The sequence below is a fragment of the Panthera onca genome, chromosome C1 (assembly GCF_046562875.1).
Source record: "Panthera onca isolate mPanOnc1 chromosome C1, mPanOnc1 haplotype 2, whole genome shotgun sequence".
Taxonomy (NCBI): Eukaryota; Metazoa; Chordata; class Mammalia; order Carnivora; family Felidae; genus Panthera; species Panthera onca.
The window spans coordinates 17083306-17155394 of NC_138346.1; the positions used below are offsets into that span (position 1 = coordinate 17083306).

Consider the following 72089-nt stretch of genomic DNA (forward strand, 5'->3'; position numbering starts at 1 on the left):
TATATTTGGCATAAGATAACAACCTGGTCTGTATCCTCCAAAAGGGTATTTGTTGCTATTTGGGCTTATGTGATTTGAAGGGGACTCTTGGGTCACCGTACATTTGCTCATCCTTTATATCCTATAAGACAGAACTGGACTCCTCCGTAGTCTTCCAACTAGTGTGTTGTCAGATTTTGTAATGAGATGCATCATAGATGTGGCCACTAGGAAATCACATACACAGAGGACTCCTCAGATGGGTGGGGCAGATAATTCCACCCAGATCCCCCATAGGGACACATAGAACCAAGTGGCTGTTTGCTTCAACTCCCCCAAGCTTCCCTATCCCATCAGGAAGCCAGAACTGGAGGGGAATCAGCTTCCCCCCAGAGGCTTAACACTCCTCATTTTAAGTTTCCATTCTAGATGCTAATCCAGTGTGAAGAGTATAGGAACGTGATAATGAGCTCAAGCTTGTTGGTTTCATTCCAATATGGACTGACTCACTCCTTCTTGTCCCATGCAAAGCAAAGCTGTCTGCACTGACTAGACTCGATCAACTAACCTCCTTGATGCTTCACTTTATTTAAAAGAGAGCTTTTGGGGTGCTCTGCTTGCCTCCTTTAAGATAGAGTAGATGTAACGTGGAGTAGATTGTATGGTGATGAGTTTAGGTTCGCAAAATGGAATTTACAATATTTCTAAGTTACAGAATTCTATTCAGCTCATGAGATCCCATTTCTGCTATGTCAGATAACATAGTTTTGCCAACTTGAGGTAACTCAATCACTTGTGGTTTAAAAGTCACGCACTTTTGGGTAGCTAATAAGTCAATTCAGTATGTCTTCCCCCAGTCCTTCTGCTTCTGGGATCGGGGCAGGCTTGCATTGGTCCATGTACATCTTCTGACCTCCATCTTTCTGAGGCTGAGAAACAAGTCTTGTGGGTCCAGTCTCAACATCCTTTACTTGTGTTGTTGTCATTGTCCTTCCTGCTGAGCTCATGCGTGTTGGGTTCAAGCACTAGCTTCTTGCCCCATCACCAGCCTCCATTAGTCTCTGGTCTCTTGGACTTATCTGGATCCCTCTTGGTCACATGGAAAACTTTTGTCTCTTTTACCCTACTGCTCTATGGTCGTGGAGAAATGTGAGGCTCCCTCAAGCCCTCCTTCAGTGAGGTGTGCCCAGTCACCTTTTCTCTCTCTTGCAGAAGACCTTGACTTTTCTGAAAATGGCATGACTTTTCCAAGAAAGTTTCTTTTTGCCTAGTTAAATTCTATCCTGCAACCCCCAGATAGATTCTGAGGCTTTGATTCCACAGCCTAGGACCTAGTCTGAAGAGCAGGAATCCCAGAGCACCTGGGTGTCTCAGTCTGTTAAGCATCCAACTCTTGATTTTGGCTCAGGTCACGATCTTGTGATTTGTGAGTGTGAGGCCTGCATTGGGCTCTGGGCTAACAGTGCAGATCCTCTCTCCCTCCCTCTCTGTCCCCCTCAGCCCCTCTCCTACTCTTCTCTCTCGAAAAATAAATAAACTAAAAAAAAAAAAAAAAAAGGCAGGAATCCCACCATAGGCTCTTTTTTCTGTATTCTGTCTCATTCCTTTTCTTCCCAGAGAAGATTCAAGTAAGACAACCATTCCCACACCCTTCTGAGTTCTTCCCCACTTTTAGATTTAAAATCTGAATATGCTCTGAATCTTCCAGTGTTTGCTCTTCATACTCAAATCAAGCTTTTGAAACTGCTTGCCCTTGCATATTTGTGGCGAATACCTTCCTTCTTCCCTGGCCATACATCTCAAAAACCCTACTTCCGCTTAAATGGATGGGGACAAAAGAAAGTAAACACACACATACGCACATGCACACACATATACAAGTTTAGATGGATTTCCCTCCTTCATTTCCTCATATTTTGAATTATGTTTGTTCATATTTGTGAATCAAATGATTGGTATTTCATTTCATTGCCTTTTCTTGATCTTATCTGACTATATGGGTAGAGGACGGCAAAAGCAATTGAAATAGTATGCCACAATTGTATTGGAGTGGAAAATCTGTTAAAGGCGGACATCAGGCTTCGCTTCCGGGGATCCAGCATCTATCACTTCCCTGGCATTTGATCAGGATGTCAACACCCTTTGGGAACAATGGGTCAGGACTAAACGGCATTCCATGTCCAGAGAAATTAGTGGTCAGTGTGGAATCCATGTACAGATTCTTCAACAGCTGCCTCCAAGACACCTAGCGTGGGACAAGAATGCCTCACCTACATTCTCATTCTTTCCCTTCTGTCTTTTCTACATAAAACACTTCTGTCCAGTCTTTACTAGTCATACGTTCTCTAACACACTCAGTGTTGTTTTCCTGTCTTCATTTCTTCTGCCTGGAATACCTTTCATCTGCTAGCTTTTCATAAGGCTGCACAAAACCCACTCTTCTGGGAAACCTTCCCTAAACTCACCCTCTGGACAGTTACGTTCTTACTCTTCTGTATTCCCATAACCCCCAAGTAAACTTTCATTATGGGATTTATTGCATCATTTAATAAGGGTTTGTTTATATCCCAATACCCCTCACCAGATGGTGATCCCTTTGAAGGCAGGAGCTGTGTGCTCGTGATGCAGGACTTCACGATGAATAGCACAGTGTCTGGCACATAGTTCTGCCCACGATTGGAGAAATGAATGACTCACTATCAATGGAAGTGATCCAATGAAAATAAACAAAATAAAACGAAAAAAGGCAAATCTAAAAGACGACTTTGTTCGTATAATGTTTTTCCTACAAATAATGCAGAATTTAATAATCACTGAACCAGAATCTACTGGTGTGAAGGGAATAAATTGTTCACATTGTAGCAGACATATTAATTCTTTGGGGCTATTAAGATCCATTTAGATTTTGATTACACAATTCCAAAATTGCTTGCTAATGTCGTGAGTAAATCAGTTAAAGTTGGTAGAGTAAATCCTCACATTGGAAAGAGTCCAGTTCAAATTACTGAAATGTTAGTTTTTTTATGAAAAAAAAAATGTAGTTCTACAATTTTAAGATCCCTGAACTGTCGGGTATGCTTTAATGAATAAATAATACTCATTTGTAATTATCCAAGGACATTTCTGATAAGTAAATGGACACTCTACTAGTTCAACCAAATCAGGAAAAGAGTTTGTTCTTTATAAACAGTCTCCTGACAATGTCATTTACACAATATTGCCTTGCTTGAAATACTGTTTTATTTTTGCAACAATGCAAAGGTAAATTTTAGTTCAGTGTAGTTTAAATCAGACTAGTTTTCTTGATAGCAGGTTATAAATGAACGAGGTTTTATTCTGTCTGATGAAAGTCAACCTCCTTTACTCTTACATGTTCTCTGCCCCCAAAATGGTTGTGTGAATTTCCCCCTCCCCCCACCCCCCACTATAATCAGCTGTGTCATTTTGGGTTGTCCTCTCTGATCCTTCGATGTAATCTGTCTAAAGTGAAATCTGATAGGCCACATGTGTGCATTGAACTGTTCTGTGGTTCCCCATTGCCCTCAAGAAAAAGTTCAAAATTCGCAGCTTATTCTAATAGCCTTGGTTTCCCCTTCCTGCCTCACCTCTCCCCACTCTTCGGAAGGCCCACTTTACTCCTCGCCCCCCAGGTCTGTGTTAGATGACCCACCGTATTCCCTGATAGAACTTAACCACACTAAACCCAAGGTTCTCTTTTCCCCAGCTGTTTCCGCTACCAGGATTGGAGGTATTTGAAAGCAAGACCTTTGTGGCATTCACCTTTGTATCACGGGTGGCCTGTGACTGTGCCTGATCGTTGTAGGTTTCAAGCGTTTGTTGAATGAATAAATGAATGGATGCCTGCAGGCTTTAAAGAATGAAGGTATCTTTAAGCTTTAGCTCCATGAACTCTGGTGATCTCAGACTCCTCTTCACCTAGCTTTTTAAAAAAAAAAATTTTTTTAATGTTTACTATTTATTTTTGAGAGAGAGAGAGAGACAGAGTGTGAGCAGAGGAGAGGCAGAGAGAGAGAGGGAGACACAGAATCCGAAGCAGCTCCAGGCTCCGAGTTGTCAGCACAGAGCGCGACAAGGGGCTCGAACTCACCAACCCTGAGATCAGGACCCAGGCTGAAGTTGGCAGCTTAACGGACTGAGCCACCCAGGTGCCCCGCATTATTTTTATTTTTACTTTTATTTATACTTTTGAAAGCATCACTTGTAGGCCACAGATTTTCCAAGAAGTTAGTGGTTAGTCTTCTCTCGAATGAGGGCTGGATTGGGGAGTTAAGCTATCCAGTGTTCTTTCTCTTTTCTTTTTTAATGTTTATTTAAACACTGAATGATGGGAGGCTCGATCTCAGGAACCGTGAGGCCATGACCGGAACCAAAATCAAGAGTCGGAGGCTCAACCTACTGAGCCACCCACGTGCCCCTCCAGTGTTCTTTCTGACTGCCACACTGCTTACGGCAGGATGCATTCCTTATCTCACTTCCCGTTTTCCTGGAGGGGAGGAAGGAGCAGGTTTATTACACATTTTGCATTATGGTGATTCCATGCAGTTTTGTCCTGAAATTTTAGAGTCACTTAAGCCAAGCTGATTGGTCTTGCTCCTAATCCTATCATTAACATATAAACCCTTAGGTGGGTATGGAAGGAGGTAGACTGAGCACACAACGGGGTCAGGAGAAATGAGCTCACGCTTAGTAGATAGAAATCTGGGTTTGTGTCTAAAGTGATTCCACCCCTATTGGCTGTTTTGTCCTGACCAGGCCAAGAAACTTCTCCATACTTTAGCATGCTTGCCTGTGAAATGGACATAGCCCCTACCTCAGGCTTCTAATAACGTTCACAGGAGGTGTGAAATTGCATGGTAAGTGACTGTGTTCCCTTACAACCCTGTGTAGACCTTGCTGAAGATAGGTTCACCAGATACAACACTTCCTGACTTAGAATGTAAGCTTTTTCGCAGTTAAGAAGAAAACACAATCTCAAAATTCTTTGAGATGTGAAGGCCATGCACACACGCAGGATAAAGTTCATGGAATGAATGTACACTAATATTAAAACTCAGACTTAGTGTTGGTTATTCTATCCTTACGGCTTCATTTCCTGGGAAACCAAGGCTTATTTATTCTTAGATGCAACGTCCTTGGGGAGAAGGAGGGCGCATTTCATTGTTAGCTAATGTTTACAGGGGATTTATAAACTGTCAGCTGAGCTCTGCTCAAGAGGACAGGAACCCAGGATTTGTGGGATGACCCTGGGATGCCAGGAACGAGCTGGAATTTCTGGTGAGGTAGGAGGGTCCTGGGAGCAGGTAACAGGGTCTGGACTTAGGAGGAATCCCATCCTTTTCACTCACTCTCTTGGCCAATAAAGCGGTTCCACGGCTCTGCTTCTGATTTCCACATCCGATTTTGGATGGGTCTGCACTAGGGTAAGCTGCTTCTTGGGAAGTTCACGAAAGATACTTTCTCTTCAGGAGACGGCTATTGTAAAGAACAAAGAAGGAACCTCATCTTCCCTGGGTGGACTAAATATTCCTTGTGTCTTCCTGAAGGCTGAACGATCCTACTATTTCTCAAGAAACATTCTGAATTAAGTTGACTCTTCGTAGAGAGCAATGAAGAGAAGTCAAAGAGCTTACAACGTTCTTCTATTTGGGGCCCTGAAATTCGTATTGTTTCCAGATCCCTGAAGCCTCACCCAGGCAACTTTTGCAAGAGGAACAGCATCATGCTGGGGGCAGACAGGGCCTGTAGCAGCTGTGGGCTCTCCCATGGCCTCCATCTACCACGTCACGGCTTTATTCAGCAGCAAAATCATCCTGCTTCAGAGTCAGTAGCGACTCTAATGTCGCCCATGTGGGGCTGTGCTAGGCACTCCTCTCTACATTTGCTACTCCATGTAATCTTTGCATCCCCTCTATAAGGTAGTACTCACATTCCAATTTTATGGGTGAGGAAAGCACAGCTCAGAGAGATTTAGAAATGTCCTCAAGGTCAGATGGCTAGTTAGGAGTCAGATTTCAAACCGAGGTTCTCGTGTCCTACAAGTCAGAACGAAAACCCCACCATCATCAAGAAGCAGGGTACCCTGCGCGATTCTGAGCTATTAGGAACTAGTCATGAATGTGTACTTTCCCACTCTGGACGTCTACAATGTGAATAGCAAGCATGATGTGGATAAGCACCTGAAAAACAGACAGACGCCATCCAGACGTAGCATGGTATTACATCGCTGGGCTCCAGTCTTGCGATTCTAGTGAAGGACTTCCTGGGACAAGGTGATCGGTTTTTCCCTCCCAGCAAATAAATAGATAATGAAAATAACGAAGAGCAGAAATGGAAAAACCAACCCTTTTGAATAAAAGTAACACATGCTTATCATTTTGAATATATCAAAAATAAAGAACAGTATAGCAACAACAAAATCACCAGTAATCCCACCAGCAATCAATAATGTGAATTGGTTTTGCATAGCTAATATCATGTTGTACTGACAGTTTTTATTCAGATCTTTTTATGTTGCTATATACTGTAAGCATTCTTCCATTTTCTTAACAGTTTTTGTAAACAATTTTTATGTCTTCATTTTTCATTATGTGGCTGGATCATAGTTTAGTTAACCTTTCTCTTATTTTTAACATGTAGGTTGTTTTCATTTTTTCTCAGTTTTATAAATAACACAGTGAAGAGCATTTCTGTTACTTTTAATTTTGACATAATTTCAAATTTACTGAAAAAGTTGCAAGAATATTACAAAGACCCCCCCATGTGCTTTTACTCAGTTTTATCACTTTCTCTCTGTCTCTGTTTTTCTGTTTCTGTCTCTGTCTCTCACACACATACACACATGTGCACACACTTTTTTTTCTGAACTACTTGAGAGGTAAAAACTATCCTTTTCCCCCTAGAACATCTCAGTGCATATTTCCTAAAAATAAGAACTTTCTCTTGCATAACCACAAAAAAAATTCAAAATTTGAAAAGTTAATATTGATGCAATACAATTATATAATTTACAGTTCATTTGTTCATTTTCAAAATCTTTTTTTTTTTTCAGAGATCGAATTCAGCATGGTGAAGAACACTTTTATACGTGACATTTTATTTGAATTTGTGATGGTCTCCAGGCTAGATTCCTGAATGAGAAAATGAAGATGATTGGGTTATTAAGCATAGACATTTTTATGGCTGTTGATATAAATTGCTGAAGGTGGTGACCATCTGGCCAAAAATCTAGGAAAATACTTACGAGACAATGTAAACTTTAGCTATGATCACTAAAAAACAAACAAACAAACAAACCTTTGCTACTCTCTTAATTTCTCCAATTACCAATGATTAGAAATATTTTTCTTTGTGTTTATTAGCCTAGTATGTTTCTCCTTTTATTAGATATTTGTTGCCTTTTCTGTTTTTCTAATTATGAATTTAAGGATTTTCATATTTATTTTATACACTCTTCATATATTAAAGATACTATTATCTATTAAACATATTTGATAGAAAATCATTTTGTTGAGTCATTTGCCTTTGAATAATTTCCTTTCCAATATCCCATTAGCATGACTACCGGGACTGTAAATATTCACCTAGGGATGAATGTTACTTAGACACAAAGAATAAATGAAAAAAAAAATTTAGAAGCAAGAATTCTAGAAATGAAAAAAAGTTTCCTTAGTCTCAATTGGAAATAATCGAGACTGTGATCACTTAAAGAGGAAAAAAAAAAAAGAAGAAAAAGAAAACACTATAGGAAAAACTCAGGATGTGGGACCCAAGAGGCCTTGAAAAACAGTACACACTGAATCAATGATTACTGTGCTGTGTATTATGGACCTGAGATTCCCTACCTGCAGAATGGAATGGCTTTGCCTACCAAACGGGGTTGATGCCCTCATAGTATAAAGTGATAAAATAATTGTATATGCTAGGGATAAGAAAAATCCTCTGGGCTGTGTTTAAGTGTCACGAGGATAGGTCAAACTCAGGGGAAAGTTCTCTGGGCGGGCAAGAATATAAGTGGGGAATGTATTGAGACTGTCCTAAATCTATATGTGTGAATATTATTGTATAATATCTCCATAAAAGATTGTAACTAAAGACATAAAGGACACTGAGTAGAGAAAAATACTCAGAGCCAGTCGTGGGAATTTGGGAGGGAAAATTTATAAGGGATTTTCAAAGAGTAGCTAAAGGTGTCTTAAGCAAAACCAGGCAAACAAACATACTACTTGAAAATCATTGATTGATTCTTTATCCATCATCTAACAAATACACTATTATGTATTTTATGTATCACACATTCTCTTGGTGTTGTAAAGTCAGTGAAGAATAAGATAAATAAGACCCTTTCTCTCCTGGTGTAACTTACAATCTAACTGGGAAAATGGGAAATGTTCTATTATACATCATTGAATTAGTCGCACTCAAGCTGGGAAGGAAAATACTGGGCACAGTAGGAGCTTATAAGAGGGGACCACTTCTAACATGGGATGGGGTGGAGCGAGTTGGAAGAAGGGGTAGCATCTAAGAGGATTCCACAGAGAAGAAACAGGCAATGCTCTGAAACCATACTTCAGGTTATACCAAGGGTTAAAGAAAGAAATCCAAAATTTGAAAGTACATGAAATACATTTATTCACTTGCTCAGTAAACTTAGGAAGTATCTATCATGTGCCAGTTTCGAGAATATAAAAGACATGGTTCCTAATTCCAATTGCTTCCAGAAAACAAGAACTCCACTCAAGGCTGCACGAGACACTCGTTTCTTTTGGTGGCAAGGAGAGAAGACTTCGGTCTGGTCCGCACGTGGTCTCAGGGAAAAATGCAGGGAAACTGGTGCCAGGAGTGGATACACCAGCAGGCAGCGAAAACACAAGGGAACAGCAGAATATTCCTAGAAGGGAGGGTGTATTTGGACTTGGAAAAAGTATGATCAGCACCAACAAAGCCATATGGAAAACGGTGTGCAGAATCTGGGCAGAATCCTCAGTTCCCACTGTGTCCAATCTGTGGCCCATATACAAACCTGTCATAAACCCAGTCCTACCTATGGCTTGATCCAAATTGCAAGATTTTATTTCTTCTTTCTCAAAACCATGGAGCAGGTCAAGGAAAGGAAAAATGGAGATATGACCTTCCACATTGACACTGTCCTTTCTGGCTATCTGTGCAGCTCACGGAGGTAGGAGCCAGGCTGCAGAGTCTCCCGGAGGCAGCTCTGTCCCTGAGGACATCCACGGGGCAGGCTGAAAGGTGCGTCAGGAGCTTGGAGGTTAGGAGAAGGGGAAATGTGGGGTCTGCAGAGAGCACAGATGTCTTGAGTTTTAGAACCAGAAGCCAAGGAGCCGAAGATGAAATGGTTAAAGAACAGCTCATTTTAAATATAAATAAAATAATATAGAGTCTAAGTATTTTATGAGCAAAAAATGCAGTTGAGAAAAGCAGATTTGGTGCTGCACTAAATGTTTTAATTTTTTTTTTTTTATATGCTCTACATTAGAGCTTGAATTTTCTCATACCTCCAAGGCATAGTCTTTTATGGCTTTGGAGATAAAAGATTTACATTTAAATCATGCTTTTCCCATGCCATGTTGTAACAATAGCATTTTAAGTTCTACTGTTCACTCAAAGGTCAGAACACCTTTTTCTTTTCTTTTCTTTTCTTTTTTTTTGTCTACATACGCTATCACCTTAGCCAAGTGAGCAAATCCTTTTAGCTCTGAATACCTGAATTTTATTTATACTTTATGTAAAATGAAAGCCAGGTGCCAAGAGTTTCACAACAAAATGGAAGCAGGAAAGTCACCCCGAGCTTGTGAAAAGCAGGGATTGTATATGTCTTCTGTTAAAGGCCACACGGACCACCAGGTGACTGTGTTCGGGGCTGGTAGGCTCTCCTGAAAAGTATAAGGTTGACATTCAGACATCAAGACACTTTTGGCTCTCACTATTGCCTTGAAATTGGTTAGCTTTACAGTCCCTGATTTTTCCTTTACTCTCTTTTCCTGCCATAAACAAGACAGAAAAAAGAAGAAAAAAGAACGATTTCCTTACTGCATTGTACCTACAGTCAACAATAATGTATCGTACCCTTAAAAATTTGTCAACAGGTTGGATCTCATATTAAGTATTCTTATGGCAACTAAAAAAAAAAATTATATATTAAGCATTGTTTGGAAATGGGACCATGAGCTGTCTTGTCATTATCATTAACTCACATTCCAAAGTCCATACATGGGTTGCTGCTTAGACTTTCATAGTCATAGGTCCCGGTATTAAGAAATGTGGGAAGCAAATCTCACAGGCAAACAAATGGACTTTTGCCTTTTATTCTGTAATTATAATCTCAGTCTGTGGTTTCAAAATTGCACCTATAAGACAAAGTGGGAAGACAGCTTGCTTCTGATTCTGAATCTGAGGTGAAATGTCTGTGAGGGGCGTATATCCTTGATTTTTAACCACACACAGAGTTGTTCTCTTGATCACCTGCAGGTGGAGAGTAGACCGAAGAATGAGGATATGTTTCCAAAAGTCAAGGAAGAGTGAGTGCCCACCATTTTAATTAAAATAGCAATAGTAAAGAAGCCCCAGAACAAGTCATGTCACATCAAAGGAAAAGAAGGGTCATTTTTCAATTTTATTATTTGTGTTTTATTAGTCTTTGTGCTTATTACTATTTTGTTAACAAATAAGACTTGAGGAGAGATTTTTAAAGTATGTGAAGTTTGCTGCTTCCATTAATGTGAATGTATAAAATTCCTCAAGTTCTAGGGCATTCTATGGATAAAAATCAATGGCAAATTAGACATCATTCATCCCTTTAGCTTCAGTAAAACGTGGTTGCAGAGAGAGATCATTACTACCCGAAGTTAGAATTTGACCCATAATAGTGTACTCCAACCTTTCTTCTAGTCTAGCATCTTCCAGTGACCTGTGTTTTTTGTTTTTTTGGTTTTTTTGTTTTTGTTTTTTGCTTTTTTTTTTTTTTTTTTTTTTTTTGGAAAAAAAAATCTGCTACGCTAGAAAAGGAAACTGCTTTGCCTACTTTGGGCAATTGGTGAGACAGCACTTCATCTCAAAGGAATGCGGAGGGAATATTCAAACTGTAATGTTTTATAGGCAAAGAGCTTCATGAGGACCCAGAAGGTCAAGACTGTATTGATAACCCAGTCTTTTTGGGGTAATACTGTCTAGAAAAGTCCAGTGAAAATATTCTTTAAGAACTGGTTCTGGTCAGACTCACCCCATAGAGTTATCTACGGAAATCATTATCCTTTCAGATTAGAGAAAAATTTTATTTATTCTGAGTTGCAGAGTATTACCTGGGGATAGCCCTAGGCAAACCATGAAGTGACAGAATTTTGCCTTCAGTATTAACTGACCTTCTCTACTCCCCACTGCCCCTCTCCTTTATTCCCCGTTTTCTTACCTGCCCTTCTACCCTTACCAAGTATCTGGGGTTCTTGAGGACTCTCCTTTACTTTTCCCTGCTCCAAACTCATTATCAAAAAGGCACCCAACATGTCATTTGTGCTTGAGTGTAAAATTAAATGAATTCTATTTTCTCCCTTTTGCTTTTTTTTTTTTTTTTGGATTTGTTATGTTTTCCAATTTCTACAGACATTGAAACATGAGTGAATAGTAAAAAGAAATATTTTCACCATTCAAAACAGAAGATTTGATGGCACGTAGAAATCATACTTTCTATAGGTTGCTTACTTATTCTGGCATAAATTCCCCAGAATAACTATTATTTACATTTTGTGGCATCACAGGAGCCTAAGAAGCATCTATGGTATTGATCTAACCCCAAGATTGCTTAAGAAAAGTCACTTATTTAAACGTCAGTGACACACACTTTCCCAGTAACCAAGGACAGAGCCCCCGCATTCTTAGAGGGCATATAAATTGCACAATCTTTACCCGACCTATGAGGATCCCCAGAACAGAGCAGGAGAAGTAGATCTAGGTTTTGTTGTTGTCGTTTACCTACTATCGCACTGGTGTCCAACTGTCTTTCCATTTTGAGTCCATGACTATATGTAGGGGAGAGCATATGACTTGGCAACTCAGATTATTCTGTCTCACTGATACAAACAGATGGGTTTCTGAATGGTCATTTGACCCGAATGAGAGTCATCCTCTAGGATTTGGCTATCCATTCCTAAAGGCACTGTCTTTGGTAGAATAGCTGTGAGGATGATGAGAGCTTAGAGCTATCTGCAATCATTTCATGAGCAACGTGTGCTAAGCATGAAGCCAACACAAAGCAAGGCAGAACTGGGAGATTGGGAGACATCGGTATCCTAGTGTTGTTTCAGCCTTTGGATGTAGTCGAGCTTGAAATCAGCCACAGCTCTGGGCTCCTCAATACATTCTAATCTCAAATGCTTGTGAGTTGGGTTTTTATCATCTGTGACCAAAGAAGTATTGCTTGACTAGGAACATCATCAGCGGACACATCCATGAAGATGCCAAACAACTGATTACACCAGGAGACACAGAACAGACACAATTGCTGAAGCCAAACCCAAGGTGACATTGACGCTACGCTTTGGTGAACGTCTGTCTCATGACAGATGATTGCAATGTTACAGACACATGACCTGTTCCACCCCATCTCCGGCTCTTCACTGATAGGTGATTCCTGATTGACACTAGAAACACATTCCTAGAGTGGACAGCAAAGTCGAATCTGACACCGAGCTATTTTTTTTTCCTCCTCAGTTGTTTAATAGCGCCTGATTGAGCTGGTTCCTCTTTGTCAAGTGTCATTCAAAAATCACCCAATTGTTGGTCCACCCTTGCTTCTTTGTTGATGAGAATGCCATGTGGGCTGGAATCAAAGCCTTGCTGAAATTTGTCTATTTTACATCTGTTCCTGGCTGGGATCGTAATGAGATGTATGGCATAATGAGATGTGTGTCTGTAATGTGTAATGAGATTCTTGATTCAAGTGTCTAATGAAGCCTATAGCCTAATGAAATGTATAGCATAATGAGATGAGTGGCTTGAATGTATAGGATTTGAAAGTCCTTTTAGGAAATATCATTAGGCATGCAGAATTTTTTCCCATCTGCATAAACCCCACCCACATTTCTTTGGGATTTTTTTAGTTTATAGTTTCTCAGGCTGTTGTCATTATCACCATGAGTACTTCCTATGACAAAAGCTAAGAGAACAGAAGCCCTGGCCCTCACCAAACATGATGGGTAGACTGAAAACAGCATAGGCATTTTTACTTGTTGAGAGAAAATGATATCTTTGCTTCTTTCTCTTCACTGCCTTTTTTAAAGGTAACTAATATAAATGAGGTATTGCTTAACAAAAAACTTAAAACTTTGTGACTTAAAACAGTAAGCTTTTATCACTGCCCATAGTCTACAAGTCAACTGGGTGCTTCTGGACTCAGCTAGATATACTCCTATTTTTGCAATCAGCTACAGGTCAGACAGAGCTGGGCTGGGCTTTCCACATCTTTGGAGGTCATCTGCCTACAGGCTTGTCTAGGAAGATGCTGGTTGAGGTTGTTGGAATCTCCTCGATTTGGTCTCTCACCCTCTGGCCAACTGGCCATGACTTAATCTAAAAGCAGGGTCAGGAGATCAAGAAGAAGACAGAAGGCCTCCTGATGCCTAGGCTCCAAACTATCACACCACCCATTTAATCATATTCATTTGAGACAAAGCAAGTAACAGGGCCAGTCCAGAATCAAGAAATAGGGAAATATGGGGCACCTGGGTGGCTTAGTTGGTTGAGCATCCAACTCTTGACTTCGGCTCAGGTCGTGATCCCAGGGACATGGGATCAAGCCCTGTGTCCTACTCCATACTGAGTGTGGAGCCTGCTTGGGATTCTCCCCCCTCTCCCCGCCCCTCTCCCCTGGTCGCTTTCTCTCTTTTTCTCTCTTTCTAAAAAAATAAAATAAAATAAAATAAAATAAATAGCGAAATAAATTCCACTTCTTAATGGGAGGAAGAGCCAAGTCATATGGACACAAACAGCATGAACACAAGAAGAAGGGAAGACTTTTTGCATTTATTCCTCCTACCAACTATAAACTTGGGAACGTATTTGTACACCCCCTTTTGATCTTTCTACACTAACAAAAATTTTTGAAGGGGGCATATTTGTGAAAAATGGCTTTTCCTATAAATGTAAGAAATTGCACAAAGGGCAGTGATATTGATAGTGAATGTCCTAAAATCATTTGGTGCATTACACTGAACCCCCATTACCAATGGGTTGACAACAGATCTTCTCAGCAAATGACATAGGCTAAGTACAATCTTCCTGGAAACAAACAAAAGTGCTAATACAGATTACCCCCAATTTTCCTTTCAACACTTGGGACATATCTCATAGTGGACTGGATTAGGAATCTATCTCATCTCTGAATTAAAATCTACTGGAGATTTTTCCACTTTTTCATGGATTTGCTTTAAACGTATTAAAGATTGCATTGTGCCAAGAACTACTGGTGATTAACCCCAGGCATGAGGTGTATGTTACATGAACTGGTCCTAAAATTTATGAAGAACTACAGAGTTTTAGCAGTGTGTATCTCATTTGCAGTAGCCTCCTGGATGAAACCCAGGACACTCTGATTTGAAAATTTATAGGGACTAGTCTATCCAGGAGTTTAACAGACAGTCTGATTTTTTTTTTTTTTAACATACCCTAGCCAAGGTTTTATCTCCTTTCCAACTCCCAGAGTGAATATCCATTATCTTTCAAGATGCCATTACCCTCAGATGCCTCAGATTTATTTGTCTAGCGATTTTATAGAATAAAGGCCTGATAGGGTCCTCTTTAAATACACATCCTAACCACATTTTAGAAATCATCAGTTGGTCCCATCATTTCCTCAACTTAAGATTATTCTTTTCTATTGCATGGGGATCATAAATTTCACTCCCATATGCATTTTACAATTATGAAAAGGAATGAATCAAACAGAATATTCGAAGATCAGAGCTTTTTTTTTTCCAATTTGTTTTCCAGCTGTGCTTTTCTTCCATGGGATAGTTCTCTTAGGAGCATGCAGGTACACATCCTTGTGCATTTGCTCAATACAAGCATGTGGATGCATTCATGAACTGATTTTGTTGATTATTTCAATGAAAATCTGACATCAATCTGATTAACCTGACCAGGCTCTCTTAACCCTAGCTATTTCTAGATGAGTATTTTTCTTTATGCCTCTTTATGTGCCATGAAATATTTAGGCATGATTGTTTATCCTCAAGTGGATAGAATCTAGATCTTTCTGCATTATCTAAATGATATAACCATCAAGGACTAGCGGCTCCTAATTAAATCCTAGTTGTGCCTTTACATAAAAAGTGACCGTACAAAATGAGAGCAAATTGAGGTAGTTTTATTTTCATAAGGGTCCGTTCCAGTCTAAAAGGTTCTCTGAAACACTTCTCTGAAATGCTCTCTGAAACACTTCCTTAAGTAAGATCTGCCTTACGTAAGTGAACACTAATCCAATTCATCAGATCGCTGCCCGATCTCCATTTCACCGTGCACCGTGATGAGTCACAGGCTTAGTAGTATATATCTCCCAAAGTTCTGCGATCCATTTCACTTATGTGAGTGGCCAAACCCACATATTATTCTTTGTGTAATTTTGTAGCGATTTTCAGGACCAGTCTGTGGGCCGCTTAACAGATGCACACAGAAGTCAAACAGCCAAGCTGCCAAGAGCCTGGGCAGAGAATAAAGACAGGTGGAGAAGGAGGTAAGCCCTGGAAAAATCCACTGGTTCCAGGGAAGCTGGTGGACATTAGCTATGGAAAAGGGAGAACTTACAGTAGGTCAGAAATTTTCTAAACAGATCACCTGCAACAGTTAACCTGGAAAGCTTGATAAAAATACAAACTTTTGGATCCCATCAACTCTATCTCATCAAAATCTCCAGGGAAGATCTTTAGAAATTTATACTTTATCAAATTCTCCAGTGATGCATGTACATGTAAAATTTGAGAGCCAGGGGCACCTGGGTGGCTCAGTTGGTTAAGCATCTGACTTCGGCCCGGGTCATGATTTCCTGGTTCCTAAGTTCGAACCCTGCGCCGGGCTCTGTGTTGACAGTTCAGAGCCTGGAGCCTCCTTCTGATTCTGTGTCTCCTTCTGCCTCTGCCCCTCTCCTGCTTGTGTTCTCTCTCTCTCGCTCAAAAATATATAAATAAACGTTAAAAGAATTTGAGAACCTGTGCTCTAGCCTTGGAACATTTCTAGTACCCAATCTATGTAAAATCATCACTATATTCCTGTGTCTGGCAGCTTGTAGATGATTATTGAATCCATGAAGGAACAATAGAACAAACCAACCGTGTTCATACCAAAATCAGAACCCTACAATCTGTTAGTGATCCAGCTCCAGGTTATAAATGCAGGAAAGCAAGACAACGAGTCGATAAGAGATGCCATCAACGAAAGCAAGTCTGATGCTGAGCCAAATGCTATTAAAGTTGGTGGCTTTCTATGTATTACCTGTTCCTTCCCATGTTCCACCTTTTTTAGAAACCAAACGGCGTTCCGTGGTCTGGCTCCTTCTGTGGTCTAAGTGCGTGGATGCTCTTGAGTCGACACAGGTAAATCTTTTCAATTGCATAGTTCAAGTAAGACGGAAGACAAAGTAGGTATTGTCACGGACTAATACAAAAACACAATAAACACAGCCATCGCTTTGAGGAGCTGAGGTTTGGAAAGGTTAAGGCATTTGCCCCCGTTCACACAGCTAGAAAGTAGAGGCGGCGATGCAGACATCGGGTTCGCGAGACAGGCCAGGAAACCACCTCTCCCGATGCTAGTTACTTCCTCTCACGTTTAGATGGTGTCGAGGGACGTGCGTTAGGTTGGGATGGGTGCCCCCTCGACTCTCTTCTGTTCCACAACCAGGGTTAGCCTTTGCACCCAAAGAGGCGCAGGGAGGCTTTCCCCCAAACAATGAACTGTCCCCCAAGACACTGACCGTGCAAAGGCAGTTGCAAAAAATGTCTGTGTTAAAAGCAATTATTTTCTTTTAATATTTCTCCATTTCATTCATTTACAGCTCCTCCAATCTTCTCTGTAGCCCTGTTCTTACGCACACTCCATTCTTGTTTTCAAAGAATGACAAGTGGCTGTCATACTCGTCATACTCAATCAGGTTATGTCACAGCTTAGCCTTCCCAGGCTATAGCACGTTTTCCATTCAGCTGGTTATTATGTGAATGGATTTTTATTGTGAAAATCGGTAGCTGGTTTAAAAATCGTGTGTTGGTTTTTAGTGACCTTGACACACCCTTTAACAGTCACAGAAACGGGGGAAAGCCCATACTTACTCCTCAAGAGAGCTAAGCCAATCAGCTTGGAATCCCACTTCGGGTATGATAATAAAATAATCCGACCGAATGCAGTGTAACATAGGTGATTTTCCTCCGGTGTATGGTGTATGCTTTCCTACGTTGATCCACTTAAGAGAAAAATGATAGAGACAGTTGCTAAAGTCAAACAAAACCCGAATTGTGATCTGGGGTTAAACTGCCAGGTGACAGAGGGAAGCCGCTGGCTGTTGTTTAAAATAGTGGTTTACAGCAGGAGAGTACAATTTCTCAGAGAAGGTCTTATCAACGTCAATGTCAGGGAATTTGTTGGCTCTGCCTTTTGCTTTTAGCAAACATGTGCATTACCTTCTCCTCATCTGCGGAAATACAAGATTGTATATTTTAATTCGTCTGAAGCTTTACCACAGAGTCTATAAATATTATATAACAAATCTGAGCATTACTACTTTCTTGTGCATTCAGGATACATCTCTGTGATCACTATAATCAACCTAATTGGGCAAGACTCCCTAAGTGAAGGCAATAACATTTGTTTACTTCATTGTAGGAATGTGCTCACAGCCTGGTACCACCACATTTAAATTAGTTTTTATCCAAAACAGAGAGAAATGCACCCTTCAGTCAACACAGTCTGTTAATTTGAATGTGTTTAAATTAACTGTGTGCATGCCCGTAGGAAACTCGGAGCAGCTCTGTTCTTTGTCCTCTTGAGAGAGGACTCGGTGACATTCAGACCTTTCTCTTCTTTCACATTTTTGCAGAGTGAGGAGAAGAGGGAGCCCTCGTCCATTCTCTGAGGTGGCTGGTCACACGGCCGAAGTACCCCAGGAACCACATTCCTGGTTGGAACAGGAGCAGCTAAAGGATTTCTCTCGAACGTTGCAATAAAAACATCATGAAAAAGTATAAGATTGTAAGTGGGGGGGGGGGGGGGCGGCCCAGTTGGACAGGTCTAATCCAAACAAATATGGGTTATTCGTACCCCTTTTGAGGGAATCCTGTCCTAGTTGTGTGTGGTACTTTGTCTCACAGAATTAACCTCTCAACGCCAGATGCTTCCCTCAGAATCACTGTGGGTTTATCCCCAGAGAAATTACCACATTTCCCCCCATTCCATTCCTCACATTTTTCTTTGCCCATTGCTTTGGCAGGTGTGATTTCTACATCAAATCCCCACACACTCAACCCAGGGTGGTAGCTCCAGGTAGGAAATCTGGAGGTGAGGGAAAGGAAGTGATTTGAGGGGAGTTCAAAGAGTCTGTTCTCTGTCTCTCTGGCTACTCCTCCTGGAAACATTCATGTGTTATGTAAAGCACATGTATTATTATTACCAGTGTTATTGTTTGAGCAAAATCTTTTATTATAAGACATCTTCGGAAAGGACAATTGCTCCATCAAGGAAAGAGAGCCAGAGCTGCCCCAGCAGGAGGGGCAGGAATGTGCACTGGATGACCTGCCCATTCTCCTCCATGTTGGGGAGGCCATATTGCCATGGATGAGAGGTGAGGTGGAAACGCCTTTGGAGCAAGAGAGGTGAACAGCTGATGTCTCCAGCCTGTGCTCAAAATACTCCAGGAAACACACACACACACACAATGAATCAAAGTTACCTCTTTGCTTTCATATTCAGTTTTCAGGAAGCATTTCATATTTCTTTTGTCTTACTTTCTCTAAAGCAACTTCCTGGTGCCCAGATTTCCCCTGGATAAGTTTACCAAAATGGCTGCCAGAATATCGCACCCCTTGTGTGACGTACTGGCAGCCATTTTGGTAAGCTTTAAAGGAAGCCCACGATCTTATCATCGCCTTTCCTGTCCCTGCCTCAAGTAAGCCCAGCACAAAATCGGCACCCATTCAACGTGTGCGGAATGAAGGTCATACCACATGACTTGCTGCTGGCCCTGTCTGAAAATGTTAGCTACCAAAAAAAGTGTCTTTAAGCGATAATGTGGACGCTAGTTGTCTAGGTCCCACCAGTGTGAGAAGTATTATCTCACAGAGACAATAAAACCACAGTAACCCTGTGGTGGGCTCTTAGTAGAACACCTGGAATGTCTCTCACCATTTCTTGTCATTTTCGTGACATTCCTGGGGCCTCTGACACATAAATTTAGATATTCCGATAACCGCAGCTCTCCTCCTTTTTATAGGATTTCTTTTGTTCTCCAGCATGGCCCCTTTTGTTGACTTTTATTTGTCATTATTTTTAATGTTTATTGATTTTTGAGAGAGACACAGAGAAAGAGTGCAGTGGGGGAGGGGCAGAGAGAAAGGAAGACACAGAATCTGAAGCAGAATCTGAGCTGTCAGCACAGAACCCAACGGGGGTGGGGGTGGGGGTGGGGCTCGAACTCATGAGCTGCAAGATCATGACCGGAGCGAAGTTGGATGCTTAACCGACTGAGCCACCCAGTCGCCCCCGTTTTGTTGACTTTGGCCAGCAGCTGATCTCCCGACAAATTTCTTGTCATTGCTCACAATTGCCTGGTTCCCTGATTCCCCTTACGTGGGTCTTTTTCAAGTGTCCATGACAGTAACCCAATTCAAACTTGTTGAAACAAACCTAGGAGTTTATTGATCTGTGTACCAGGAACATGTATTAACAGATAGTCTTCAGGTATAGCTGGATCCAGGAGTTCACAAATGCCATCAGGACTCTGTCTCTTTTTCTCTCTTTATACTCTCTCTGCAAGGACCGTCATGAATGGCCAGTGGCAGCACCGGACTTATCTGTTTTTGGCTTCTGAGTCTTAGAAAAAGGAAGATTTTTTTTCCTGATGGCTCCTACAGAAACGTTCTACTGAAGAGTCTAACAAGTCTGGCTTGTACCACATGCTCACCCTTTACTGATTATTTTGTTTGAGGCATCTACATTCCGACTGGGTCAAACAATTGCTGCTATTACAGAAAGTGGATTTAGCCCCACCTGACCCACACGGAATGGGTTCGCCTCCACGAAAAAAAGGGTCCTGTGAACAGAAGAGGGAGAGTAAGAGGGGGTCAGAGAGGGCAGACGTGTCTCCACCACCATGCTGCTCTGATGACAACCTTTGATGCGTCTGAAGTTAAATGAGGTAGTTTTTCCAGGTAACACAATGCAATGGAAGAAAACGTCCCTGCACAAGCGACGCTTTCTTTTACCAGCGGTGGATGTGAAAGAGGAACTTTTAGAGACATGGCTAGGCTAGCTGTCTCTCCGTAGCACGTCTCCCAAGCGCTCTGGCATAATTGAGTCCTTGGCCAGCAGAGCCAGAGGATTTGAGGTGTGAGCGCACCGTGCCGTGCTCAACAATCACATCCCGACTGCTGCCTGTATTCTGAGTTTTTACGCTTAGAGATTATTTCCCTCCTCGGAAATTCCTTCTCCCAGGGGAGGTACCCAGGGAGATCCCAGTGACGAAGGAATCCAGCCCTGGGTACTGGCTGTCAACGTCGGTATGCTGTGTCCATTCGTTGTCCCAACCGTGAAGTTCTGTGGGCTTCTCTAGCAAATAGACGGAGCCTTCACCCTCTGCTCAAATGTCTTCTGTTCAGAAAGCCTTTCCTGGCCTGACCTAAAACAGCACCCACCCCACTGGCTGTCTAAATTCTAATTGTGCTTTATTTTTTTCTCATAGCACTTACTTAAAAAAAATTTTTTTTTAACATTTTATTTTATTATTGGGAGACAGAGAGAGACACAGCGTGAGCAGGGGAGGGGCAGAGAGAGAGGGAGACGCAGAATCCGAAGCAGGCTCCAGGCTCCGAGCTGTCAGCACAGAGCCCACGCGGGGCTCGAACTCACAAACCGAGAGATCATGACCTGAGCTGAAGTCGGAGGCTCTACCGACGGAGCCACCCAGGCGCCCCAATAGCACCTATTTTTATCTGAAATTGTGTCACATCGGCTTGTCTGCTTATTAATTTTTCATGTCCTGCCCTAGAATATAAGGAGCAGGAAGGCAGAGAATTTTCCCGTCTCGTCCTCTGCCACATCCCTGTGCCTAGAAAAGTACTCGACGCATCGTAGCCATGCACTAACTGCGGGGTGTGTCAAGAAGTAGATGAATGAGCAAACAAAATTATAGCAGCTACAGATGTTAGGTCATAATTCTCGGACCCTTATTACACACAAACATAAACACAGGCTCGGGAAAAAAATGCAACTGGCAATTTTTAAATGCATGAATAAACATGTTTGTAATAGGCTCCAGACCATGTCCTGCATTTTGTATCATGTTGGTAGCTTTGCCTCTTCCCTTAATTTCCCTCTGCTTCACTTACTGGTTTTCAATTATTTCTTCAGAATGGTGACTAAGCCGACAGGGTTGTATGAGAAATGAAATAGCGTATTTTGATGCGATTTTGCTACGTAAAGCCGGGAAGAAAAAAAAAAAAATGGGTAAGTTCAACTGTATGGGACATGTATATTACATCTGTAGAATTTTATAAAGCATTGGCCTCTAAATAAAACCTAACAGAACAGAAAAGTGACTTTCTGTCTTTTCTTCGTACGTTCTCACCACGCTGCTGTCAGGATGTTAATTTTCTGTCCTTAGGAAGGTTTTATTTTTAGATTCAAACTCCTGCTACAACACAGTAAAAGGTCATGGCCTCAGCTTGCTGTTTCCCACCAACGAGGGGAAATTAAAATCAAGACGGTCGGTTTCGTGACTTCATCTCTCACCAAATTCCTCCTGCCCCTTTGTCTTCGGGGTGCACGGAGGCGGTGGGCAGGGCAGAGCCAGGCGGAACCAGTAGCCTGTTCTGGAGACTCTGTTACCCCCTCGAGTGCAGTGGGAATTCCTTTCTGCCCGAGTGAAATGTCTAGTCCATAAAACCGGTTAGTAAAACATACTGTAATTTGGGGGTTGGTAATACGGCCTTCATTTTGACAGAGCCCGGGCTGACCCCCAGCATTATGTCATGAACAGATGTGAATTAATCTGGAGGGGTGGGGTGATTAAAAACTCGTTCAGAAAAAAAGAAAACTGAGTCAGAGAAGGTCTCCCTTCTTCTGTAGGTTCTAGGGAGTAAGGTGTGTTTAACCGTGTTAAGTCCCAGTGGCCTTGGTCTCCCAGTGACCGTAACCTGAGAGTCACTTTCATCTCTCTTGATACGTAGATGCTCTGGTAACATGCACAGAGTAATGCTTTCTAAAATGTGTGTTACAGGGGCGCTGGGTGGCTCAGTCGGTTAAGCGGCCGACTTCAGCTCAGGTCATGATCTCGCGGTTCGTGAGTTCAAGCCCCACGTCGGGCTCTGTGCTGACCGCTCGGAGCCTGGAGCCTGTTTCGGATTCTGTGTCTCCCCCGTTCATGCTTTGTCTCTCTTCTGTCTCAAAAATAAATAAACGTTAAAAAAAATTAAAAAAAAATTAAATGTGTGTTACATGTGATTAAGATACCTGGGAACCTTTTACATTTAAATATGTAAGAATGCTAATAGCTTCATGATTTAGGACAAGTCAATTAAGAAACTCAGTGTTCTGGTTTTTCGTCTGCAGAATAGAAACAATTATACCTTAGGTATAGTTTTATTAGGCTAGAAACAATACGTTAGGTGTGGAGTTATTGTGAAAACCGAATGGCAATGACTGTATGAAAGTATTTTTCAAACTAGAAAGCACTATAAAAATATTACCAGTAGTTAGTATTAAGAGCTATGGAAAGGCTAAAATAATGGCCATGACAGTATTATAGAAAAATTTATTGCTAGCATGTTTTTAAAAGGTTATGCTCTACTTTGGATTTTTTATAGTTTTTCAAACTATATTCATAGCTGTGTTTCACTATAGGCCTAGATTAATTATTCAATTACTTCGGTACCAATTAATATTCAGTTGTAGGAATAAAGGTCGAAAGATAGAGGAATAATTGAAATACATTTTTCATGACTTAATTTTGGGTATAGACCAGATATTAACTGTGAATTTTTGCTAATCTTGAGATCAGATATTTTAAGCAGAGTTCTCATAAAATAAAAAGTTATTTGCCTACAAAATAAGCAAAGCGCATGCCAGGATAAATTATAAAGCCATTCAACTGATGCCGCTCTACTTGATTATTTTGTAAGTGAAGAGTATCCAAATAGAAATGGTCCCTGTTTAGGTACCATTTTGGAAAATGACGTCCATCATCCACTTTGGAAATCAAGACGGTGAGTAGATACAGCTTTTCACCATCCAGTTTGGGAGCCTGTTCCCCAAAGTGGTTTCTTGACATCAGAACATTAACAAACTGTAAGTCATTCCTCATAGAGTCGTTCAGCAAATATGTCAGGCACTGGTCTAAGTACCGAAGGTATAATGGAGAACAAATAAGAGATTGGCCCTGACCTCGTGGGACTTATATTCTAATAGGGGAGAGAATGTATAAACAACTACGTAAAATAAAAAAAAAAACTATAATGTTCTCCATCAAGTCACCCACAGGGGTGATGAAGTCAAAAGAGAAAAACATCTAAGGGCAATGGCAACTTCATGGCTCAACAGTGGCCCAAGGGACATATAGCTCTTTGGAGACACAGGTCAGTGACTCTCAGTATTGCTGTGATTCTTTTCAATTAATTCTTCTGTTGACATTGTAAGTTTTATGAGCTAAACAGACTGCAACTGGCATATAGAAATCATAGCAGTCGAGTCTGTGATTACCTACCAAGCCTTTGTCCCTGTGACTCGGATGGAATCCCCAGGGTCATGAATGTCCTCATTTGAGGCTAGGTGTTCCTTAGTCACCGCTCTTGTTCTGTGCCCTCTGTTGTCCCACTACTGTATCCAGAAATAATTAGAGTCCCACCCTAGTCACGCTGGCCGGTTTCAGCCAGGTTACTGCTTGCTGCCATTGCTGCTGCTGCTAATGACAATAGATGATGCTATTATGGTACTTCCGGTGTCCCAGGTAGTATTCTTAAGCACATTAGATAAATAACACATATCAGAGCTTGCATATTATGAAGGTCACTCTCAGTCTCCAAGTATAAAATAGCTCAAAGATTAGCCTTTATAATGAAGTCTTAATCAGACCTTTTTTTTTTTTTTTTTTTTTTTTTGTTACTGCAAGTATTTCTGTTACTACCTGTAACTACACAGCTCTGCCTCCCAAGGTTTTGGCAATTATATACTTTCAGTGAGTCCTAGATTATCAAACCCAGGTAAATGCATTACTTAATTAGGTTTCCTGAGACTAAGTCTATATTATATGTATTCTAAGGGTTTGAGAACTTGTTTAAAAAAAAAGTTATTAAGCTACTAAGAGTGTTACCAGTCAGCTAGAATCTGCTCTAAGATTATTGTTTAAGAGTACCTCCTAGTCCCTCATATGGTCCCTTCTCTTAATTTTTACTGTTAAAAAAGTTTATAATATGTTCAAAACTAGAGAAGCCCGTAGAGCAAACACCCACTCACCCATTACCTGGCTTCAAGAGTTATCGATTGACAACCGTTTTGTTTATCCATCTCCAACATATTTTAATGTAATCTTACCTTTAGAAAATTAGTGACTGATGATGTTTCCAGAGGATATAAGTCCTTCAGATGATCAAGAACATAGCGGGAGTGGGAGCGGGAGGAGGGGGGAAGTGTCTGGATGGATAATGTAGAAAAGGGGAGCATGCACAGAAAGAAGCATATGGTAAAAATAGAAAAAGCACTCACAAAGAAAACAACATTTGAAGGTTAGAGCCTATTAAATTACAGCTACAAATTCTCCACCAATAAGCGGGGTTTATTGTCCATCTTCTGAAATTGTGACTTTTTTTTTAAGCCTCAATCTATAGAATACGGTGGAAAGGATGCTGTGGAATGTGGTGGGAGGGATAGTTCTGGATCTAACAAGTGAAGAGCATTGGAATCTTCCACATCATCCCTCTTAGAACACTCATTATTGGGTTACTTGCTCTTGGATCCCAGCCAGCAGGCTGGGGAATCCCAAGCCATATGGAGAGGCCCCATGTAAGTGTCCCAGGGGACAATCACAGCTGAGTTCCCAACTGACGATCAGCATCACCTGTCAGCTATGGGCGTGTGTGTGGGCGGCGGGGGGAGGAGGTGCATCTTGCTGTCACCAGCCCAGTCGAGCTCCTATCTGATATCCTGGTGCAGAAGAACCACCCAACTGAATTTGTGAAATTCACAATTCAGATTTGTGAAAGAGAATTTTAAAAGTTGCTCTTTTAAGCAGCCAAGTTTAAGGGTGGTCTGCTCCATAGCAATAAAGAAATGAAATAGAGTTGGTACTGCGAATATGGTGCAGCCGTGACAAAAAAAAAAAAAAAAAAAAAAAAAAATAGATGTGTGACATTGGCTTGGGGTTAGTAGCAAATGGAAGCTGGAAGGGCCTTGAGACTCGGTGACAGCAAGAAGTACAGGAGGAAAATTGTTTTGGGGAGCTGGAGAAAAGAGGAGCTATTTATGTACTGGTAGAAAATAGGGAACGTGTTGCCTGTGATAACGTGGAAGAAAAGGTAGTTAATGAACGAGTGGATGTGGCCGAAGCTATTTCTGGGAAGAATGTTGAAGGTTACTTATTCTGTTGGCCAAAGCAAGTCAGAAGGCTCGGACTCAAAGATGGGAGAATGGACCCATTTCCAAGAAAGAAGTGACAAAGAATTGTGGCCTTTGCTGATCTACCGTAAGGGGGGGTTGAAAGCTCAAGGGTATTTATAATCCTCGTAGGCCGTGTGAGGAAGCACAACCATAACATGGAATTCTGACTTAAGAAGCATGAAGAAGAAAAGGGAAGTATAAAAAATCCGTACACCTTCAACAGACTGATGTGTTGATTTAATCCTTAATTAGAGGAGCTCACCAATTCTGCAAACCTACCCTTTGCTTCTTCTATCGTCCCTGAAAATAATCAAGTGGGCCAGCCAGAAAAGTCATAGGCATAAATAGGAAATTTGCCCCCGCGAAGACAGAACAGACCCATTTCATTGCTGTCCTGATTTTGAATTCAGCAGCGAGTCTGGTTTTCCCCTTAAACAGAACTAACATCCGCATCCAAGCAAATTACTCTGCTCTGCTTTAAACAAAAGAATGTCATTGTGAAGATATAGGCTGTTTCATTTTTATCACAGGAAGAGATGTTAAGGTAGGTTAATGTCTCCAGAAATTATTTATCCCGGGAAATCTCCCGCGCATCACACTAAAGTAGACTGGGAATGAGAAGGCGTTAATCTGGAAGAGAGAGCAACTGCTGTCTTCCTCAATAACAGGAGACCATGCTTACAGCGAACCCCCCAAATCCTTAAATAGTTAGGTCTTTTGGGTCTTTACAGATACTGATACTTAGCAGCTGTGTTCTATTATGTTGCTCGTGTGTGCCCCAAAGAGGGTCAACGTACCTCCACACACGGTTTTTATGTCCGTGATCATTTGGAGGTTAATAAGGAGGTCCTGGGGAAAAAAAAAAATACACAGGGACGCTGGTGAAATTTACATGTAAACATGGCTATCTTCTCCCATCTCATTCCCGGTCTCCTTCACTCTCTCTGCAGAGAGAGAGAGAGGACACCCTAGAAGCTGATGCTGGAGACCAAATCTAAACAGGTCAGGGAGGGAAGGGGCGTGGGAGTGAGGTGAGGAGAATAAGCGGGGGGTGGGGGGGTCTACCTGCAGGGACAGATGTGTGCCTCTGCATTAATCTCCTAAGGGGAGAGGACAGAGAGCCCTGACATGACTTCTCGCAGCTTCATTAATTCAGGGGTGGAAGAGGTCTTTTATTCGGCACTCCAAGAAGTTCCAATTCGCTGCCTCAATTTGAGAAACCGCAGAGCAGCCAGTCCCTGCATTCAGAAAAGCAAGCTTCGAGAGGACCTGGAACACTGTAAAAGTTGGTAGACAAACTGCTAAGCCACTCGGTCAGTTTTCCTAACTTAGGTGCCTCGCTCCACACAAAAAGACTAACCGTTTGCCTACCAGAGGATTCTGGTGGGGGTCCCCGCCTGCCACGTGCTGAGGCGACCCGAGGTCTTCCGTGCTCTGGGGCCACCATCTTGTCTCAGTCACACCCAGGCTCAGAACCCGGCCCAGCACGTACCTAAGCACAGATCTTTCTATATAATTGGCTTCCTTGTTCCTCCCCCCCTCCATGGCTTTCCTTTTCTTCATGTTTCTTTCTTTCTTGTGGTAGTAACATTTCCAGAGTGCAAGAAATCTTGGTTGTAGTCATGGTGTCCCCCTCTAACTCACTTTTGAGAGAGAGAGAGAGAGAGAGCACAAACTGGGGAGGGGCAGAGAGAGAGGGAGACATAGAATCCAAAGCAGGCTCCAGGCTCTGAGCTGTCAGCACAGAGCCCGACGAGGGGCTCGAACTCACAGACTGTGAGATCATGACCTGAGCCGAAGTTGGACGCTTAACCGACTGAGCCACCCAGACGCCCCCTTCTAACTCACTTATACTAATAATATCTTGTGCTAGTAATCTCACCATCCCACCTCCCATTTTGTGATCTATGAACTGTGGGGTTGGGGCTTTACTTCTAGAGCTAATATCCTATGAGGCTGGCACACAGGGTGTGAACACTCCCATGGCCCCCAGTCTTCCTTAACCGTAGCCCGAAAGGCATGTGCAGTAGATGAGTGTGGCTTCTTTTCTCTTTTTAGCAGTGTGTTCTTTGTTTTGTTTTGAACATGAAAATAATTAGTCCAGATGAATAATGTTTTTAAAGAAAAGTTAACTGGAGTGTCTTACACAGGAACAAGCTGGTATTTCTCCCATATGTTTTCTATTTTAAGCCAAAAGCCCAACAACGGCACATAAACCATTTGGACATGGAATTACAAAAGCCACTGAGAACAAAAATTTCCCCAATGTATCACAGCCATACAAATATCTGTTACTAAGTAGCAGGACTGATCTACCGTAAGCATTAGAGGACTGACTTTACAATCTCTCACCGGCTACCTTGGGTTTGGTGGGGTTATGGATGCGTTTGAATTTGGCTAGGGAGAAGTGTGGGAGACGTTGCTTTTCCATTTACAAAGCATGGTTAGCTCTCATCGTGAGGAAATGCGCTCATGGATGACTGTTCCCATGGGCAGTATTATCAACACAGAAAAATCAGTGCCAAAATGATGAGTGAATGTTGAAGCTGAGGTGGCTATGAAACAAATACGACTGCATATTTCCATGGTCTTGTCTGGGAGAATGTAGCCAAGGCAGAAGTTCCATTGAGAATGTGCTTATAAATGTTTGGTCCAGCACCCATCTGGATGAATAAGCATCACGTTTCTCCCCACGCAAGTCTTTTCAGCTTTGTGGTTGTGATTACTATTTCCCGTTCACCTTTTCCTAGATTTCCAGGCTGAAGACATAGGCCTAGACGTTTCCCCAACACCCCCCCCGCCGCCCCCATGCAAAGGATCTGTGACTCTATCCCTGAAATGTCTTTTCTTCTGCCTCTTTGCTCCTACTGGTCCTCTCTCACCCCCCTAATTTGAGTCTACACGCAGAAACAACTCCCCACTGAACATGCTCTTCTTCTCTAGTCCCACAGCCCTTTGTTTGCATCTCTCCTATAATATTTATCAAATGGTGCCATGCTTTGGTTTGGTTTGTATTTTTGCATATCTTACATCCCCACCGGATCATAAATAGATGTCAGGCAATGTTTGCTTTATGTTCAATTTTTTCCACAGCATTTAGCTCCGTACCTTGTACAATGGAGCCTCAATCTAGTTCATAAATTAGATTAAAAAGCTAACAAATTATTTCTCTAGGCCCAAGAAGCCTATGGGACATGATGGGAGTAGCAGCAGGATGAAGAGTACAGAATTGGAAAACGGTAGTAAGACTAATAATGACAATGATGGCACCCGTGTTGAGTGCTTATGGATTCTAACCCCTATCGGCATATATACACGGCACCTTATGTGCATACAAAAAATCATTCTCTTCTAAGAGTTAATGCATAAGGGTGGTATTTCTTCTTTTTTGAAGACATTTACCTCATTTTGCAGATTAAACAAGGGAGGGGCAGAGACGTTAAAAGCCCTGTGCAAAGTCGTATCGCCTAAGCATCAGGTTTTAATTCCAGAAAGCCTGACTGCACAGCCCAGCATACAACAGGCTCTTTGGTGCTTCCGTCTCTCTAAGTGTCTCCTCTGGACCACAGAGGAAAAGCATGTCTTAGGGTGTCCCTCATGCTCTGTCTTCCTCCTGCTCCTGTAAAAGCTCTTAGACTCCCCGACTCTTTAAGTGACCACCCTGTAGCTCTCATAAGAGTCCTCCCCTGCTGGTCCAAATGCTCGGCCCTGGGCCTTTTCAGGCCCTCAGGATTGGACAGGAAAGTTGGGCAACTTTGTCCCCAGGATGTGCCACCAGGGCTCCCCCTGGCACTGGGCTTCCCCATGGAGCTCACGTGCTGGAGGGCAGGCACTCTTAGTATACAATTAAATATGAACCAAATATCACATAGTTATAATGAAGAATGAAAAGTGCAGCAGGATGCAGGAAAGGGGGTGAGGGGCTGTTTGAGCTCGGGTGGTCAGAAAGGGAGCCTCTCATAAAGTGACAATTAACATAAAGCAAGCATATATAGGGAACCCTGAATTTTTAGGCACAGCTACTGATTAGATTATTTTTAATTCATTTGGATTTCGCTGTTTTAGGAAGAAGAGTCAATCATGCTAAGCTAGAAGCTTAGAGATTGACTACTTAAAGAGTGTGAAAGACCCCAGCAGGGCTGATGTGGGCAAAGGCAGGAACCAGAGAAGCCTTTTGGGGCACAGCCCTTTCCAGCCTACGCTCTGAAAACCTTTCCGCCTTGAGAGGCTCTCTTTGTTCCTCACCCACATCCCAGGGCCCGGGACACCAAGCTCTTCTGGGGTCTGAAAACGACTACTAGAAAAGGGACTGAGCCAGGCAGTCACAGACAACCCCGCGTGCACACGCGTGCACACACGCACATATCCACAGACACACTCATAAACCACACACATATCCGCATCCACCCACATGCACAGGCACATATATACACGCCCAGATGCGTGCGCGCACACACACACACACACACACACACACACACAGACTGCAAAATCTTCAAGGCCCTTCATCCTGTTTCCTAAAATCAAAGACTCCTCCTGGAAAGGCACAGATACATACACACGCCCACGCAAAATACACACATACAATAGAGAGTCACACAGACAGAGACATAGACCTACAAACGCACACCAGGAATGAATGCGATCTATCTGGTTAAGGATATTTTTAGAGCATCACATCAAGGGGAAATCTCCGAGTTTTACATCGGAGGTAATTTGAGACTTTTAGCAAGCCAAGTGGGGGGCAGGGTGGAGACAGGAGCGCTTTCTCAGCACTCTTGTGACCACCCCCCCAGCCCCCCACCGCCTCTGGCCATCACCTGTTCCACCTGTGCCTCCTCTAGATCAGCAACTTTTCAGTTTGATTTTCTGACAGTGTGGGTCTCAGCTTAAATCCCTAGAAAAGACACTTCAGGAATGTATTTTTTAAAGCAAATTCCAGTCTATTATTAAAACACCTGTTCAATCTTGAGACCATTCCTGACATATGAGAGATTACAGGAGGGAGAAAAAAAATGGCAGTGCAATTTATGAGTTGTCTCACAATTCAGTTTGGAGGAAACTAATCCCCTGCATTTCCTGTCAAATAATTAGGAAAATTGATAAAAGTCATTCCCTTCGTATTTATAAAATTACACCAAACGCAACAGACTAATTTCTTACGTGTCACCGTTTTTAGAACAAAGCAGGAAGGCAGGATAAAATAACTGATTTCAATGCCATTCCCTGCATTTTCGCCTCTGACAAGAAATTCCTTCGACTGCGCGTTCAGTCACGGACGTGTGTCCATTTCAGAAAAGCTCAGCAATTTCTGTCTCTGCTGACGTGGTACGAGGGAATCCACACATGCTTTGTTATTTACCTTAATACACCTTAGCCCAACTCTGTATTATCTACAAGCCCCTGCAAGGAAACAGAGGGCTCAAGCCCAGCTGCGTGAGTGCCCTTGCCTTCTTCCCTGTGTGCATCAAGTCCATTAACAGACACAGCCCAAAAGCATCAGCTTTAGGTCAATGGCTTTTAAAACAAAGATTCTATACCACACAAGGACTTTTCCCAGAAAGGCAGAGAGATGATACAGAAAGTTGGATAGGGGAGGCATGTGCTGGAAAGCAAGAGGAACACACATCAAGTTCAATTATGAAACTCAATCCTCCACCCCCACCCCCGCAAAATGGAGCCGCCCAAACTTTTTAATTTCCTAGAATATTTTCTATCTTCTCCATCCTTCCTTGCTTCTTTCTCTTTGCAGGTGCTTTTTTATGTGTTTCATGAGACATGAACTTGTGGCTAAGAATTGTATCATAATCAAGATGAAAAGAAATATGTCCCAAAGGATTGTGACTGGGCTCGATGTGGGGACTCAGCTGACGAAGAGGTAGGTCAGAAAACTAAGTGATGTGATAATGTTCGAGACTGCAAAGATCCCAGGCTTCGGTTGGAGAGATAAGGAGGCCAGCCTTGAGAATGCTCATTAGGAATTGACTTGCAAGGAATTGGAATCTTTGGAGGAGAAGAAAAATTAACTCCATCCTGGGAGGACAGAAACTGAGGGAAAGGAAAGAAATGAGTTAAAAGGGTTGACAATATAACTGAAAGCACTTTGCAGATATCAACCTCTCAAGTATAGGTATTACGTTCACGATGTACTCATTCATTTGTTCAATCAACAAACATCAATTGAATATCGACCCTGCCATGCAGTGTCCTAGGCATTGGAGATATAACAGTGAACAAAATTGACAAAGCCCCTGCCTTCAGGGACCTTACATTCCAGTGGGATAAATAAGCAATAAACATTTACATCCATTTTAATAAAGTGTTAGTCACAGATGCTACAGATGTTATAGAGAAAACTGAAATCAAGGAATGAGCTAAAAGATATGCTTTTTATTTTATTTTATTATTATTTTTTTAAATTTGTTTTTACATTTATTTATTTTTGAGAAACAGAGTGAGACAAAGCGTGAGCAGGGGAGGGGCAGAGAGAGAGGGAGACACAGAATCTGAAGCAGGTTCCAGGCTCTGAGCAAGAGGTCAGCACAGAGCCTGATGCGGGGCTCGAACCCACAAACCGTGAGATCATGACCTGAGCCGAAAGTCGGACATTCAACCTACTGAGCCACCCGGGCGCCCCAAGATATGCTATTTTAGATAGCGTTGTGTGCCCTGAAGGGGAAAAAGAAAGAGGAAGGGGCCTGACTTGTAGCCTTTGCTGATTTTGTGGCGTAAACACTCCCACCATGGCTGATTGAGGCTACTAACACGCCATCACTGAATGCGGAGGTGGGACGATTGACGATTGACGGAGGTGAAGAGTCAATGGATTGACTCTTGCAATCTGACACAAGCCTGTTCAGCATACCTCTAGTAAACAGAGAAGGCTTCTATGAAGAGGTGGCCTTTGAGAGGGAACCCGAATGAAGCGAAGTACTCAGAAATGCAGATTGATGAGAGAAGGATATTCCAGACAAAGGGAAGAGCCATTGCAAAGCATAGGGGCAGGGCCTTGCCTGATGAGTTCGTGGAACAAAAAAGAGGCCAAGGTAGCTGGAGAAGAGGGAGCAGGAAAGAGAGGCAGAGCCAAGGTCATGAAGTGCTGTGTAAAGCACCCTGAGGTCGTTGGCCACTACTCCAGGTGTGGTAGGAAGTAATGGAGGGATTTGAGCAGAAGCAAGAGCTAGTGGGACTTGTGTCTCAAAAGGATTCCTCAGGCTGCTCGTGGAAAGCAGAATATAAGGTTGGGGGCAGACGGGAGCAGAAGCGGAAAGACAAATTTAGAGCATTTGTCAATTATCTAGACAAAAGCCGATGGTGGATTGAATATGAGGGATAATGGTAAAGATGGGGAAAAGTCCTATTTGGGATCTATCCATATCTGTCTATTTATCTATCTATCTGTCTATCTTTCATACACACATACATACACACATGCATACATAGAAATATACATTTATGTATACACATACATGTTTACGTATATATACATGTATATACATTTATGCACACACATATAAATTATACATTTTATAAATTTGGTATATTTTCAATAAATAAAAATACTTTTATATATTTTAAACAGCTAAAAATAAATTGTTATATATTTTCTACATTGCAAGTACATTTTAGATTTTGTATATTTTAAATACATTGTATATATTTGATAAATTTTATATATTTCAAAATAGTTAAATTTCCAGAATTTAAATATACATCACCAGAGGTGATGTGACTTGCCTTCGGTGACACACAGAGGAAACGGTAAGGCCAGGATAACGCCAAAGCCACGTCAGCGCTGCTCAGGATGTGATGCTAATGGAAAATAAAGCAGTTTTGAACCACGGGACCCGAGGACGAGCCGGACTGGTAAGACATTTGGGAAATATTTTGAAACTAGAAGAGGCAGCATTTGTTCATGAATTCGATCTAGAGAGCAAGAGAAAGAGAAAGGTCAGTGATGTCTCCATAGATTTTTTATCTGGGCATCTGGGCTATAGGCTGGCCATAAAGTAAGTTGGGAAGTACTAGGGGAGAACGTATTTATGGGAGAAAGCTAAGCATGCTGCCTTGGATACGCTAAGTGTGAAATGCTTCTTCAATAACTCCAAGGAAGGGGCACCTGGATGGCTCAGTCGGTTCGGTGTCCGACTTCGGCTCAGGTCACGATCTCACAGTTCGTGGGTTCGAGCCCCGCACTGGGCTCTGTGATGACAGCTCGGGGCCTGGAGCCTGCTTTGGATTCTGTGTCTCATTCTCTCTCTGCCCCTCCCCTGCTTGTGCTCTGTCTCTCAAAAATCAATAAATGTTAAAAAAAAATTAAAACAAAAAATAATAACTCCGAGGCAACGCGGAGAGGTGGTTAGAGATGGAGTCTGGAGTTAAGGAAAGAGAAATAAATGTGGGAGTCATTGAGCTTGTAAATGGCATTTAGCCCCATTGTATACAAACCCATGGGGTATGTGCTACTAGCCAAAATTTAGGTGTTAGAAGATGGGAGAATCAGGCAAAAATAGTTGAGAAATAAAGGAAAGCGAAGTAAAAATAAAACAAGAGAATTTTGGTTTCCCCGAAGCCAAGAGAAAAATATGCTTCAAGAGGAGAATGGTCAGCTTTGCAAAATGCTTTTCAGAAATCAAGAAACAGGGCAATTGTGTTCGCCAACGTAAGGGTCATCGGTGACCTAGACAGAGTTTCAGTGGAGGACGTTGGCGTGAAGTTCCAAATAAGGAATTTTGAGAGAGAACGGGAGATAGGACGAGAGAGAAAGTCAACAGAGACGACACTTTCAAGCTTTGTTTGGCAGCAGAGCCGAGAAATGATTTAGTAGCTATAAAAGGATGTGGAATCAAAAGAGCTATTTTTTAATAAAAATACTACAGCATATTTGTGGGCCAATTGCAATGAACCGAAGGGAAGGGAAATCAGTGACACTGTAGAGAAAGGAGAAAATTCTAAGAATAAAGTCCCTGAGTGACAGGATAGGAAGAATCCCAGAGAACAAGTGGAAGGGAATATCGTTCTTGCGTTCGAGTCCCGACCATTCATCCACTGTAACAGGAAGAAAGGCAGAGGGTGAACAGTACAGGGGCAGGCCGTGTGGAAGGTTGGTGGTGAGCAGGGAACCATTCTCTTTAGATTGCTTCTATTTTCTCAGGGAAGTGAGAAGCCAAGTCATCAACTAAGAGTGCCTAGCACGGAAGGTGTATTTGGGGTTTGAAGGGCAAGGAAAACAGTGTTAGCTGGCAATATGGAAGACTGAAGACTGGAGAGTGAATCAGCTGTAGGGCTGCCTGCCAGTGCTGAAGGTCCACTTGAGATTTGCTATCATGCATACAAAGTGAGGCCCGTCAACAGTCGTCAACATGGCTGGTATTTTCCTCCAGTGATATTCAGTGCAGTTGAATCTGAAAGCAATTGGATTTAATGAGGCTTGGAGTTTTTCTAGGCACAGGAAAAGGAGGCAGAGAGGAGCCAGGGAATAGATCATAATGCATGGGAGTATTTATAATGCAGGCATACCTGATTTTATTGCATTTGTTTTATGGGACTTCACAGATATTGCTTTTGTTTTTTGTTTTTTACAAACTGAAGGTTTGTGACAACCCTACGTTGGCCAGTCTACCAGCACCATTTCTTCAACAGCCTGTGCTCATTTTGAGACTCTGTATCGCATTTGGATCATTCTCACATTTCCAACTTTTTAATTCTTATCATATTTGTTACGGTGATCTGTGATCAATGATCACAACTCACTGAAGGCTCAGATAATGGTTAGCATTTTTTGAACAATGAAGTATTTTTCAATTAAGGTAGGTACGTTATTTTTCAAGCCATAAGGCTATTGCACACTAAATAGACTCCAGTATAGTGTCATCATGACTTTTATATGCATTGAGAAACTAAAAAGTTTACTTCGTCCACTTTATTGCAATACTCACTTTATTGTAGTGGGCTGGAACTGGACCCACAATATTTCCAAGGTACGCCTGTAATGGCCTATGGTCCCTAAGTTATGCAGGGAGGAAAGTGAAGAGGGGTGTGTGTGTGTGTGTGTGTGTGTGTGGTAATGGCTGTGGTGGTTGTGCTGATGGAGATACCAATATCTGTACCAATGGAGATAGGTATCAGTGGATTTGAGATCCTAGTAGGTCTGGGGTTGGAGGCGTGAAGGGGAATAGGCTGAAAATATAGAAGAAAATGGCCAGAAAGCAGAATAGGTTAATTGAGATTTTGGAAGTGGAACACTCACAAATAATAACAAAGGGGACGAAGGAGTTTTTGTTTTTGCTTTTTTTTTTTTTTTAATCCCAACCCCAGGCATCACCCCTAATAATTGAATGGTAATCTTGGAGAGGTGGGGCTCAGGCATTTGTATGTTTTAAAAGTTTACCAGGTGAGGGGCACCTGGGTGGTTCAGTTGGTTAAGCGTCCGATTTCAGCTCAGGTCATGATCTCATGGCTCCTGAGTTTGAGCCCCGAGCCCCGCGTCAGGCTCTGTGCTCACAGCTCAGAGCCCAGAGCCTGCTTCAGATTCTGTGTCTCCCTCTCTCTCTGCCCCTCTCCCCTCCCACTCATGCTCTGTCTGTCTCTCTCTTTCAAAAATAAATAAACCTAAAAAGCAAAATAAAATAAAAGTTTACCAGGTGGTGCTACTCTTCATCCAGAGCTAAGAACCACTGGATTATGGAATTATAGTTTAATTGTTATGGAGCAGAGCCTGGGCATTAATATTTTAGAAGTCTCTTCTAGTTTGTTGTTGTTGTTTTCCCCAAAACTTTTATTATAGTAAAATATACATAATATAAAGTTATATTTGCATGGAATATCTTTCTATTCTTTTACTTTCGATCTTTACGTGTCTTTGGGTCTAAAGGGAGCCTCTTATGGACGGTATACAGTTGGATCCTGTGTTTTATCTATTCTGCCAATATCTATCTTTTCATTGGAGAGTTTAATCCATTTACTTTGAAAGTAATTACTGATAGGGAGGAACTTGTGTCATTTTGCTATTTGTTTTCTATATGCCTTATAGCTGTTTTGCCCTCATTTCTGGCATTAATATCTCTTTTTGTGTTTAATGTTTTGTTGTTGCTGTTTTCATGTATATATGTATTGCATGTGTGTATGTATCTATGTATGTATGTAAGTATTTAGTAGCAAATGTTTCAATTCCTTTCTTGTTCCCTTTTGCGTATGTTCTGTAGCCATTTCTTTTGATTACCATGGGGAGAACTCTTAATATCCTACAGCTATAACACACTAATTTGAATTTCTACCAGCTTAACTTCAATCATATACAAAAATTCTGATTCTTTATAGTTCCATCCCCACCCCTTTTCAACTTATTGATGCCTCAGAATTATATCTTCATACATGATGTGCCCCCAAAACACAAGCTAGTTCTTTTAAATGCATTAGTCTCTTAAGATGTGTAGAAAACAAGATTTGGAGTTACAAGCCAAAGCTACAATCATAGTGGCTTTTAGAGTAGTAACTGTTTTGTTTTCTGGGTTTGTGTTTCCTTGGAATGTGTGCAGCCAGTATAAGAATCACGGTTGTAGTTTAAAGAAAAAAAAAAAGACAAAACCACGATTTGTCACCACTATTCTGAGAAGGTTCAGCGTGGAGACTGCAGACTACCGCTAACTGAGCTCCAATTCGGATTCCTCAACTGTCAACTCTGCAACTCGCTTCTGGAGAGTGGCTGCCCCTCTCCAGCCCTCGGTTTATGACCTGAATCCAAAAATTAACGTTTAGCTAATAAAGTCTGTACGAGGATAAATATACTGTCTACGTTGAATATTCAGCAGTGTCTGACGTATGAGAAGGTCTTATTCAATGCTAGCTATCATGTCATCGTTACTCTTCGGGGCGGCGGGCAGATCTGGCTTCAGATCTTGCTCCCGTGGTAACCTGTATCCCACCCTTTGAGGCAATTCACAACCCTTTCTAGGACAACAGCGTTTCTTCTTTGGAGATGGAGAGGCTGCTCAAGAACTGTGGTTCTCCAGCTTTATCCAGGATCCCAATCATCTGGAGTTTCTGATTCTGAGGTGCTGGTGTCAGGTTCGAGAATTTGCATTTCTAATGAGTGCATTCTCCTTTCTATTGATATTTAGCAGAGGGTCAAGAACTTGTGTAACCCTGTCCAAGAATTAGAGAAATGAAAGAATTTAAAGAATTTGGAGTTACAGAACAAGACCCCAAAGGCTGAAAGGAGTCTTGCTGTTGACATCCTTCCCCCACACATACAGAAAAGAGGCTCAGAGAGAAACAGCTGCCGGTCAGAGTTCATGCAAATCTAGAACCAACACCCCGGTTGGCACCCCTGTTCATGGTTGCCCCCCACCCCCGGCTTCCTTCAGCTCATACAGCACCTGGAAAAGAGTTTTAACAACTTAGACCTAGTTCTAGCAGTGTTTGATCATATTTCCCTAGCCGGAAATTGCAAATGGGATAACAATAAAAATAACGGTTAACATTTATTAAGTCTCGTGCCGGGGCTACCGAAATACACTATATTCCGCTGGCCGTCACCATCATTTGCCATGCGTTACCATTGTTCGTACTTTCCAACCCTTCTGAGAATCCTTGCAGATGTCTCCGGTGTGCTCACGGACAAGTTGGTGCCTTTGCCGAGTTTTTCCCTGCTGTTCACACCTCTTCGGTGATACTGGATGCTGAAGTTGTCGTGGAGGCTTGGCTGCCTATCAGCTTTACGGAGGCTCTTCATCACCACCCTGAGGGCTCTGCCCCGAAAAGCTGATGAGCTGGTCACCCCACCATCACAGGTGCAGCCAAGGCTCTGGAGCCTTCCGTGGGCCAAAGCCTCCCTGTGTTTCAGGTAGATAGTGGAGGACCCCAGGAGCGCCTGTCCAAACTAAAAAGCTCCTCACAAAGCTCTACCCTCAGGGAGACACGGTTGTGCAGCTTTGGGACTCCAGTAGACCTTGACTTTCTGAGCCAGGGGCAGACGATGGGTCTTCCCCCTTTCAGGTCTATCTGTGTGGTCCCTCTATTTTTCAGTTGGTTAGTCCTTTGTTGGCTACCAACTGGGTTTCTCAGTTTAGTATCATCAGCCTGATTTGGAGGGAATTCCTTGAAGAATTTGGCATTCCTAGAACCAGAGGGTCGGTTTTGGGTGGTTTCGTGATTGCCTTTGTGATTTCTAAATATGTTAGTGAGAATTGACAGATGCTGAATAAAGGGAGTGCTTACCAGGTTGTTTTTTTTTTTTTTTTCAACTTTTTATTTGTTTTGTTTTTTTTTTTTAACATTTTTATTTATTTTTGAGACAGAGAGAGACAGAGCATGAATGGGGGAGGGTCAGAGAGAGAGGGAGACACAGAATCCGAAACAGGCTCCAGGCTCTGAGCTGTCAGCACAGAGCCCGATGTGGAGCTTGAGCTCACGGACTGCGAGATCATGACCTGAACTGAAGTCGGACGCTTAACTGACTGAGCCACCCAGGCGCCCCTCAACTTTTTATTTGAATGAAGTTTAGAATTACAGAAAAGCTTCAAAGAGCAGTATAAAGTCCACTTATGCTCCTCACCCAGCTTCCGCCAATGCTGACATCTTATGTAGCCGCTGCAAGGTGACCAAAACACATTAACCGAGGTTAATTTCCCTCGGTTTGTACTGCTAACTAAACTACACCTTATTGGAATTTAACAAGTTTTGCGGGGGGTTTTTTTTTTTGTTGTTGTTGTTCTTGTTTTGTTTGTTTGTTGTTTTTTGTTTGCTTGTTTGTATGTTTTACTAATGCACTTTTCTCTTCTAGAATTGTATCTAGGGTCTCATATTTCTTTGAGTTTCTCTCCCTTGGTCTCCTCTGTTTGCCAGCGTTCCTCAGTGTTTCCTTGTCCTCTGCGGTCAAGACACTTTCAAAGAGTACTGGTTGCTTGCTTTGTCCCCACATCTGTGTCTCTCTGATGTGTTCTTGTGTTCTAATGAGATTATAGGTTTTGGAGCAAGAACGAGGTTGTCTTTTTCTCAGTACATCGTATCAAAGGAGCTCATGATACTGAGTTTTCTTGTGGCTGGTGGTAACCTTAATGACCTGGCTGACGTAGTATCTGCCAGTTTCTTCACGAAGTTATAATCTTTCCCCTTGAAATGAGTAAACACCCCGGCAGAGACACTTTACGGTGATCCAAACATCCTTTCCTTCCCGTCGAACTTTTATCCATCAAGTTTAGCTCCACTATTTGACCTTCTCTACGGTAATTGCTGTGGCACTTGCCTAATGGTGATTTGCTATTTCTCTCTCTCTCCATTTATTATTTAGAATTATTTCCTAAGGAAGAGTTTGTTTAATTCTATAACTTTATCCATAGGGACTTATGGATATTCATGTTTTAGTCTGTGGGTTACAATCCAATGCTATCATTATTTATGTTGTTGTTTGGGTTGCCTCCTGCAGCAGAAGCAATGTTTACTGGAAACTTGCATTAATATCAGTCATTCCCTTTTAATTGTAGACTGCATGTCTCTATAGTATAATAACCACCCAGGGGGCTTGTTAAAATATGATCCTTGTCCCCAACCGTGATGTTCTGATTTAAGGACTGGTGTTTGGACCCTGTAATCTGCATTTTAACAAAATCCTTGAAGGGTTGTTAAACCAGTGGGCCTTAGGACCCATGTGAGGAGCATTGCCTCAAAGACAATGTTTCAAAGTATATTATCCTGATTTTGTATCCATATATCTTTATGTATTTCCATCTATGTGCCTATCCATCTGCCTACCTACCTTATGCGTGTGCACAGACACACACACACGTGCACATGCGTGATTTGTTATTAGATATTCTGTTTTAGAAGCTGCCTTCTTTTCATCAGTAATTCCATGAAACTCTTTGCATGATAATGAACATGCTTCTGCAGTTCCATTTGCAATGACTATTATATTTTATGCATCATAGCTTGTTAGATGCGTTTATTGTTAAAAATAATATTGTCCATCTAGGTCTCAAATATAACTGATCATTTCTTTAGAATAAATTTGTTGAAAAATGTTGACTCAAAAGCTATTCAAAAAGTTAGGTCTTTAGAAATATATTAACAGTTTGGCCCCTGCTGACAGTATATGATGGTGTTTCTCCCGCCATACACACTTTAACCGGTACTTAATCATGATCTTTTTATAAAATTGGTAGCCAAAAAAGGTATCTAATTATTATTTAAATCCTTTATTTTTAGGAAGTTAACCTCCTTAATAGTTTTATTGGTCATTTGTATTTCTTCTCATGGAGTGCAAAGTTGAAACTATACTTCTCGATCAGAGAAACTAAAAGGAAATGCACAGTTTGCAGGAAGATTGAGTTTGTGACAAAATGAAAGACAGATTGTTCTACCGAGAGGTGGAAAAGACGTTTTATATCTACTTAGCTACTGAAAAAAAAAGACCGTACAAAAGATGCATCCTGTGTGTACATCCAACATAGCATTTTTCACACAGCTTTATTTGTCTATTCGTCTGTCTCCCAAGTTATGAATGATCCGTCTCGTAAGGGCAGAACTTTATCTTGCTTGATTTGTACCCCACCCCTCCAATGTCTACCTAGTGGGGTCTTTGGTCTCTAATTGCATTCTTGGGAATGTTAGCTGCAAGAGTAAAAGAATATCCCAGTGATAGTCAAACATCTAGCATCATCCTTGCACTGAGAAGAGAGTATCATTCACCCCTTTCAACTCAATATTGGAAGCAATAGCATCTTAATTTCTATTAATAATTGTCACTTCTCTGGCTGCTGAGACTAATTGTTTACTATTTCAAAAAAGATGTTCTGTTTTAAATTAGTTAAAGGTAAATAAGCTTTTAAAGCTAAAGGAAAATTTCTAAAAACTTAGAGTAAACTGGTTATTGCCCTGGCCAATAAAATTTAGTTATACGATTTCTGGGAACCGAGAAAAAAGGTAACCGTGTTGAGTTGTATAATTTTTATTGCTTCTATGAAGAAACCTAATGGGGAGAAACTAGGGAAAAACACGTTTCATCACCAAGATTTTTACGTAGATGGAACCTCAGTTAACATCATGGATGGTGTCTTATACTAAAGTTTTCTAAGGGAAAGAAAACACAAACATAAGCACACACACACACACGCGCGCACACACACACATTCTGTGTATAGATATAAACTTGTTTTTTGAGGGCAAAATGGTATAGCCAAATTCAATAAGCACATGTTATTAGAATATATCCAGTTGTATTGCTTTCGGAATATCACATTTATATGGAAACAAAGCTCAGAATACCCAGATTCATGACACAGAAGGGACCTGCTACACAGGTTATCTTGTAAGGGTATTAACTTAGAGTCTGCAGGTACATAGACAGGCTTAGAGATACTTGTTTGCTCCTGAAATTCTTTACAATACCTAGATATTTTCTGGGAAGAAGGGCCATATCTGCTTCATATTTTCAAAGGGATCATTGATCCCTGCTTAATCAGAGTAACGGATATTCCCTAAACAACCTTTGTTTGATTTGAATGTTATGCTTTCTGGAGAATTTTTAAATTCTCATTCCCTAATCTGAGAATCAGGAGGAAGCATCATGGGATTTTTCTGGGAAGAGCAGGGGAGGGAGTGAAATCAGCTTTGTGCTCTGGGCGTGCATAACCAAGAGGGCTGGTGCCACAAGGCAGCTGATGGATGGCCAGCTCCCGCTTCTCAGGTGGGTCCCTGCTTATTGAATAACTCCAGGCCATAAATTGCAATTGCTTCCCTCCTTTTCTAATTTCAAAATCTCTCATTAAAAATTTACAGTGGGCAGTCATCCAGCAATTTATGACTATGTCTAGACAACTGAAAAACAGCAGACAGTGGCAGGGTCGATTTGGGGTTTTTGCTTGTCTTGGTGACCAGTTCAGATCAGGGCAGAGTTGATCAGATCAATTAAGTGCAAATCAGATGTTAATGCCACTAGAGAAATTGACCCAGAGAGAGAAACTAATCATTCCCTCTGGGGATGGCTGGGGCCACAGATGAACATCCATTCTTTTGTTTTTGAGCATGTGTCTACAGCATCACTGTATGAGTCAGCTTAGGCTGCCATAACAGAATACCACAGATTGGGTGGATTAAACAACAGAGATGTATTTTCTCACAGCTCTGGGGGCTGAAAGTCCAAGATCAAGATGCTGTGAGGGTTAGTTTCCAGTGAGAACTCTTTTCTTGGGTTGCAGACAGCTCCCTTCTCCCTATAGCTTTACATTGTCTCTCCTCCGTGTATGTTTAGAGCTTTCTAGTATCTCTTCCTCTTTTAACAATGATACGGATCATATTGGATTAGGGGCCCAGTCTTAGAACTTCATTTAACCTTAATTACCTCCCTAAAGGCCCCATCTCCAACTAGTCACACTCGAACTTGGGGCTTCAATCTATGAATCTGGTGGAGGGGCACCCAATTTAGTTTATAACAATGACTGGCTAAATAAGACAGGGGCTGCTAAAGCTTCTTGTGAAAGTCAAGTGACACTCCATTGCTTTTAGACCGGGAGGGATTATCAGTTAGCATGCATAGGTTTTTCAGAAACCATCTATGCTTTATTGACATTGCTACCAACAAAACACAGGCAGACAGAAAGTCAGAAAACGCTCAGGAAACCCAAAGGGAAAGATGGGCCAATGATGAGTCTTAACCATCATTAGAGAATTCCTACCTCCAGAAACAGAGGTCTGGGGTAAATAATGTCTTATAATGTGTGTCAGTGGAGCGGGGCTGAAGCAATGCAAGTGTATGGTTCAGTGCCCAGATCTTCCAGTTCCAGGGTGTGCCCGTGTTTGCTCATGGGGTAATGGGCTATGTGTAATTCTTAACGAGGTGGCAAATTGGAGAATTGTGGAAGCAGAAGACATGCTCACCCTGTGTGGAAAGATCACAGGATCCTTGAGTTTTAGAAACGGTAGCCTTACAAAATTGAGGAAAACTAATAGCGCCCCGTGTTTGTTCAGAGTATCACGGTTCAGGAGAGGCTTCTGCACACTTACTGCCTGGCTGAGGCTGACACCGGGTGTGAACACCCAGACAGAGCTGGGCTGGCCAAATTCTTTCTGCCGTGGATCTGGAATTGCAACTGAAAGGTATCAGTTCATTTTTGCTGGTGTCTGGAACTAAGGGTATATTAAACCCAGGCGCTATGAGATAAGTGTATCCAAACGGACCCAGTGAAAGCTGTTTGGCAGAGAGAGAGGAGAGGGAGTAGATATGCAGAGAGTAGCAGGCAAGGCTCATGGAGAAGGAGAGAGAGTGCACCCATGAGCTAGAGAGAGGGGAGATAGGGAGGCAGAGAATGAGAGGGCAAGGACTCAGTTCCTCCCAGACACAGGCTAATTCTGATTGCCGTGACCACCTCTGTGGGTGGGTGGGTGGACTGAGTTTAGGGCGAGTTCAAGGGCAACCCTGGTGAGCTTTGGAAACTCCCAAAGGTTTTGCTGATTTTACAGTTCAGACTCTGGTCTAATACTTCTGTCACTAAACAATACTGCCTTCTGGAACACCTACAGAGCTACGAACCCTGTAGTTTAATGATTTTTGTTTTTTGCTTTTTGTTGGGTTTTTTTTGAGAGAGAGAGAGACAGAGAGAGAGAGGGAGAAATAAGGGAGGGGCAGAGAGAGGGGGAGACAGAGGATGCAAAGCAGGCTCTGTACACTGAGACTGGAAAGCTCGATGCAGGGCTCAATGCAAAGTTTGAACTCATGAACCATGAGATCATGACCTGAGCAGAAGTCACTTAATTGACTGAGCCACCCAGGTGCCCCTGAACTCTGGGTGCTTAGTTTAATCCTGAAGCTAGACTTCAGCACAAAGAACATTAATCCATGCAATGAAACCCTTTTAAAATAACTCAAGACATATATATATATATCCCAGAAATATTTTTAAGTGTCTTTATTGTTCCTCTCTGACCGACTCTTTGCATACACCACAGTATTTCCATGTATCTTGCTCCAATGACTCGTTTCCAGTAAAACCTCTTTTGCTTTCATCTAAGCCTCCTGAGAGATATATATTTATTTATTTTTAGTTACAAGTTCAAGAACTTTCTAGAAGAATGAAGAAGGAAAAGAGAAGAGAGAATTCAAAGAAAACTCTATTGTCATGCGGAGGGAAAGCAAAGGCTGCAAATACCCCACTTTTACCATATGCATCCCTGTAGACCTATAATGGCATATAAAAAGACCATAAAAATCTTAGAATTTGGGATCCAAGAAGGACTTTTGAAATTATTAAATCTAGACAACAGCTCTGCAAATGACTCTTGGTCCCAGATTTCAGAAGAACTTTTATAAAGATTTTACCTGTAAATAACGGCAACCTGATAAAATGTATATATTAGAAGGGAAAATTACTGAACTTCTCATATAATTGTCAAGGCGAGAACCAGAAGGAACTTAGTAATAATTTCTTTAGCCTCCTTACACTGCTGGTTAAGTGCGTTGGAAGTTAAGAGAGGGGCGCCTGGGTGGCTCAGTCAGTTGTTTCTGACTCTTGATTTCGGCTCAGGTCATGATCTCATGGTTTATGAGATTGAGCCCCCTGTTAGGCTCTGTGCTGACACCATGGCGGCTGCTTGGGATTTTTTCTCTCCTTCTCTCTCTGCCTCTCCCCTGCTCACACACTCTCTCAAAATAAATAGACATTTAAATAAATAAATAGACGTCAAAATAAATAAATAGACATTTAAAAAAGAAGAAAGTTAAGAGAATCAAGTGATTTACCCAAGATTGGTCTGAGATCCAACAGCGCTGGAGTTAAAATTTCAACTTGCTTCTCAGAGTGCTTTGACCAATGTCTTTATCCCCTTAGACCATTGGCTTCTAAACATCTTGTTATTTTAATTTAAAAAATAGAATTATTATTTAAATAAATTAATATAAGCAACCCTAATTGGCAATACCAATAATCTTTTCAGTGAAGCGGTGTTTGACCGTCCTTCCCCCAACACACACACACACACGCACATCGTCATATCTGTCTACCCGCATTCTACATCTTATGGCCCTAGGAGGATACGAGAAACCTTGAGGACTCTACAAAGCAGAGTTTGGAAACCCCTGCAATGCACCACACCAAGACACTCCTCATCTCCACAACGTATGGTTTGACTTTAGAAAGAGAATGTGTCAAAGGGAAAATGCATTTGCTCCAAAAGACGGCTATAATTTACATGTTTCTACAAAACAGCATGAAGGAGCAGGGAAGCAAAAATGGATGAGAAGGGAAAGGGGATAAAAAGGAATTTGAGATCTGGCCTAGGTGACTTGTTAAAAAACCATTATTTATTTCTCTTCTGAAGAGGCAGAGATGTACGGGCTTGGTCAGTCTGTTAGACTGGGGATCCATCACTAATCAATAGATGTTTGGACAATAAAATTGGTTGTCGTTACTCCCCAACATACATGTCTGGCACGAACCATTTTACTAATTCCCAAGGTGCCTGCTAATCTTCCAGACATCTCTGCGTGGCAGGCGATCTGCTGACTTCATTAGGAAATGAAAATATCTTCTTTGCATGCACAGGTTTGCTCTCAGAAAGGCACATCAGCAACCCTGAAAAGGAATTTCCTGGATGTTCTAAATAATGAAAGAACATAGACTGGGGTAATGAGGACTAGGATGAGGATTAACTGAGGGAATTTTACAATCTAATACCAATAAGAGGCAAATTTTAAGGAATGGAGTACAAATGAAGAATAAGGAGATGACATTTCTTTTATGATTAGTTAGTGGAAGAATTCCAAAGCTGGCTTCCCTTTATTCGTCTCCATCTGTCAAGTATTCTACCCAAGGCTTATTCTAATAATGTTCTTAAAACTACTTTGAATTTGAAATGTCAGTAGGAGAGGAAATGGAGATTTTTCTAAAATTAAGTTTTCATATTTGTTCTTGTATACTGAAAACAACCCAGAGCCTAAATGTTTTTTTTTTTTTAAATAATAAAAAAAATGAAATGTCTTAAAGTGCATATTTTCTGGGAATAAGAATGTGATCTTTCTGATTGAATTAATATAAAAGAAGGACCCAGATGTAAATATTTTAAAACGTAACTAAAAAAGGCTAACGAGGCACCAATTAAAAAAAGGAAAAAGTTCACATTTAAACCTGGAAGGAAATGACCCTCATGACAGACTAAAAATATGTAGAACATATTTTAATGAGGCATTCATACTTAAGATTTTAAGATTTTAAGGACTCTAGTAGAAAGTGGCTTACCTGAGGCTCAGACAAAAAAAAAAAAAAAAATCCTGCTCAATAACTCTGGTTCTAATGTGCTCTCATTTTATCTACTTTAAAATATTCTTACAAAGAGAAGAAAGCTATCATTGTACTAATCTTGCCCGTCTCTTAGAGCTCCTAAGTACTCTGGTTATAGACTCTATAGAAATTCTTGAACAAATAGAATTCCGTGGAAGAAAATTCAGAAGCAAAGGATCAATTCATATTATGATCATGAATGGTATAATTAAAATTAATACACTGTATCGAAGTCACCCCCCAAAGAACTTTTATTTCAGTATCTACTTTTATAATTTCAAATAATTGCAAAACCGAAGTAATGAATGTATTCGTGTCCAAATTCAATTGGCATGAGTCTAAATGTAGAATGAACATGAGAAGAGTTTGCAAATAAACAGTGTGATTATCTTCACTCTATCATGGATAATTTTCTTTCAGGTTAGTTAGGACAGCTAATTGTGTGCCTGGGCAGGAGAATTAAGGGTAAGAATAATATTGCTATTACATCTTAATGGGATGAGCCGACAACAGTTTACATGTTCCATCAGCATTTTTATTTTGCAAAAGATAGGAAAGTGTTCGGGAAATGTTTCAAAGTCAGTGTGCCGTGATGAAATAAACTTTGGAAGTGGAGATAAAACCCAATTTGGAGTCCCATATCTGTCATTTATTAAGTGTGTGACCCAGGGCAACTCGATCACTTGGGGCTCAATTTTCTCATCTGTTAAATGAGGAGACTGTACCAGAGAATTTCTCAAAGACCCATCAGAGCTAATGTATTTATGACGACAACTGTAAATGCTAATCAGATATATTTATTCGTTTATTTAAAATAATTTTAATGTTTACTTACTTTCGACAGAGAAAGAGAGAGAGACAGAGGCGCAATAGGGGAGGGCAGAGAGAGCGAGACACAGAATCCTAAGCAGGCTCCAGGCTCCGAGCTGTCAGCACAGAGCCCAATCCGGGGCTCAAGCTCACAGACCATGAGACCATGACCTGAGTGACCTGAGCTGAAGTCAGACGCTTAACCGACTGAGCCACCCAGCTGCCCCAATCAAATATATTTTAAAATCAAGAGCACAAAATGAAAATTATCTAGTAGTGAACAACTCATCAACAAGGTGTTCATATATAATTAATAAATAGAGGGGAAAATCTGACTTAATTCCCATATTTGAGAAATTTAAAGAGGAGATACGTAACAAACCAGGAGCATCAACAAAAAATATATGAAAACTGAAATTAAAAAAAAAAACAAACTTCTTTTTGTCTTAGCATAATCGCATTCTGTATTATATATAATTTCTACCAGAAAAAGTTACAAGGATTTTAACTTTTATTATTCAGAGAGTTTTAGAAAAGAAAGTATTGTTCATCCTTTTGATTTAAACTTTTCATGTAGTTATGTAAGTTGTTGCATAACTGATATAATGTTACAGTTTTAGATATTTGATAAAACACTGAATATTAATTTTTACAGTTTTCCTCTTTTGCCTTAGAGTCAAAAAATAAATGTTTTTAATATTTATTTATTTATTTTTTTTTTTTTTTGAGAGACAGAGCACGAGCAAGGAAGGGGCAGAGAGATCTGGAGACAGAATCCGAGGCAAGCTCCAGGCTCTGAGCTGTCAGCACAGAGCCTGATGCAGGGCTTGAACTCGCAGTCTTCGAGACCATGACCTGAGATGAAGTCAGATGCCCAGACAACTGAGCTACCCAGGCACCCCAGGAAATACATTTTTCTTGTCTCCAACATTTTTTATATCTTGAATGTTTTCTAGGTACTAGGCAGTGGGTTTATTCTACCTAAAGGATGAAAACAGCTCTATAAGATTTCCCCAACTAATATTTCTTGAATGAATCAATTCTAGCCCTGTATATCCTTCAATATTTAGTGTCAGTGTGGTCACTGTTCCCCTCTATCCCCTTCCTTTGGAAGTGAGAGTGAATTTCTTAGGACAGACTGACTAGAAACTTCATTGTCACTCCACTCAAGTAACATAGAAACCTTGGTGTCTTGTCACACCTCGTCCACACACCCTTCCTGCCACAGAGTAGATGCTCACTAAATTTGCCTGGTGCAGCCAGCATGGGGAAGAAGAAGGAGTCTTCTCTTCATTCTCTCCTACCCTCCATCTCAGGGCTGAGTTTGGATGAGATCATCGCCACCCTTCTAATCTCCCTTTTCTCCCTCTCTGGAGTGTTTGACTCTGACCCGTTCTTTGATCCTGTCCCTGGAGGGCAGGATTCAACTACCAATGAATTTAGGAAATCATCTGCGGTGGGAAGAGAAAGGAGGGAGTTTCCCACAAGCCCCTTCAATCCAACAGCCTCCCTCAGCATAAACCTAGCCAACTCCATCAGTAATGAGGACCCCGAGCCATGTAGGGGATAAGGGTGGGGGAAAGAAGTGGAAAATGGGCCACAATTACTGACCAAGAGAGTAGAGTGGGAATACTCAACGCAGACTTTATGGGGCAAACTCCTTGCAGTCAGATCTGCCTCAACTACTCACCATGTTTGGTAAGGTGACTTTATGTCCCACTCAACTTTGCTTCTTATCTGAATTGCTTAGTTTCAGTTTGGCTTCTACAGAGTCACTCTTTCCTTTGTTATAACCCTTATCTCATGAATAGAGTTGCCAGATAAAGTGCAGGACGCCCAGATAAACTTCAATTTCAGATATATGACGAAAAAAATTAGTATAAATGTGTCCCTAGTTTTCCGCACGTATTTACACGTCTTCTATGTTGATTTGTAAAATCTGGCACCATTGCTAAGGGATCAGTCAGCAGAGCTTGCCCCATGATTTCATGTTCTGTGCATTCTCCTGGAGGACTTTATGGTGCTCTCACTACTAACTCAATCCCTTGGTCTCTGGGTCCAAGTATTTGCTAGAGGTGAGCTAGCCTCATGTACTGATGTGGTGGTTTAAAAAAAACAAAAAACAAAAAACAAACAAAACTCTCACAAACATGAATCCCAGGCTGGCACAAAACTTGGGTCAATAGACCAATCCGCCCCTTTCTGAGACCAGCTTTATCGAAGCCATGTGAAACTTCAACTCTTGCCGCTATGCCCACAGCAGTGTGCTTCAGAACCAAGCAAAAGTCCAAATGTGACATTTTGCTTTATTTCTATTTTGCGTGTATTTTCTTCCGAACAGAGCATCCCTGACATAGGTGGAGAACACCGCACTCCCCACTTTCTGAAACACTTTGCCAAAAATCTAAGTAGGTGAAAATCCACCTTTTAACGATGCCCTCGGAGAACAAAGCCACCGATGGACCATTGCAAACTGCAAGATGTGAGTAGAAAGGAGAAAGGGCGGTGCCCGCTTTTAAACCCCAAAATGGGGGCGCCTGGGGTTAAGCGTCCGGCTCTTGAGTTCAGCTCAGGTCACGATCTCACAGTTGGTGGAACTGAGCCCCACATCGGGGTCTGCACTGATGGTGCGGAGCCTGCTTGCGATTCTCTCTCCCTCTCTCTGCCCCTCTCCCGCTCTAGCACATGCTCTCTCTCTCTCTAAAAATAAATCAATAAATATTAAAAGAAAAGAAGCTTCAAACTGCTGTGAGCTCACTTCTCAGTTGGAACCTCACGCCTTTTTAGGACTCATGTTGGACGTGAGCTTCTCACAAACCACGGGCCTCATGAGTGGCTGTGTCTCCTTTGCCAGGTCCAGAGCAAACGTGGCCAAGGTGCGGTCTTAGATTCACTTTTCTTGGGGGGTTTGTTCCAAGTGTGCATAAGTCCCACATTGTATCTGTGTGCCATCCTGGGGACGCCTCTTCTTCTCAGATATTTCCCCAATGTTAATGGTCACCTCATTCCATAGCAGTTGGCTTCTTGTCTCTACTGCAAGGCAGAGGGGACCGAGCTCTCATGCAAGGAGCTAGAAGGAAACGCTCAGATGCCAAATTCTCCATGAAGCTTTCTTTGGTCTCCAACTCTAGATGTACCTATCTTCTCCCTTATTCTGCACTTTCAGTCATTTACTGTATTCTCTTCCCCCCCGACCCCATTTACATATAAAACTGAGTGTACCGTTCTGGAGAACAAAATTAATTTCATATTGACTTGGGACCTGGGTGTCCCCTGAAGGTGGACTAATAGAGTGCCTTAAATATAAGTTATTCAAAACATTTATTTGTTAAAAGTAAGCTCCTTTTATTTGTCCATTTATTATGTATATCAGATTAAAAATGTACCATAATCTTACAATATAATCATACGCGCATGTCACGCACAAATCGTATGCAATTATGTAATTATAATACACCTGTTAATTATGATTTATTATTCATCATAATTAATAATACATAATTAATTATCCCATTAATTGTCCCCTCTCTCTGCACTCTGAAACATCTTTATTACGGCGATCACTACTTTTTTGTTCCAATTCCCCGAATGGCCTACCAGTATCAAACAGCCAGCAGCAGCAGAAAGATTTTTCTAGCCCTTAGGCAGCGCTAAATGGAACACCATTAAGATTTTTGCATTCGTTTGTTTCTTTAACATAGGATGCAGTGGTCCCTTGCCTCAAAAACTGGGTGCTGTAGGGCTGGTCTTCCCAATGAGACTGGGCATTAACTCAGAAAAATACGTGGCTTGAGGTTGATCTAATTTGTTATGGATTATGAAGTTCTTTGAAGAACAATACCTTTTTTGAGGGAAAAAAAATATTTCTCAAAAAGCCAATAGATTATGATAAGTGCAAACTTTTAAAATGTTTTATTATGAAGCATCCGGTTTGAACCCAGGCCAAGTTAGTAATCATTAGACATGGGTGCATTTATGCATATTTATTTATTTATTTATTTATTATTTTTTTAATGTTTACTTAATTTTGAAACAGAGAGACAGAGCATGAGCAGGGGAGGGTCAGAGAGAGAGGGAGACACAGAATCCAAAGCAGACTCCAGGCTCTGAGTTGTCAGCACAGAGCCCAATGCGGGTCTCGAACTCATCAACCACGAGATCGTGACCTGAGCTGAAGCCGGACACTCAACCGACTGAGCCGCCCAGGAGCCCCTGCATTTATTTTTATTTTTTAAGTTTATTTATTCATTTTGAGAGAGAGAGAGAGAGAGAGAGAGAGAGAGAGAGAGAGAGAGAATGAGCAGGGGAGGGGCAGAGAGAGAGAGAGAGAATCTCAGTCTTCGTGCTGTCAGCACAGAGCCTAATGCAGGGCTCAACCTCAGAAACTCATGCAATCAGGGCCTGAGTAGAAACCAAGAGTGGGACGCTAACCAAATGAGCCACCCAGGTGTCCCAGACATGGGTACATTTAAATGATCATTTGCCTTTGTACCTAATAAAAGTCTATCTCTATCGTAGAAACTTCCTACAACTCTGTACTTAAAAAAGCCACGTCCTACCTACCATCCATCACTTCTCTTTGACTACGTCATTCCAAACTCTGCTCAAATCCAACTTCCTCTACGAAAACTTCTCTTTATTAAGGAAGTTGGAGAGACGCTGCCCATGACCATTCCTAAGAAACTTTATTAAACACTCTTTTTCATGCACTTCACGTCAGTTACCAAGGGTGCCCTCTCTTCCTTCTTCCCTCAGCACTCCGGAACACAACATGCAGCCAGAGCTGGGGGGTGGGATGGCTCCCTCCATGCAGCTCTTTGATCTTCTACGTGGAATGGATTTACTACTACAGGGGGCAGTTTGGGGGTGAAAATAGCAGAAACTGGATCTGCCTATTGTAAGCCAAAAGGGAAATCGTTGGGAAAAAGTGAGCTGCCTGACCGGATCACAGGATGGCTCAAAGAACATGCCAGGAAGCATAGGGACAAAGGCAGCAGGGACTATATGACAGCCTGGTTGGGCACCTACTGTTTTCAGACTTTGCATCACGCTGCTTCTAATCCCAACTCCAGGAATAGAACCTGGTATCAGTCTATCTTGGGCCACCAGCCTTCCTACCTCCTGGCCATAAGGAGTCCAGGGCACTCGAACAGTTCCATCAGGCATCCCTCCCATCGGGGAGGGATTTCGCCCAAATAGAAATAAGGGTGCTATCAACAAAAGACAAGGAAGTGTTTCTTAGGCAAGTGAAAAATCACCTAATAATCACCATACCTTCACGGGTGATAGTGGCATAGGAACATCTGGAAATCACTTAGCACACCTGTTGCAGTAAAAAGAAGCATGATAAAGGAGAGTCGGAACCACCTGGCTTGCTGTGTAATAGCTGGACGACCAGTCCTTTCTGAGCCTCTGTGTCTACATCTGCAAAACAGTTTCACCTCACTAGGTTGCCATGGGGATTGCGTTAGACGATACGTGAAAAGTACCTCGCTCTCTATCTAACATCCAATGGGCATTCTGAACACAACTGGTTTTACTTTCTTTGGTCTATAGTGAGCATCATTCCCCGGCAGTTCTAAAAATAACTCTGGAGCTTTTCTCTCGTTCCCAGGTGAGTATTCTCTTTAGAAAACTCCGTCCACTTGATGGCATTAACAGCCACCACCTCCATTTCTCAGTGAAGAATGCTTTTGCTCTTTTCCTAGCTCTGCCACTGAAGTATCAATCATATCTTACGTTTTGTCATTGCTGTCTTCATGTTGGTTGTGGATTTCCTTTGTATCTTTCCTCATTATTTAACTCGACTCCACCACCGCTATATGTGTCACCTTCCCCACCCCATGCCTGCTTTTCTGTGCTCCCCATGTCAGCCAAGAGCACCAGGGTCTATCCAATCGCTCACCAGGATTTTGCCATTTTCTTAGTTATCCGTGATAGCTTTCTCTTAAGATGTCTTGTCTGCAGAGTCCCAGAGTCTACCAATCACCGGGTCCTGGGGATTCTGCTTCCCCAACATTTCTTGGTTAATCAGCTTCTTTTCACATCTACGACCAGCACCAACGCCCCCCATTGCTTCTTAAATGTACTACTACAGTACTCCCAGGTCGACTCCAATTAGCCTTCAATCTTTTCTCCACGGAACAGCCAGAATTATTTTGCTAAACGCAAAACTGTCCACGTTTTCCCCTTGCTTGGGACCCTTCTGAGTCAGAAAACAGGACAACACAAAACCAACAACCAAAAAAAAAAAAAAAAAAAAAAAAGCCCTGCCATGTTTCTCCTTTACTCGCTCATTTACTTCTGACACCAGATGTGTGTGTGTTTTTCCCCCACATCAAGCAACTCTCTGTGACGTCAGCTGAGTGTTCAATTCCATTCCCAAACTAATCAGGGTTGGCCCAGACTCCAAAGGTTAAGGGCTCAGTCCCACGAGACTATCCCTCACTTCAGACACCAATCTCAAGTAATAGGTCCCTTGGTTCACCCTAACTTTTATCCAACTTGGCTACAAAATGAAGGTTTCCACAATCCCCTCCTTGGATTGGATCATTGGCTGGAATAGCTCACGGAACTCAGAGAAACATTGGCTTCTATTTGCCAGAGTATTTATGAAATAAAGGATATGATAATGTATGCAGATAAACAGTCAGTTGAAGAGATTCATAGGGTGAGGGCTGACAGGCTCCCGATCACAGGGGATTCTGTCCCCATGGAGTTGGGGTGTGCCACCCTCTCGGTAAACGGATGTGCTTACCAAATGGAACGTTTTCCAAACCCTCTACTTTGGGGATTTTTACAGAAGTGTCATCATGGAGGCATGATTCATCATTAACTCAATCTGCAGCGCTTCTCCCCTTCCTGAAGGATAGGGATTGGGGCTGAAAGTTCCAAGCTACTGATCGGGGTTCAGTCTTTCTGATGACCAGCCCCCAATAAGAAGCCTGCCAGGAGTCACTTCATTAGAACAAAATATATTCCTATCACCCGGAAAATTCTGAGGGATTTAGGGGCTCAGTGTCAGATGCTCCTTTTATTCAGAAAATTACAAAGTTCTCAGGAACTTTATTTCAGAAACCAGGATCAAAGACCACATGTTAGAACAAAAGATTCTCTTAGTGCCTCTACTTACAAGGGTTTTAGGAGCACTGTCTGTGTCAGGAACAGGGACAGACATATATTTCTTTTTTTTTTAACTTTATTTTTTATTTTTTAAAATTTACATCCAAATTAGTTAGCACGTAGTGAAACAACGATTTCAGGAGTAGATTCCTTAGTGCCCCTTCCCCATTTAGCCCATCTCCCCCCCCCCACAACCCCTCCCATAACCCTCAGTTTATTCTCCATATTTATGAGTCTCTTCTGTTTTGTCCCCCTCCCTGTTTTTATATTATTTTTGTTTCCCTTCCCTTATGTTCATCTGTTTTGTCTCTTAAAGTCCTCATATGAGGGAAGTCATATGAGTTTTGTCTTTCTCTGACTGACTAATTTCACTTAGCATCATACCCTCCAGTTCCATCCACGCAGTTGCAAATGGTAAGATTTCATTCTTTTTGATTGCCAAGTAATACTTCATTGTATATATCTACCACATCTTTTTTAGCCATTCATCCATCAATGGACATTTGGGCTCTTTCCATACTTTGGCTATTGTTGGTATTGGACATATATTTCTTATTATTTCATGCCATCCATTGGCTTTCCCTCACTCTCAGGATCAAAACTAAGGTCCTTAACATGACCACCCAGGCTCCGCCTGTTCTGGATCCTCTGTACTTTGGTGGCTTCATTTAGTATCTTTTCCTGAATCTCACAGAGTTGCAGCTAGCTGCCTCTCGTTGCCTCAAAAGTACCCCTTCCCACCTATCCCAAATCAGAGACTCCCTGCTCGTAGTTGTTTCTGCTTGAATGTTCATTCCCTAGCTAATTTCAGCTCACCCTTAAGTCCCAGTGCAGATGCTAGTTTCTCGAGAAAGCCCTGCCGAACCATCCTGTTCACATTAGGTTTCTCTGCAAAATGCATTCAAGGAACTGTACCTTTCACTTCAGCAGCTCTCATTCTGATTCTCAGTTTAGAGTAATTTGCGTATTTTTTTGTCTTGTTTATTGTTTATCACACCCACCAGGCAACACGTTTTATACAGCAGGAGCTAACTCTGTCATGGGTTGCCACCCAGAAATACTTAGCAAATAAGGCCTGGGTGGCTCAGTTGGTTGAACATCTGACTCTTGGTTTCATCTCAGGTCATGATCTCAGGGTCATAGGATCAAGTCCCCCATCGGACTGTGCCCTGGGCACGGAGCCTGCTTAAGATTTTCTCTCTCCCTCTCCCTCTGCCCCCCTCCCACTCTCTCTCTCTCTCTCTCTCTCTCTCTCTCAAATAAAAATAAATATTTGGCAAATAAATGACTGATTGTATGAATAAATGATTCCAACTACAAGTGGGAATACCCTTGTGAGCATGTGTGAATAAAATAAATATAAATAAGGAAGAATTGTTTTTGCCTAAAAATTGTTCTCTGTATTCATCAGAGGCTTATAGGGAACTATGTTTGTAAGTAGGGGAGATTATACAAAGTGGATCAAATCTAAAAGGCAAAGATAATTAAAGATAATAGTGGCTACTCTTTATGGAAGACTTTAAATGTCCTGTGTCCTATCTTGAATCTTTCACATATTCACTTTGTTTAATCCTCATAAAAAAAAAAAAAAAAAATCTGCTGCATCTCATTATCCCCTTTTAAGGATGAGAGAGAGAGAATTTGTCAAAGTTAGCTCAATCTTTAGAAGTCTCACGGTATTTAAAGGCATATACCGGGGTGCCAGTGTGGCTCAGCCGGGTAAGCATCTGACTTCGGCTCAGGTCGTGATCTCACAGCTTCTGAGTCCGAGCTCCGCGTTGGGCTCTCGGTTGACAGTTCAGAGCCTGGTGCCTGCTTCGGATTCTGTGTCTCCCTCTCTCTCTGTCCCTCCCCTGCTCATGCTCCGTCTCTCTCTCTCTGTCTCTCAAAAATAAATAAAAGTTAAATTTTTAAAAAACTGCTCTTTTTATTACTTGCTAACATTTTCCATTTAACTCTTCGAAAAATCCAAATTTATTAATTTTTGAAGCTCAGGTAGTCAAAAGGTATCATTGTAAGGATTCTAAAATGTACTTGTAGGCTACCTACCATTTATTATAACACATACTTAGTTGTCTTTCATCTGAAAATTAAAAAGTATTATTCTTTCAGAGGCAGTATCGTATATCTAATGTGGCGTGTGTGTGTATTTTTTTCTCCAATCAGATTCACTTTATGGGGTATTTTGTTTTATCCCAATGTGTTTGTTTAGCAGGTCACATTTACCAGGTTTGGGGCACCTGGGTACCTCAGTCGGCTCAGGCCATGACCTCACGGTTTGTGGGTTTGAGTCCCATGTCGGGCTCTGTGCTGACCGCTCAGAGCCAGGAACCTGCTTCAGATTTTCTCTCCATCTCTCTCCCTTCCCTCTTTCCTGCTCTGTCTCTCCCGCTCAAAAATAAATGATAAGAACATTTAAAAAAAAAAATTCTTTTCGGCCAGCCGCCACTCAGTTCTCATCCTTGTTAACCTATGAGGTCAGGTCACTAAAACCAAAAGTCGCGAGTGAGTTCATGGTGGTGGTTTGAGCTGGGGGAGATGAGAGAAGAGGTATTTTTGTGGCTTAAAAGAAGCCATAAAAAACACATTCCCCCCTGGAAATCAAGGCAAGGCAGAGCTCCCCCCAACCCCCGCAGCTGTCATTTTAGGACCTTCATTTATAGACCTCTGTTTTGGTTGTAAAAACCATATGAAATGTCCAGTGTGCCTCGCTTAATATAAGAGGCTTAGTTCCCTTATGCAGGAATTTCCCTATGCTTATACTGTCTGTGACCTACATTATAATAGTCACACTCTACTTTGTTTACCAGCCACTTGCTGGTGTGGGTGACTATGTAACATAAATCCTTTTTCAACTTTTATTGTGTTTCTTTCTGCAGCTTTGAAATGCCTTTAAAAGGACCCTAGATTCTAGTATTTATTCTAGTATTTGGATGGAAGTAACAAAGCAAGTTTATTTTCCCTCCCTAAAAATGTCCCCATTTCCTGTCTTTCCAGACCACTCAGAAACCATATTCCCCAATGGACATCAAAAGGACTCGGCTGAAACCTGGGTTCCTAAGCAAAATTTTGCAAAATGTCCCCGTTCATCCCGGAACGTTGGAGACAGGTGTCACCCCATTGTGCACTAAGGGCTGCCTCTCCTTGAAGGAGCCCGAGTGTTCTGCAGCTCCTCGGCTCATGTCATGTCCCTGCCTGATACCCTAGCTCCCTCCCGTCTTCCTGAGGCACTTTGGACTCCTTTTCTCTACCTACTGTGTGAAGCTGCATATGTCTGCCCAACTTTCTCATCAGCACTTGACCGGGTGGCCTAGAAACGCTGGGGGTCAGATAGCCACATTGAGATGGGTTGACTGCCATGAACAGTGGGGAGCCCTTAGGTTTTCCTGCTAATCACCCAAACCTCCATAGATCAGTTAACCCTTCTTCTAGATGCCTCAGGGAAGAGCAGATGGGGAAATAATACCCATAGCAGGCTCCTCTCTCCAGGGATGGGAACGTGGACATTAATAATAACAGACACCATGAGTTGGATGTCTTACTAGCCACGCCCTGTGCTAAGAACTTCCATTCACCATTTCATTTAGTCCTCTCAACAACCATGATAGCTAGGTACTATTATTCCTATTATCCTTCAGTAGTCTTCATTTGTCTTTTTAATTTTTTAACGTTTATTTATTTTTGAGAGACAGAGACAGAGCACGAGCAAGGGAGGGGTAGACAGAGAGGGAGACACAGAATCGGAAGCAGGGTCCAGGCTCCGAGCTGTCAGCACAGAGCCCAACACAGGGTTTGAACTCACAACTATGAGATCGTGACCTGAACCGAAGTTGGATGCTCAACCAACTGATCCACCCATGTGTCCCTCCTCAGTAGTCTTCTAAGTGATTATACGTATAGATTCATTTGGTTCTTACAAAAACAACATGAAGTGTGGGTTAAAATTATTCACATTTTTGGAGGGCGCCTGGGTGGCTCAGTCGGTTAACCGTCCGACTTCAGCTCAGGTCATGATCTCGCGGTTTGTGGGTTTGAGCCCCGCATTGGGCTCTGGGCTGATGGCTCAGAGCCTGGAGCCTGCTTCCGATTCTGCGTCTTCCTCTCTCTCTGCCCTTTACCCTCTCGTGCTCTGTCTCACTCAAAAATAAATAAGCATTAAAAAATTAAAAAAAAAATGATTGACATTTTTTATATACGGACAATCTGCCCATCAGGGAGATTTAGTACATTTCTGGTCTGGGGTCACACAATGTGTGCAGTCTGATTCAACCTCAACTGGTCTACGCCATAGCCTCCACTCTGGACTACAGCACTAAAGCTCCATAAAGGGGCTTGTTTAAATTGAACTGCTTGGGAGTGGCAGGTCAAGATCTTCAATCTGTCACTGGTGTGTGTTTTCAATTTTCCCGATGGTTGACGGTTTCTAAGATGGATCCTGGTGATACCTAATTCCTAGTGATGCTCCACATTCTCGTGTGATCCCCTTCCCTGAGTGATGAAATGTCACTCCCAAGATTAGGTAAGAAAAGACGGTGAGTGCTAGCCATCTTGCTCTCTTTCTGAGATACACATTATGGACAGAATGTTTGCGTCTTCTCCAAATTCTTCGGTTACAATCCTAATCCCCAATGTGATGGTATTAGAAGGTAGGCCTTCGGGAGGTCATTAAGTTACGAACACGAAGCCTTCGTGAGCGGGACTAGTGCCCTGATAAGTAGAGACCACCACGTGCCCTCTTGCTTTTTTCTGTCATTCAAGAATACAATGAGAAGTTAGTCCTCTACGACTCAGAAGAGGACGCACACCAGTACCTGACCATGCTGGCATACGATCTTGTGCTTCCAGCCTCCAGAATGATAAATAAACTTGTGTTGTTTAGAAGCCTCCCAGCCTGTCATGCTTTGTAAGGGCAACCCAAACTAAGGTAAGATGACTACAGCCCATACCAACAGGGTGATTATAGTCTTGTGAGAGACCCTGAGCCAGGAAGCCCAGTTAAGCTGGGTTTGGATTCCTGACCTGCAAAATCTAGGAGATAATAAACAGTGTTGTTTTAAGTCACTGAATTTTAGGGCAATTTGTTATGCAGCGAAAGATAACTAATACACATCACCTACGTTTACCCGAATTAATAATTCCTATTAAACTCAAGATTTTATTAAGCAGCCAAAGGGTCTATTGAAAATAATTGAATGTTTATGTTGAAACAGAAACTGCGTATTTAATATTTATCATTAACTGGGTACTTACCAAGTGCCAAACACTGCACTAAGTCCTTTCCATAGTCGGTATTAAATACTAATGCTTAATCCTCATTACTTTAGGATACCATTTTTAGTTAGTCACAATTCATCAAATCAGACACTGAATAGTGGTGTCTGATTTTTATTTTCAGTTGTCTCACCAACCACTTGTTTGAGCTCTTCTTAGAGATCTCTTTACTCAGATCTTGCCTGGGTTCTTGGTCTGCCTATATTACTCAAGCTTGCTGAAGATCTTCTTAAGGTGTTCCCAAACTGTTCTGATTTTCTGATTTGAAATTTGTATTATTTTGACCTGGACCAACATCACATTAAGAAAATGATCAGTCTTGGGGCTCCGGGATGGCTCAGTCAGTTAAGAGTCTAACTTCAGCTCAGGTCATGATCTCACGGTTCATGGGTTTGAGCCTCACATTGGCCTCTGTGCTGACAGCTCAGAGCCCGGAGCCTGCAGCTTGCTTCAGATTCTGTGTCTCCCCCTCTGTCTGATCTTTCCCTGCTCATGCTCTGTCTCTATCTCTAAAAAATAAATAAACATTTAAAAAATGTTAAAAAAAATGATCAGGTTTTACTTTTATAAATGCACATTGTACCTTAGATACAGAATCTACAGCTTAGTTTTTGTAGTATTTGGGGCACAAATACCTTCATATCACTTATTATTGGGGGACAGGTTCCTTTTATTGTTTTTATGATGCTGCAAAGTCTTGGCTACTCCCATTCTGAATCCTCTGTGCTTTATGATTAAACAACAGGGTTGGGTGTGTATGAACTTCACCTTTTTAATTAATATGCAAACTAAAACCATATTCCTCCCCCAAATCCCAATAATGGGCATATCCTCATTCAGTATATAATCTCCCAACACACACACACACACACACACACACACACACACACACACAAATACTCCAGTTACAATAGATCAGGTTGTTCCTGTTTGAGTGCTTGATGCTCAATATAAATCCAAAGTGAATTAGTTAAACCGAGCCTGTTATTTCCATTAGGTACTTCTTCAAGTTTTTCATACGTACAGAGAGGCACCTGTTTTGAAGAAGGTATATCAATGTCAAGACCCTCATATGTTCAGCTTCCTGAACTCTGCAAGGCTATACAGACTGTGCACTCAGGATTTCAAACCAAGAGCAGAGTTGAATAAACCACATGACAGATTCATTATTTGGGAAAAATCAGTGTATATTCAACACATATGCATTTCATTTGTCCAATGCAATCTGGAGATAAACCTTCAGTCCCTTTATATTTTATAATAAAAAGGGATCTAAAAATTGATGTTTAGTTTTTTTTCTCCTTAGATAAACATTTCTAACATAATTGCTGAGCTCCTTAGATTCCATTCCATTTATTTTTTCTGTATGACTTTTATTGAAGTTCTGCTAAGTTCAGGCACCAGGCCATGGAAAAGCATGGAACATGGAGGCATTAGCAATTTCTTCAAGAATCTTGTGCCAGATAACCGTTGGTGTGTTTTAACTTTTAAACCCCCTTTCTTCCCCTTAACCCTTGCACTGAAAAACTTGATTTTTGAAAGGATCGATTATTTGTTGGACACAGAAGATGGGAAATCTTTCCTTCCTGGGGTTTTATGGAGGCCTCTTCTCAAAATACTACATGAATGCAAAAATCTTAAAACAAACAAGATACATATCAGTGGAACAGAAGAGAGAGAGCCGGAAAGAAACCTGCACGTATATGATCAATTAATGTACAACAAAGGAGCTAAGAATATACAGTAATTAAAGCACAGTCTCTCTAATAAATGGTATTGGAAAAATTAAGCCAGTCACATGTAAAACAATAAAACTTGACCATTATCTTACATAATACGCAAAAAAGTGACTCAAAATGGATTAAAGGCAGGAGTGGAAGACCTGAATCCATTAAACTCCTAGAAGAACACACAGGTGGTAAGTTCCTTGGTGTAGATTTTGTCGATATTTTTTTTTTTTTAAATATAGCACTGAAAACAAAAGCAACAAAAGCAAAAGTAAATAAACAGGATTACAGTATTAAAAAGTCTCTACATGGTAAAGGAAACCACCAACAGAATGAAAAGGCCATCCACTGAATGGGAAAAAAATATTTGCAAGTCACATACATGAAAAGGGGTTAATATTCAAAATATATAAAGAACCCATTTACCTCAATAGCAAATAAATAAATAAAAATAGAAAAGAACCAATCTGTTTTTTTTTTAATGGCAAAAGGTCTGAATAGACACTCCCAAAGAAGACATATAGATGGTCAATAGGTACATAAAGAAAGGTTCTACATCACTAATCGTCAGGAAAGTGCAAATAGAAACCACCATGGGATAACTATAATGAGATACCTCATACCTATTAGAATGGCTAGTGTCAGAAAAGACGAGAAATAACAAGTGTTGGCAAAGTTATGGAGCAAAGGGAAAGCTTGCGCACTGTTGGTGGGAACGCGAATTGGAACGCCACTATGGAAAATACTATGGAGGATTTTCAAAAATTAAAAATAGAACTCCCACGTGATCTAGCAGTTCCAATTCTGAGTATTTATCAAAAACCCAAACCAAAAGCAAAAGACAGCAACAACGAAAACTAACTGAAAAGACAGATGCACCCCATGTCCGCCACAGCATTATTTACAATAACTGAGCTATGAACACAATCTAAGTATCCATCAGTGGTGAATGGATAAAGAGATTATGGTGTATATATACATGAATGTATAATGGAATAATGTTACTTAGCTATAAAAATAATGAAATCTTGCCATTCGCAACAACATGGAATTACGCTAGGTGACATAAATCAGAGAAAGACAAATACCGTATGATCTCCTTTACATTGGAGAATCAATCAGTAACTTGGAATCAATCAATTGGAATCAATCATTGGAATCAATCAATAAACCAATTGGTCCATAAAACCTAGCTCACACATACAGAGAACAGAGGGTTGTTGCCAAAAGTGAGGAGGATAAGGTGCGAGAAGTGGGTAAACTGTTTTTTTGTTTAAATGTTTTGTTTTGTTTTGTTTTGTTTTTTTTCCATGACGGTCAAGGAATAATACGCTAAATTCTTCTAAGTATAAACCAGGTCTGACACCCTGAGGCTGTATGTTACACACTTGAATTTGTCTCCAATAAATGTGAATGCTCATGCAGGAAAAACACGGTTTGGGCGTTACTGTTCAAAACTGAGGCCTCACGTGTTTCTGCTCTGGGGTTGTGTTGTAATCTCCGGCAGATTATTGTGAAAAATGAATGGCTTTGATATTCCAGCGATCAATACGGATTACCAAAATACAAATGGCTGGGCTCCGGGAAGTCAGGCAAGTCGTGATGAATAGGTTTGGGGAGTGTGTGGACTTTAGTCCTGATAAGGTTTGGGGGAGGGCAGCTGCGGGGGACAAAGAAGGGTGAAGAATGACTCTCCGGTTTGGGTTGGTGATGGGTGAAGCCAGTCAGAGCGACAGGAAATCCAAACGTCAGTGTTCAGTGAAAAATAGCGCTTTCTCTTCGGCTACGTCGAGTAAGAGGTGCCCGCCAGACCTCCAGTTGGAAATGTCTAGCAGGCAGTTGAATATATTTGTCTGGAGTTGAAGCGAGTGGTCAGGGTTTGGCGTTTGTGGGGAAGGGAGGGATTTGAAGTAATGAGAGCATGTGAACATTTATGGATCGATCTGCTGCTATTTTTAGGAACAAAGACTTAGAGCTACAAAAGCCGTGTGAAAGAAGAATGCCTTTGGCATCAGTATCTGTTCAAGAGTTTCATGTCCCAAAGCTTAACTATATATGACTTAATCCTTTGAAAATATTTATTTAGCTTTTACACAAAGGCTCGTCTTACTGCCGTGAGATTATCCGGGCACTGGGGAGCGGTTTGCGCAGGTTCCAGGTGTAGGTAATTAAACCTGCACATCCGGTGGGTGTACCCCGCCCCCCCCACCCCGGGAGTCACCCTTCGGGCCTTGTTGAAACAATGAGATATTAAAACCTGGCATTATTATACTTACTTTATAAGCTTTTAGAAAAACAAAATAAATAAAATAAAATAAAATAAAGTAAAATAAAGTAAAATAAAGTAAAATAAAATAAAATAAAATAAAAATAAAAATAAAAATAAAAATAAAACCACAACAGGCATATAATAGATTACTTTCGGGGTTTTTTTCTCAGTTTACCACACCACCTTTTTTCTTCTTTTTTAGAATAATTTTTAAGGATACCTGTAACAGTTACCTACTGCCGTATAAGGCTTTAAGTATATGTAATATATAAATATTATATAAATATATATTAATTTATAATTATAAATACATATACCTATAAATAATATATTTATACTATGCGACATAATATATATTAATATATTATATTGTATAGCATACAAATCTACATAGTATATAAATATTATGTACCTATATATTATATATTTATATATCTATATACATATATATTATAATATATATTAAATTTCTTCATGTACGTATGTTTATTTCTTTCTTATGTTTATTTATTTTTGAAAGAGATAGAGAGAAACAGAACGTGAGCGGGGGAAGGAGCAGAGAGAGGGAGACACAGAATCGGACATAGGCTCCAGGCTGTCAGCTGTCAGCACGAAGCCAATGCAGGACTCGAACTCACTAATCATGAGATCATGACTGAGCGGAAGTCCAACACTTAACCGACTGAGCCACCCAGGCGCCCCTGTATGTATATTTCCTTAACTTTATCTTTATATTTCTATATCTTTATCATGTATATATACACCATAATTTCTGTTACATATAACATATCTAACAAGTATATAACTATATATCTATATAACTATATAACCATATATATATATATATATATATATATATATATGTATGTATGCCACAAAACATCAGTGGTATACAAAAATTAATTCGTGTTCAGATGTCTGGGGAAACCTGAAGGCTGGGTAGGTGGCTGTACGGATCTGGCTGGGTTCCCTCGGATGCACGGGTGTCATTTGGCTGTCAGCTCTGGAAGAGGATTACTCTGCTCCACGTGTGTGTCCCCTGCCCTTCCACAAGCTAACCCTGGCGTGTTTTCACGGCAATGTCAGAAGCACAAAAGAGCAAGCCTGAAGGCAAGTGCATTTCAAGCTTCTATTGGTATCCTGTCTCTTAATGTCCCTGTGACCGGAGCAAGTCATGTGGTTGACCCTGGTGAAAAAGGGTGGCTCCCGATCTCCTCCTCCATAGTGAGAAAGTATTACAAATTTGCATGGCACATGGTGTGGGTATAGGCGGAAGGGAGAGAAACTGAGTGAGCCGTGTAATCTATCACAACAGCATACTTCTCAATCATGAGAATGGATCCCTGGAAGCAATAAACTGCCTCTTCTATAGTTTACTCATGGTTAAATTGGGTGAAAGGCAGTCACTACCCAAAGCTAAGAATCTGAGACAGTAGAGATACAAAAATGCCTCTCTATTTGAAGTCCAAATTCATACTCTAGTTCCCTTATATGTCCAAGGTTTTACCATAATTTAAGAATTATTTCCACCATATTGTCCTTAATAAAACCATACAAAGAGAAATCTTTCAATAAATATATAACTAAATACACTCATAGCTTTATCTGCTCAATAATGTTTACCATCTTTATTGTGTTATACAGTAAAAAAAGTATATTAAAACATGACCTATGCCCTCTGCATTCAACATGTTCAAAAAAATGGGAAGTCAGTCACATATAATGCAAGATGATATGTGACTCTAATCAGATTCGATCTAAATTCCACAGGATTTCATGACATCAAAAAAAAAAAAAAAAAAAAAGCAAATACACATATTCAACCCTGCCCGGTGGCTCTACATTTTCCATCTCTTGGAATCCGATACAATAATCAAAGTAGAGACTTTTATCTCCATTTGGCAACTAAGGACTTGAAGTCCGGAGCCTTTAAGAAACTTGCTAAAAGTTGACTCAAAATGTCCGATCTAGATTTGAACCTAACTCTTGCTAACCTCAGTACTTCTTCTATCAAATAACATTGCCTCCTTCTGATGTGAATCCTTTCTCTATGCTAATATGATAATGCTGCCTGTTGAAATCTCCATCTAAGATTATCATTTTAATCAAAAAAAAAAAAAAAAGAAGAAGAAAGCTGTTTGGTACGCTATCAATTTAGTGTTGCTCAACTTTTGGACTGAGATTACATTCTCACCCAGTATTTCTTATGTGAAATATTTTTTCTCTCATCTTTTTTTTTCCTTTTGTATTAGAGAAAATTCTGTCTCAAGTACCAGTCTATACGAAACATTTTTAGCAACATAAACAATATGATGGTTACCTCTTTAATACTTTGTTGATGAGAGGAAAGTCTTCTAAGCATCTATAATAAATTCTATCAACCCTTCCACAAAAAGTTTCCAAATGGCTAGAAATGGGGTTCATGAATTTAGCCAGGCAAGACATATGTTAAAATAATGTGAATATTACTATTACTTGCCTAATAAATGTATAAAGAAGAAACTTGCTTGGATGTATAATTTAGTGTGTGAATTATTAACCATGGTCATTAACTCATTGTTAATATAGTTATTAAAAATTAATATCTGATAGCTATTAAAATTTTTGAACATTTAACCCTAAGGCAGGATAGTAAACAGTCATGTCAAGTGTTTTTGCTTTAAAACAATAAATATCTTCAAATTGAGTGTGGAATACATCAAGTTCATTAAAGCAACATATTTAAATAAACTTTGGCAAATACTTTTATTTCTTTTAGCTGCTAAATTTGTCAATTGTTTTTTGATTTTTCAAGTCTGGACAGAAAGGTACAATGAAAATTCTTAATCATTTTTTATATCTTATGCATAAATAAAGTATAGACACCAGACTTATCCTTTCATTATGCTTAGAGATAAATTGGTATTTTCTTAAGAGATTTGCAATAACAAGAAACATAAGCCCTTAAATCTGTACTACTACAGACATGGGGAAATAGCTTAAGTTGCAACATCTCAGGCACTTGTAAGAAACTATATGTTTTAAGACTTGTGTATTTATGTAATATATCCCTTGTGAGTGGGTACAATAAAATTAGCCCAGGGATTGAAGTCAGAAAATCAAACTTTTGCTCATTTACTTCTGATCCTGGCTGCACATTCAAAATATCCGAGACACTTCTAAGACATATCAATTATAGGGACCCCTCCGAAGATGCTAAATTAATTGGCGAGGCCTGTATTGCTTTGGCAACGCACCCTTAGGGGGTAATTCTAGGTGCCCACTCAGTTTGGGAGCACTAGAACGTCACATTACTTACTGATCCTGAATCTTCATTTGCAAAACAGGATGATATTGATTATGGCCTAGCCAATTTCTCAGGGATTTTAGGAGACTCAAGGAAGATGTATCGTGTTTTTTGTTGTCAGCTTTTGATGCTAGGCCTTTGAACTCTGTTAAACTTCTGTAATGGACCAGATGGTATTCTATAATGGACTGTGCTGTGTGTGTGAATGTGTGTGTGTGTGTGCGTGTGTGTGTGAGAGAGAGACAGAGACAGAGATAGAGACAAAGACAAAGAAAGACAGGCAGACACAGAGAGAGACAAAGAGACACACAAAGGGATTTATCAATTTGGATGTCATTTCTTTTCTATCGAAACCAAATTTTATTAATGGATATTCTAAAACCATACTTGATAGACTTAACATATAATTCCTGCCTCTCCAGTTACTACAGGTGAGCTAATTATTTTATCTCTAGATGAGCTCCTTGTTTTATAAATCTTGCCTCTGTGGGTCTCTGTTTACAAGCTAATTTATATTTCTACTTTCTCTCAAAAATAATATTTATTAGAGAAGTTTTTTAAAATGATGTATATTAAAGAAGTATTTTTTTCAGAATATAGAAACTAAAAGATAGGAAGCTGGAAAATATAGAAATGTAGCCAAAAAAAGTAGCTGTGATCCTGAGAAAACGTACTGTCAATATTTTTGATTTGCTCGTCTCTCCATTATTTAGTATTTTTTTTTTTAAATTTTTTTTTTCAACGTTTTTTATTTATTTTTGGGACAGAGAGAGACAGAGCATGAACGGGGGAGGGGCAGAGAGAGAGGGAGACACAGAATCGGAAACAGGCTCCAGGCTCCGAGCCATCAGCCCAGAGCCTGACGCGGGGCTCGAACTCACGGACCGCGAGATCGTGACCTGGCTGAAGTCGGACGCTTAACCGACTGCGCCACCCAGGCGCCCCTTTTATTTAGTATTTTTAAAATGATTTGTGTGAGTTCATTCTATTAGAAGATACTATATATATATATATATATATATATATATATATATATATGGTGTGTGTGTGTGTGAGAGAGAGAAAGAGAGAGAGTAATGTTTTCTGATTGTGTTACCAGCTTATTTATTTACTTTCTTTTTTTCTTTTCTTCTTTTTTTTTTTTTTTTTCTTTCTTTTTTGGATACACACTGTTTAAAACATTTTTTAAGATTTTTTTTTTTTTTTTTTTTTTGAGAGAGAGAGAGAAAGAGTGCAAACAGGGTAGGGGCAGAGAGAGAGGGAAGAGAAAATTCCAAGCAGGCTCCATGCTGTCAGTGCAGAGCCTGACACAGGGCTCAAATTCACAAACCATGAGCTCATGACCTGAGCCAAAATCACAGCTGGATACTCAACCGATTGAGCCACCCAGGCGCCCCTAAAACGTTTTATAATCAAATGAATTGACTTTCTCTATAATTTACTTTATTGTTCTCATGTTTATAAAGTCATCGTTTGATCCAATGTTAGACAAATATTCATCTCATTTTCGATTTTGTTTGTGGATTTTTTTAGTTGGCTCATTGATCCACTGTCACTGCAAAGCATGGCTCTTATATGACACATACATAATTTCACATAATATAAGCACATAGTTAAATTTCCCTGAAGATAGGATACATTTATTCTTTTCCTTTTCTTTTAAGCCTTGCAATTAAGTCGAGGAGAAAATGTGGGCTGTTGAGGCACCAGCCCCTACCCCCACACAATTGAAAATCTTCATATAACTCTTGATTCCCCCAAAACGTAACTACTCACAGCTTACTGTTGACCAAAAACCTTACCGATAACATAAGCAGTTGATAAACGTGTATTTTGTATGTTCTATGTATTGTATTCTGTATTCTTACAATAAAGTGAAGTAGAGAAAGGAAAGTGTTATTAAGAAAATCCTAAGGAAGAGAAAATACATTTACAGTACAGTATTTATTGAAAAAACTGCATATAAGTGGACCCCAGGAGTCCAAACCCACGTTGGTTCAAGGGTCAACCGGTATTTTCTATTTTTGGCAAATCAGACATGTCTTCCATTTATGCTAATGACATAAAGCTTTTTACAAAACTAAATGTATATAAACTTTAAGAAAGTGCACTAATGTAAAACTTAAGTGACGATGAGTCCAGGTGACATAAGCCAGAATGATTACAGAAAAGGAGGTGGCCTGGATTTCCATCCTGTCAGGGACACTCCCCAGGCACTTGCCCCAAGCACATTACTTTCCCTTGTTGAGCCTCGGGGCCCTCCCTTGGGCAATGCGGACAATAATGGCGAAGCTACCACCTAATTTGGTTGTGAGAATTAAATTCTTTATTTTCTGTAAAGCAATTATAAGAGTGCATAATAAATATTATTAATTATCATTTCTATTTGGATACCTGAAACTTGCTTTAACCCACTTGCAGTTTATTTTAGAAAATTTTCAAGGTAATAGCTCTCAAACCAGGGTGTATTTCAGAATCACCTGGAAAGTTAGCAAAAAACCTAAGAGGTCCAGATTCATTGAAAGGAAGCAGGCCCTGGAACCAAGTTCGTTAAGGGATTCCGATGTCTCAGAAGGTTTAAAAACTGAGGCTCCGTAGGGAACTACTGACGGGTGTGAGAGACTCTCCTACAATTCTTGGCAAATTAACCCATGTTCCCAGGCTCTTGCCCTCCTTGTCAGATATAGTCCAGGGAGAATAAAAAAGAAAACTCAATAAATATTTGTTGAGTGAGTGAATGAATGAATGAGCAAACACATGACAAAATTAGTTAGTACAGAGGATTATCAAATCTGTTTCTCCAATCAGTTTTTAACTTTAAGATCATTCCAATCAGTATCCCAAAGGAACATCCTTAAAACTCGACTGGGTGGTTTTGGAATTTATCTGAAAGAGTAAATAGCCAAAGTAGCCAAGAGAATAATTTAAAAAGCAAAGTAATGTGAGAAGACTCTTACCATTAGGTAATAAAATATATTATAAAACAACTAGGAGCAGGGTGAGAGTAGGTCCAGAATCATCAATGTGATTTTTTTTTTTTAACGTTTATTTACTTTTGAGACAGAGAGAGACAGAGCATGAATGGGGGAGGGGCAGAGAGAGAGAGAGACACAGAATCGGAAGCAGGCTCCAGGCTCCGAGCCATCAGCCCAGAGCCCGACTCGGGCTCGAACTCACGGACCGTGAGATCGTGACCTGAGCTGAAGTCGGACGCTTAACCGACTGAGCCACCCAGGCGCCCCTATCAATGTGATTAATAGGAAAGAACAGATGCTCACCTAAATAAAGTCATTTAATATATGATAAATATGGCATTGTGAATTTGTGGGGAAATGATTTTTTCAAGTAGATGATACTGGCATTGCAATCCATAAAATATATTTAAAAAGAAAGAAACGTGATAAATACTTATATCCTACACCAAGATATAGTCCAGCTATATTAAAATTATATGTGCATCAAAATAAAATCATAGGACTAAAGGAAAATGGGAATAAATATTTACGCAATATCAGAATAGGGGAAGAACTTTCTAAACATAAAAACAATCTAGTCACATAAAAAATGAAAAGAAACGTATGTCCCAAAGACAAATACAACCAACACATACGTACAAAACGAGGAAAAGTAGAAAAACTCGGAAAAAATTACTTATTAGCATCCCTGAAAATCACGCTAATAAAAAGACACCATTTTCAACAACCAAGTAAGCAAATATTAACATTTTGAAAATATTGGCAGTGAGACTGGGAATTAGGACATGTCAGGCACTTGTTTCTCAGGGTGTAAATTTTCATGTTACTTCTGGGGAAAATCGTGGCAAATTTTTTTCCAAATTCTTAAAAACACACAAACTTGTTTACCAGTAATTTCCTTTGTAAGACTGTAGCCTAAGGAATTTTCTAAACTATATAAAGATTTTGATAACAGGATTTGTTTCTCTGAAAAAATAATAAAGAAAAGCAACCAAAATGACCAACAAAAGGAAATTGGCTAAGGGAATTACCGCACATTTTTGAAACGAAACACTGTAAAAAATATATGATCATAAGTTATGCCGGGAGAATATGTATTGTCAAAGGGAAATGTTCACAATCTATGTCTTACGGTCTATGCCAGTGAAAACAAATTGAACATTTTATAAAAAAGAAAATGATCTAATATTCAAGGACATGCACTAAAATCTAAGCAGCGATGGGTTTTGTTTTTGCAATTATTAACAAATAATAAATCATGTTTGTGTCAATACAGTTAGAAGACAGTAGCTTTTATAATTCATTGACGTCAATCTTCATTCATCCATAGGAGACAGAGACTGGCAAAACTAAACCCACACTATTGGTCTCTTTTAACTTAGTGCAATAAAAGAGACGAAACTAATCTTTATATCCAGTATAAGGCTTAAAAGGAAACTTTTAGATATGATAGGGAGATCTGCCCTGGAATACGGATAGAGATGATTTATCCATCTTGCAGGCTAC

At 40.8% G+C, this 72089-nt stretch overlaps 1 long non-coding RNA gene across 2 annotated transcripts; it reads left to right on the forward strand.

Moving 5' to 3' along the window:
* Positions 1 to 25266: 25266 nt before the first annotated feature.
* Positions 25267 to 45120, forward strand: LOC132672100 (uncharacterized). 2 transcript variants are annotated; one of them, XR_009607360.3, is made up of 5 exons: positions 25267 to 26398; positions 29029 to 29093; positions 31607 to 31732; positions 33543 to 33720; positions 44893 to 45120. It is a non-coding gene; the product is annotated as an uncharacterized LOC132672100 (long non-coding RNA). The 2 variants fall into 2 exon arrangements; XR_009607359.3 differs by lacking the exon at positions 44893 to 45120 and adding an exon at positions 37392 to 37638.
* Positions 45121 to 72089: the final 26969 nt, after the last annotated feature.